Source organism: Ixodes scapularis, unplaced genomic scaffold (genome assembly GCF_016920785.2).
Source record: "Ixodes scapularis isolate PalLabHiFi unplaced genomic scaffold, ASM1692078v2 PGA_scaffold0__279_contigs__length_252992795, whole genome shotgun sequence".
Lineage (NCBI taxonomy): Eukaryota > Metazoa > Arthropoda > Arachnida > Ixodida > Ixodidae > Ixodes > Ixodes scapularis.
This window is the reverse complement of record NW_024609835.1, coordinates 172,492,191-172,554,470: the sequence shown is the minus strand read 5'-3', so window position 1 is coordinate 172,554,470 and position 62,280 is coordinate 172,492,191. Positions and strand designations below refer to the sequence as shown.

Sequence of the window (62,280 nt, the reverse complement as noted above, 5' to 3'; positions counted from 1 at the left end):
TTGATCAACAGTCGCGGCGAGTGCAAGCATCGCATATAAACATGATGACTGGGAATAACTTTCTTTATTAGTGGTGCAAAAATGTCTGAAATTCTTCGAGATCATCTGCCTGTTCTTTGACGTTCGCGGTCTTTCCCGGGTTTGGCAGTACTAAACCCAGTGAGCTGAATCTGACGAAGTTCATTAAGCGGTATTAATAAAACAGACTGCCTCTTCACACTGTGCGTTCTTTATACCATTTGATGCGAAGCATATGACAAGGTTTGGCGAAATTCTCGGGAGTCAATAGGTCACAGGTTTCGCGCGTCAAACTCCACGCGTGAACAGTCTGATTAAACTTGAGGAAGAAAACGAGAAGGGACGAACAAACTCAAACTTCCAACTGTTGCCATTTGGAAGTTTGTGTTTGTCCGTCCCTTCTCGTTTTCTTCCTGGAGTTTAATTATCCATACCAACCCGCTCGTTCTGTCCGAACAGGCTGATTTCACAAAATCTTGGTTTCGCTAAACTGTGGCGCGTTGAAAAGATGCATCGTGTATAAATAAGCCTTTAGAAATGTGTACGCCATCCAACACACGCCCAACAACGTGCGTTACGCTGTGAAACAAAAAAGTTGGGTGTATTGTATTGTATTGTATGGTATTGTATTGCACTTTTATTGTACAGTGCCGCCCGGTGTGCAGGTATTCAAGGAGAGGCAGTGCGCCCATACACGTTCTGTGCCCCTGACACCGACCGGGCGGCGCTATTCGCGACTCCAGCGACCTGTAGGGGGCGCCACCACCAAACAAAGATGGCGGCTGGGTCCAGGTCGCGTCGGCTCGGCGGGCCGGGCCGCCTGAACAGGCGGTGCATTCAATTTAACAGATTTTCTTTTGTTTAATGACCAATTTTATAAGTATTTGAACTGAGACGGTTAAGTGTAGCCGGTGCACATCAGCTTGCAGAGCATAGGTTTTCTTTTTTTTAAGATTTCTTTTAAAACCAGAACTATTGGCTCCGGAGAGACGGTAATAGGCTCTCATCAGTTTTGATCATTTAAGGAAAGCGGCGATTACTTCAGGACTGTTCCACCGAGAGTAATTTTTAGATAACTCGCATGCCTCGACCATGCGACTTATCTGTCCTCGAAATCGAGCTTTTGTGCGTATCCGCGTTTAAGAAACAGCTCCAGTCGTCTGCTCGGTTAACAATACAGGCTGCAGGAAAATTACGAAAATTAAGCAAGCGCTTCTTGAGCCTAGGAGCATGTTAACCCGCCGGCGCCCCACTAAGCAGCTAATACTCGTATTTCAATTCAGGTTTTAGTAACGATCGAGAAGTCATTTTGACATACTATGTCCCACTAAAGCGATATTAGTATATTCTTCGGGCTGAAATATGAGCTTAGTTGACTAGCTATTAGGTGAACTGCTCAATAAAAGTATATTTGACAGACAGAGAAATACCACTTAAACTTAGCCAAATGGTTTTAGCCGGTAGCACGGAGACAAATGCGGACAAATTAAAGAGGGTCTTCATCGGAGATTCACGCAGAACCTCTGTGCATTGAATTTGACTTCGAAACCTGAACAGAGAAATTTAGTATTTTTTGTGGCCGGTCATCCTGAGCAATGTAGACGTATATTGCTGCTAGCTTCGACGAGGGTATAATAGAAATATTGGAGGCGCGATAGATCATAATGCCGTGACAGCTTCTAACTTTGCGGGACGCGTCCCCCACCTTTTGAAAGCAGATAATTTCCCTCATTAATCATATGCAACGAACAGGCTTTCCTGAATCAAGTAATTGGGCAATCAGCCCAACTCCTTCAGTGTGGTCGAGAGGCTCTTTCGGCAAAAAGCAGCCAAGATGAGTAGCCAACGCACCGACCGGCGTGGGTGGCTCAAACTTGAAGCTAATCGAACACAACCAAACTCAAGAAAAGCAGCTATCGAACCTTCCCATTCACATGACTGCAACATTGGTGTTCCCTCCAGTGAAACACCTCCGTCTGTCGTCCTCAATCCACCTGTTCTACCGTCCTTATAAAGAAACCACTTATCAGTTACCAAGTAGTTGTCACTTTGAATGTGATTTCGAGACAGACAAGAAATCAAAACATTTTTCCGTGATTCCTCCCCATCCAAGAAATCGATAGCACGCGACCGTGTGTTGTGGAGTAAACGGGCTTTCAAACACGTGACCAAAGAAAACAATCTACTGAGGTTTCACCACGCTAATGAACACTCAAGCAAACTTAAAAAATTTTCGGACCTTCGTCAAATTACATTGTTCGCCACCGCGCCGACAACACGTGTCCGCGAAAGCCACCAGAGACGCAGAGGGGCGCGGAGTGACCTGGACCGACTGGTTCCCGCTTTTCCCGCTTGGTGGCGTCCGTTTTGCTGGAGTCGCGAATAAATTGAGACCAGGAAAAGAAAAGAGAGAGAAAAAAAAAAGGGGGGCGGGGGGGCGGCCAACGAAGATAAGTATCGGTCAGGGTGTAAGTTTATACAGCCTAGAACTTAGCCTCAAGGGGCGACTTGTCTCCCAGCTGTAGTTGAGAAATTTGGCCAGTGCAGTAGCACGGCTAGCCTGGGGTCTTTAACGTGCACCACGCAGCAGTGATACACGACCGCACGCCGGTACGATGCTCGCTCAGATCAAAACGAGCCGGGGTGGGAATTGAATCCAGGTGTAGTGTGCCATCAGTAATATAGATGGCGACAGAAGTTCATGGTGTGTGTTGCTGCGACGAGATGGCGCCACTTGTCCGACATTGCGCTGTGGTCGGGAAGACTGAGTTGCGGGCAATTTAAACGCAGTAAGCGGTTGAGATTGAGAGAGAGAGAAACAACTTTATTGAGAAGCTGGTGATCCTAGGCGTCGGCCAAGAGCCCTTGGGCTCTAGCAGCGTCTTCGGCCAGCTGGATGACCCAGTTTTGATCAGCTGGGTCGGAGCTGAGCAACACGGTCTCCGATTGCTCTGCCTGAGTGATTCTGCGACCTGGTGCCGCCGCCTGTGGACAAGCCCATAGCATATGTGCTAGGTCTGCTCTACCTTTACATCTGTGGCATTTGTCCGAATATTGCCCTGGGTAGCAGTAGCTATACGTAACCGGGTTTGGGTACGAATTCGTTTGGAGAAGTCGCCATACCACGGATTGCCTCTTATTTATTTATTTATTTATTTATTGTACATACCCTCAAGCGCCGAAGCATTGTAGAGGGGAGGGGCAAAGCAAAATAAAACAAACTGACAAAACAATAAAAAACAAACAACAAGAAATTGAAATATCAAAAACACACAGCCATTGGCAAAAGCGGCAAGCAATATATTTTACGGAAAAAAAAAAACAAAATAAAATGACTCATGTTGGCTCACCAAACAGAAATGTAGACAAAGATTGGCGAAAAAGAGAATAATCAGGTATAGTTGCGATATCTGCTGGAAGGTGGTTCCAGTCGTTTGATGTATGCGGGATAAATTAATAAAAAAAAGTGTTTGTTTGGCAACGTGCTAATCCAACTTTATTCCGATGGTCCAGACGGGAAGAGTAATAGCTAGGCAATGTAAAGAAATGGTCTCGCAGCGACTGATGATGATACACTTTATGAAACAGGCAAAGTCGAAAAAACTTTCTGCGCAATGACAAAGAGGGTAACAATAAACTGGATTTCATTGATGATATGCTAGCTGTTCGATTATAATTAGACAGAATGAAACGAACGGCGTTATTTTGAACTAGTTCGAGAGCTTTATGCAGAAACGTGTGGTTAGGATCCCAAATAGAGGCTGCGTATTCCAATTTTGACCCTACAAGAGTGTTATAAAGAAGAAGTTTTAAGTTAACTGGGGCCGTTCTGAAGTTTCGTCGTAAGTATCCTAACATGCGGTTAGCGTTGGCGATTATTATATCAATATGAGGCTTCCAGGTTAATGTCGACGATATAGTAACACCCAGATAACGGTATGAGTTTACAGATTCAAGTTGAATGTCGGTTAGTGTATATTTTGAAGGGCGTGCGCCTTGCCGGGAAACGCGCATTAGTTTGCATTTGTTAGGGTTTAATTCCATACGCCATTTTTTGCACCAAAGAGTAATATTATTTAAATCAGATTGCAAAATGCGTACGTCATCATCATCATGAACTTCCCGATAAATTACACAGTCATCTGCATATAAATGCATGGAGGAAGAAACACAACTTGGTAAATCATTAATGAATATTAGAAAAAGAAGCGGGCCTAAAACTGAACCTTGGGGTACGCCCGATACAACATCAGTCAGGGATGAATTAACGCCATTTAGAGTTACATATTGTGAGCGGTTGGTTAGAAAGCATTCCAGCCAGGTTAACAAGCTAGGATCTAGGCTTAATGAAGAAAGTTTAAGCATTAGTAACTTATGATTAACCTTGTCGAATGCTTTAGAAAAATCGAGAAAAATACAGTCAGCCTGATGGTTTTTGTCCAGTATAGCATGCAAACAATGGGTGAAATGAAGCAGCTGCGTTTCACAAGAAAATGAGCGACGGAAACCATGTTGAACAGGAGCGAAAAATGAATTGGATTCTAAGTAATTGAAAATATGAGAGTACAAAATGTGCTCCATTATTTTGCAAGGAATACTTGTTAGTGAAATGGGTCGATAATTTAATGGAGAATGCTTGTTACCGGATTTATGCAGTGGAACCACCTTCGCAGTTTTCCATTCTATTGGGAGCGTTCCACACTCAAGAGATTGCTGGAAAATTTTGGCCAAAAAAAAGGATGAGTACATTTTAGTTTGTCTTAGAAATTTTGAGTTAATATTATCGCTTCCACATGACGATGATACTTTCAAAGAATCAATTAACTTTACAATTCCAGTAGGTTCCATGGAAATTGGAAACATAGGGCTAAACTCACAACGTGGAACGTCATACGATACATTTCCATCAGCTACAGAAAAACTATTTGAAAAAACATTATTAAACACTGATGGATATTCTGCTGGAGGGATTAACGCCCCAGACTCATCGCTAAGAGAAATTAAGCCGTCGTCATTTATATTAACAGTCTTCCAGAACTTTTTGGGGTCATTCAACAATAGACCCGGTAAAGTGTTCTTAAAAAAATTCTCTTTGACGTCAGATACAGCTCGGGAATATTCGACCTCAGCTGCAAAGTATGCTTCCCACCTATCAATCGTGTTACGTTGTTTAGCTGAACGAAAAAGTCGCTGTTTTTTATTGGAAAGACGTTTTAGGGTGTTAGTATACCAAGGTGCTTTAGCATCAGATTGAATACGCCTGACGGGTACATGCGCATCAATCAGTTCGTTTACTTTTAAACAAAATAATCTCCAATTTTCCTGCACGCTTCGCTGATCAAATGCTGGCAGATATGTGTCCAGATAGCTGCACAGTTTTTCATTAATAAGATCAAAATTGGCTTTATTGTAATCAGAAATAAGCTTTACTTTTTTACTATTGATTGGGGGAGCAACTTTGAGATCAAAATTTAACAACGAGTGATCACTTAAGCCTGGAAGATACGTAAGGGAAGATAGAAGGTCAGGGTGTGTGGACAGAATTAAATCAAGTGTGTTCGCTGTATCATTGACATACATGAGTGATCGGTGAGCGGGGAGAAAGCGGGCCCGCCCCATTCGGTAATGATTTGTAATGTCCCTGTAGGACACGAGCCGATCCCTACCCGACCATCAGAGCGAATGCGCAAATGTGGTGTTAGGGTCGATGTCTGCTCGGTCGGTGAAACCTCAAGCGGCATCGTGCGCGCATTCGTTCCCGGCCAGGCCGGAGTGGGCAGGTGCCCATATCAGGTAGATCTTGCCGGTCCGCGCGTCGTTGCGGAAGCCAGATTTAAGGATTGCAGACGCCTCTGGTGAGATTCGTCCTCTCGCGTAATTTAGAACGGCAGACTTGGAGTCGCTCACTACGTATTTTATTTTCGTGGAGGCCGTCATTGCCAGGGCAATGGCCGCCTCTTCGCCCACCTCCGTTCCGCTCGTGCGAAGCGAGCCGGAAGCGATGGAATTTCCCTGTCGGTTGACTACCACGAAGGCCATGGCGTCGCGACTCGCGTAATCGGCCGCGTCCACGTACACCACGTCCTCAAACTTTTCGTATTGTTTGTGAAGGGCTTTCGCCCTGGCCTGTCTTCGCCCTAGGTTGTGTGCGGGGTGCCACGTTTTTCGGTATAGGTGGAATGTGTATGCTCTCCCTTATTGCTGGAGGTAATGCGACTTTGGTTGGGGCAGTCCCCGGATGGGCGATGCCGAGCGAGTCGAGGATGTACCTGCCAGTCGGGCTGTAGGTTAGTCGTTCCCGTTGAGCTAAGCGTTGGGCTTCGATGAGTTCGCTGAGGGTGTTGTGGAGCCCGAGTGCCTCGAAGCGTTCGGTCGACGCGGTGAGTGGGATCCCGAGGGCTTGTTTGTAAGCTCGCCTAATGAGGGCGTCGATTTTGCGTTCTTCGTCTTTTTCAGGGTATAAGAACGGAGTGACGTATGTTACCCTGCTTAGGACGAAAGCTTCCCTGCTGGAAATGGCAGGCCTGTTCCAATTGAAATGCACACCCAAAACCTATGAGCATGAATGTGCAATTGGCGCCGATGAGAAAATCCGATGTTTTGCACATTGGTGCAACTGAAAATGCTGCAGAGAAGCCGCAGCACGGGGGAAGGCCAAAGAATCGGTTGAGGGAAAGTCAACTTTAGGGGACAAGCGCCATGATGCCAATTGTGTCAATGTGCACGACACTCAGTTTGCTCATTACCGCTCATTCCAGCCAGTGGCGCTATGTGGCAGAGCCATTGTACGGGAGATAGCAAAGACCCATGCACTGCAGAGAAGTGAACTCGGTGCAGTATGGCAGTGACAATGCTCAATCGCCAAATTAGCACACCCTTGCAAAAATTTTCTATGGGACCGATAGAGATTTTTATGCGGTCAATAGGATTTCATCGTACCAATGGGCATTTCTACTGGGCCGATAACAAGTTATATCGTACCAATACAGACTTCTCTTGTACCATTAGGAACTTCTGTGGGACAAGCAGGAACTTCTATGGGACAAGTAGAAACTTCTATGGGAACAACACAAATGTTTTCTGGTCCGGAATACAAGTGCCTATTGGTCCTTCAATAGGATCAATAACAAGTTGTACTGGTTAAACTGAAAGCTTCATTGGTGAAATGGAATGCATTTCGGATCGAGAACTTTTAATGGTCGACTGGGAATACAGAACATAAAATCTATTAAGTGGGCATCTATCAGGTTAAACAGTATGCTTAGTGGAGAAATTAGAGTTGTTATATACTAAAGTTTTATGTTTTGAGCACAGGAAAATAATTTTTGCCGCAAATATACCCGAAGGCAGGCACGCAGCCAGGATTTTGATTCGCCCATGACAAAATACTGTATGAGGGGGAGGGGGGAAAGGAGGCCCCACCAAATGAAAGGTTTGGGAGGAGGGGGGGGGGTCCCATGGTTCCCCCCCCCCTCCCCCCCCCCCCCCCCCCCCGTGCAGATACGTGCGTGCCCGATGGGTTCCTCTCTGTCAAATAAACATTTTTTTTTTAGCTATATAACTTGGGTTGGGCCATGTAGACACTAATTAAATAAAACATTCAGTTAATAAAGTGAATATGAACTCTTTTTTTGTCACGTGTTTTAGAATTTCCTGATTATGTACTGTCCTCCTTCGTATTATAAAACATGCGGCTGCCAGTAAAACATAAAGAAAAGACTATGGGGAACGGGAACATTGTGTGTGCATAGAGTATGCACAAGATTCATGAATAATTATATATAGGCAAGCCACGAAATTCAGGTATCATCGGAACTCTGCAGTTTTAGCGGTGTAGTCTGTCCTTTTGTTTTCCAGGATGTTTCAGTAACAGTAATAGCGTAAACGATTGCACCAACTGGATTATGTATTCACATTAGACTTTGCTCCGTTTTATTCAGTTTTACCTGGTTTCGGAGTGGAACGTTCTCGTTTTTGTATAAATTTCGCTCCAGAACCGAGCCAATCAGAGTAAAACCGGGTCAAAAACAGAATAACACTGACTCAAAAATCTTATTATCATCTTTCACGATTGGTCCAAAGCTCTCCGACTTCCGACGTCGGGACTTTAAAACTTTGGCGGAGTTGGCGAAAAAATGCGATACTTCAGGCTTCCATTTTGCCATGTGAACGTATCCTGTTTGAGCCCTAGCAGAGGCTACGCGCTCGTTCTGGGGCGGCAGATCACGTGCACATTCTATCGTGGGCATGCTTTTTATTAACAGAAAAGAAAAGCCGGTAGTGTCGAATAACATCCAATAATTATTAACACCATGGAAGTCATTAAAAAAAAACACATAAAATGCGCACACACTCACACACACACGAAATAAGGATGACCTTCCCGAAATTATGAGTGCACCTTGTTTCACGCGCAGTAAGTGTCAGGCAGCGCTTTCCACTTCGTAGTTGAGCAAGGAAGTTCCTTTTTGAAAGGCATTTTACGCGCTTGTTGGCAGTTTGGGCCTTTAGTTTGGCTTCTGGCTTCCCAATGTTGTCGTTTTCCTTGATGCCGGGAAGAGTGTACACTCCAGCAATGAAGTTTTCGAGATTCAAAAGCCCTTCATTTTGCGTCCAATTAAAATGAAGGCCAGCCGAAACAGGGTACGTCAGACTCGTTACATTCGTCTTTGGCAGTAGCCTTTTCGGAAACTTGGACAGGAAATTGGTCTTCAAATCTCCCGTCACTTTCACAATTTTATCACTTGTGTCTTCACTAACTGGCCCAGTACTGTGACCGCTTCTGGTTTCATTGGTACTACTTAGTTCACGGGGAGTTTTTGTCTCACCGTGTTCCGAGACAACCGAGCTTGCAGAAACTGCTGTCGGCGACGTCGGTTCTGGTCCCTGGCCTGTTGTAGCATTTTTCAGGACACAACTTCGTCTCAGGACTGTTGTCCTTGGCAAGCTGGGTATACTTAGTGGCTCCAAGTATATTTTTTTGTTTGGGTTCATGGTCGCACAGCGCGACACCCTACGTGTCTCAAATCCAAATTTGAAAATTCGCACCGACGTCGTCCCGCAGCAAATGCAATTTTCTAATTAAAATGACAAATAAAAATTACTCCGTTATAAGTTTAATATATATTCAGTATTTACATTTGACAATTAAGTAATACCATCATTTTTAGAAACGTTTATTATTTTCTTAAGTGCATCAGTCACACTTGCGGGCTTGCGGGTTACACCACGTGACAATATAGAGTGAGCTGGAGTCAATAGAGTGAACAGTGGGGTCACCCGCATGCATAGCCCGCATGACATATAAAACCAAAATAAGTTTTCAAAGTGCGATTTATGCAAATTTTTTGCTAAATTAAGGTCAATAAGTAAATTTTTTAAGTATTCGTTTACTTCAGCAAACAAAAACAAGAGTTAAAATACGAAGTATTAAAGTCACGTGATACATCCCTGCGTCAGGAAGTGGCCCGACGTGATAAACCGAACGGTCCGGCCGGAGGACAAGGAAGCGTGGAAGAAGGAAGAACTGCCGAAGCTGCCGAAGCAACGTTCGCGGGAAGTCTAACCGCCTGAAGCACGTTGCAGAGTCGAGACCAGTTGAGCGGCCGGAATTTTACGAACGATTATGCAAGCGTACGTCTTGAGGACGACCATGAGCCACATATCATCTCAAATTTCTGCCCGTCAAGCCTTGTGACGAAACGGAATCGGACTTCTTCCAAGGCGCGGATCCTAAAGTTGTTTGGTAAGTCCTAGTCTCCACACGCGTTGTGCCCAGTCTAGTGACCATCTCCTTTAAGTTAAAAATTGCAGCTTTAAGCACAATATGTGGGAGTAACTCTCGGCGCCGGTTGTTTCAGGATCGCAGAGTGACGCGGAAACCCAGTGACAGTAAGCGGGTGCTAGTACCTCCGACGAGATGAGTGACTGCCCGGGAGGGCTGGAGGAAGCTTGTATGAGACAGGTAATTGTAATTTCATTTTCGCGCTTGCGACGCAATTCATAAGACGTATTTTAAATTTGAGATTTTCTTTATACTTCGTTTCAGCTTCGGTCCGAGCGCGGCCGATGTTATGAGCCGAAGGGCCAATCAAACAGCGAAAGAGACACAACGCCATGGCGTGCTCTCTGCAGTTGATAGGTCCAGCCGGTATTCTCCGTCTCTTCGTGCGTGCCCCTCCGCCGGCTAGTCTTATCAAGCGCAAAAAGCACACCATGACGCTGCGATTTTTGCGGTGTTTGATTGGCCCTTCGGCTCATAACATCGGCCGCGCTCGGACCGAAGCTGAAACGAAGTATAGTTATGCCGCCACAAGTACAAGGAATTTCATCGATAGGGGTGCCGTGTGTTTGTTTTCATGTGCCCAGAAACTAGGTAAAGGTTATGTGTTTTAACATTTTTTCTGTGCTGATAGGCTTAAGGTTAGAATGAATGATATCTGTCAAGGCGTGGCGCAGTGTGTGTCTATTTGGAGAAGAGGTGTGTGTGTGTGTGTGTGTGTGTGTGTGTGTGTGTGTGTGTGTGTGCGTGTGTGTGTGTGTGTGTGTGTGTGTGTGTGTGTGTGTGTGTGTGTTCGTTTGTTAGTTCGTTGGGGGAGAGAGAGGAGATGAAGAAGAGGAGGAGTGTGAGGGATCACGTCGAATCATTCAAATCGTTAACTCTGACAGTAATGAGGTAAGAAGGATACCTGCTAGTTACACCGGTTCGGTTTTGTGCCAAACTCAAATTGCGTTTTGCCGCGTAAATATTGGTACAATTTTTTTTTTCATCAACAAAATTAATTTTGAGGCATGCCGTTGACAAATAGGACCCCTGTTTTCAATCCCAGTCCAGGTTATTCGCGACTCCAGCGAACTATAGATGGCGCGCTGCTCAGGCAAAATTCGGACGAGAGAGGGTCGTTTTCGTTGTTCAGCATGCGGACCATCACAAATTCCTGCACTGCAGCGTAAAATCGGTGTTACATTTGAATGCAAAGCGATTTTTCGACCCTAGAAACGTTTGTCTACTCAGTGCCTGGGAAGGACCCGGTGGAATCATTAAAATAATTACTGGAAACAATGTTTGTTTCTATGCTGCCTACGAGAACCAAGCAGCGATAGCGGACGACAGAGTCGGGACAACCTCCCCTCCTGAGCTTCTCGGCGCTGCCGCTACGCGGCGTCGATTTCGCTGGAGTCACGAATAATGCGCTGATAAATTTCCTGTACATAGTGCTGCTTCAAAGAGGAACTGAAGTTTATGTCTTCTATGTGTGCATTGGCAATGGCATGTGGCTCAACAAGACTTCCCACACGAAAGTTCTCAAATAGAAAAGGGAATCAATGTTCATCCGGTAATTATCTCCGCCACAGATGGCCTCCTTGGCGAATTGTAACCGGCAGACCTTCAAACCGCACAAAGGCTAAGCAACGCCACAACTGGATGCAGCAAGACTAAAAGCTTTATAATATACTGTAAGGACTATGGCTTTATAATAAGCCTTTTATAGCAAAACATACTGATCTGAAAAGCGTTGTTTGTGGTTATTTTAAAGTGGTGTACGGAAACTTCGTCGTATTGTATTAATTCTGGTTCACTGCACAGTTAAAAGGTTTGTCTTCGTTTGCTGCCAGAGAAATATAGCTTGCGATGAACTAAATCAAAGTTATGACTGCTGGTGTCATGTACATATTCAGAACTTTTTTTTATTAAAATAATTGTAATCAAGTGTTTTTATGGGTTTTAGCACTGTGATTAAGATGCGTCAATGTGTTTTCTAAGAAAGACTACTAATTTGCAGTTTGTATCTTCTCCTAAAATAGTTTGTAGATCTGAGCATGTATTCATACCTGAATATGTGCCAGGCATTCCCCAGTATGTGTATAATTGTTTACTAGGCCTGTAAGCTTCCCCACTACATCATTGCCGCAATGTTAGCGCTTCCCAGCTATTATTCGAGAGAGATAAGTGTTTCTCATGATCAATTAGGTTGAGATTGTTTAGCGTTAATGTTTTTGAGTCCCCCATTTTTAATTCCTGACAGAGCGCTTCAATGTCCGTTTATTTTTGGTTTGCCGCTATTTATCACCACAAGCAAAAACATCACGCCACTGGGATTAACCTGAAGCTCACCTCATGATTAACGACGCTGCCGTCCACTGTCTTAAGGTGGGCCTACGTTCATGGGTACTTGTCTAGTGGTTCTGGAGTTGATGTTGCTGAGATAACCGAGACGCCGATTTCTACGATGGCCTCTGTCAGCATCATGGTCAATTACAGCTGGCCCGAGCCCGAACCAGGCCAATCAACGTGCTGGCCCGAGCCCGGCCCGGGCCCACAGTCAAAAGTCTGAGCCCATCCCAGGCCTGGGCTTTCGGGTAAGCCCAAGCCCGTGCCCAGTGGTATAATCTTTAATCCAATCGCCATATTGAGATAAAGACGTCAAAATTCCTCAGTTTAAATGTCGGAAGTGCCTCAATAAGAGCAGGTATAAATATTAGTAGCAAATTTAATGATAAAAAAACTGCGCCGACTTTACTCAACAAGATTAACAATTTAATCAAGCGTTTCGTCTCCCATGCGGGGAAAATCATCAGTGAAACCTTCAACCAGGAATGAGTGAAAAAACTTCAACAATCTTATTTAAGCAAATCCGCATAAACATCGTGGGAGGGGGCCGCGGTTAGAGTTGCAAGCTGATGAGTCACTTCAGATGAACCATGATTCCACCAACCTTCGTGGACCCCACCTTTGTGGACCCCACCTTTGTTCACACGCCAGAGTGGACGCATTCTTAAAGTCGAAACAGTGACCCGTATTCCAACAATGGTCTACGAGTTCCGTCTTCGCTGTGTTTGTTTAGGCGAGTGCAGCGCTTCCAGCCTGTCTCCCCAATGTAGGATGTGTCACAGTCTAGACAGTTCACTTTATACACAACACCGCACTGGGACTCTGGGGGGGTGTAATCTTTAGGTTTAGAAATGAAGTCACGTAGTTCATGGTGGGGTTTGAAAGCTGTGCGGATATTCAAAGGGGCGAGGGCCCTGCGAATGGACTCAAAAGCACCTCTCAAATAGGGTATTGTTGCTTGCCCTGTCCTAAGTTGTCCATTATCCTGACTTCTTTGTCCCATCTGTTTGTGCGTGTTATCAATAAAACGTTTCGGATAATTCCGCTTCATCAGCAGGTCAACAATAGCAGCATCCTCAGAAGCGCGCAAGCCGCCTCGGTGGCTCCGAGGCGAGAGCGCTGGCCTACGGATCCCCATGTGGCAGAGGCTTATTGCGGAGCAGGCGCCGTGTAACCGAGCTTTCGGTTGCACGTCAAAAGATCCCCAGGTAGTCTAAATTAATCCTCAGTCCTCCGCTGGGGCGTGCCAGATGCCCGTCGTTGGTTTAGCATGTAAATCCCCCAAATTTGACTTTTTTCTCAGAAGCGCGCAATTGAGGATTAGAAGAAATGCATTCGGACTGGTGTAGTAGGTTTTTTACGACAGCCCTTTTATGTTCGACAGAATGATGCGAGTTAAAGCTTAAGAGGTTGCCTGTATCACAGCTTTGCGGTACACTGTTGTATATAAGCGACCGGTACTATTTCGGAACACATTAACATACAGAAAAGGCTTTGCACCGTTCTGTTCAACTTCATGTGTGAATTGGATTGATGATTCAATGCTGTTTAAAGCTAAATGAAAGTCACAAAAGGGACATGGCAAAGGCCACGCATGTGACAAGAGCGAAGACGGAACTCGTAGACCATTGTTGGAATACGGGACACAGTTTCGACTTTGAGAATGCGTCCACTCTGGCGCGTGAACAAAGGTGGGGTCCAAGCAGGTTCGTAGAATCATGGTTCATCCGAAATGACTCATCAGCTTGTAACTCCAGCTGCGGCCCCCTCCTCAATGTGTATGCGGACTTGCTTAAATAGGACTGTTGAAGTTTCTTTCGCTCATTCCTGCTTCAAGGTTTCACCGACGATGTTTCCCAGATGGGAGACGAAACGTTTGATTAAATTGTTAATCTTGTTGAGTAAAGTCGGTGCAGTCTTTTTTATCATTATGATTCCCGGCTTTTGGAATATTTTTGCAGCACATTTAATGAAGAAATGGATGCCGATGAACACCTGCCAAGGTTGACTAAAAATAAACAGAAACATCCAATCAATAGTTATGATTGCACTAAGCGGTTGCTATGTGGATGTTTTTTTATGTTCGACAGCTCAGCAAAGTCTGCGGATCTGGTTATGCTTCCTGTACGAGACAGATCACGAAGCGGTTGCTGACTGACCAGTTGGGGCGAAAATTTTTGTGGGAAAGACGTAAGAGAAAGTTGACATTCAGGAACCTTCACCTTGCTGAGTGCATCATAAGTAAGTAATCTCTGGAACAGTAGTGCAGATCGCTTCACATGGAACCAGATTTATGGAATTGTTGGTGTCATACTTCTGTTGCTTTCTTTTATCAGATGCAGTGCAGAGCTGCCATAAATGTGAAGACTTCAAGGTAGAAACCATGGTCACGGATTAACTTCGCCACGCACATGCCTGACATCAGTCATCTCAAATGGTAAGCTGGTCTTATTAAGCTGATGTTAGCACAAAAATCAAACTTTTCTAGAACAGTAAGTATGGTGTGCAATTTCTTCAAAGCATAATTTCTATATGAGAGTATTTGAATGCTTTAAATATTAAAGCCAGTGACACCTTTTTTGGTTTAATTTGAGAGCAAATACTGCAGGTGTGAACAGTATTGAAGAATTTTAAATAAAAAAAATTTTGTTTGGAGTGTTTCTCTAAGAGGAAAAATTTCATTATGTAATAGTACCTTATTATGGATTAAAAAGAATGCATAGACAACGAATTTTAAGAACACTGATATTTGGTGTAAATCTAACAAACAAAAGTTGGCAATACAGTACACGCATCCAGCATGAATGTGCTTTAAAAACAAGGCATAAAATACTTGTGATTTATTTACATCAGTTCCAATTCTTGCATATTTGAGTCACTTCACTTTGAACTTCACTGTTTTATTAGTTTTGTTTCAAAGAATGGTAAACCACTGCTCACATATCTTTAACGTAACCTTTTTTCGTTGCTTTTCAGGAACATTCTCCACCACAGGAGAGAGAGATGTGAAGTGCCTTAAGTGGGCCTTCATTGCGCTGAGCTTTTTATTATGTTTATCAGACATTTTTTTTAAGCAAAGTATCCTGCATTGTTCAGTAAGTATACTTTATTTTGAAAACCTCATGCTGTCTATGCAGCATTGTTCAAAAATTATACTTTATTTTAAAAGCATCAAGCACTGCTCGTCTGTCTAACAGTAACAATAAAGAGTTAATGGTGATTTGTTTGGCACTGCAACTTTTTCTACAGAACGGATGCGCATGCCTGACAGGCTGGGCAGGAATTTAGTGCGCTACTCACGTTCAAAGTTACGCTGCAAGACTGCAGCGGCATCTTTTGCCAATGTGTCGGTGCTACAGCTCTCATGGAATTCTGGTGTCCTCGTCACTAGAGCATATGACTACTGAAGCCTTAGACTTCAGTAGTCAATTCCTCAGGGCCATTCGTCATAGCTTATAACAATGTTTGTGTCCAGTATTTCAGTTCTCTCGCATGTGGCGAGGTCCACCTCACTAAAACGAGTCAGCATCAGTAGTGTCGCCTTCCTTGTCAGTGTCGTCTGCATTGATCCTGTGGTAAAGCTTCTGAGCTTGATGGTGAAAAAAAAACTTCAATATAAAGAATGTCTGCTGCGGGCCTGATTGGTACATTATACATCTGTAATGCGCCATTTAGGTATACATTGAGAGCATGCACGGGCCATACAGCAAATCTGCCCTCTGAGCTCTTGTTTTGTAAAGAATTGGACTCTTATCCGTTTAAATTTTTCTGTAGGACAGTTTACACGCTATATGCTAGCATAAAATGAAGGCTGCTTAGGCACTTCCTTGCCCTCCTGGCATAGGGCTGGTCCCTATACCAGGAAAGGTAATATCTCTGAGGTATGTACATGGTAAATCCACAGGATCAGGCTGAACATCCTACAATGGTCCTGAATGTCCAGCTGCATCAACCAGATTGTGTTAGTGGTACGTTTTCTGGGGAACCATTTTGCACTGCACAGTAGATACTTTCAATGTTGGATGAATCGTAGCAGATATCCACTGGATATGTTAAATGTCCGAACAACACATCTCTCGGATGTTTAATAGACGGTTGCTGGTTGACTGGGTACCATCAAACCAATGTGCACCGGGGCACCTGTTGTCAATTACCGCTCATTGGTTTTCGCCCCCTAAACGCCATCAACCCAATGTGCACAGGGGTGCCTGTCGTCAATTGCCGCTTATTGGTTTTCGCCCCATAAATACCATCAATCCAATGTGCTTAGGGGGGCCTGTTGCCAATAGCCGCTCATTAGTTTTTGCCCCATAAATACCATCAACCCAATGTGCACAGGAGCACCTGTTGCCAATTGCTGCTCATTGGTTTTTGCCCCATAAATACCCTCAATGCAATGTGCACTGGGGTACCTGTTGCCAATTGCTGCTCATTGGTTTTTGTTTCATAAATGCAATCAGCCCAATGTGAATTCCCTAAAGGATTACCAATTCAGCCCAATGTGAATTCCCTAAAGGATTACCAATTGGTGCACATAGGTTTTTGTTTCATAAATGCATATTGCTCAATGTGTCTGGACCTACAGTTGCACATTGGTTCAATGTGAATTTTGGCCTCATTTCACATCGCCCATTTCCAGCAGGGTTGCACTAATCTTACGAGATTGTGTTCCTTCATGCCGTGATGGCGGTTGGCAATGCGCGAGATGAGTCGGGTGGTTTGATGTACGCTCTTTTCGAGAGCGAGGACGGTTTCAGTGTTGTGTCCGTTTGCCAGTATGCGGAGGCCAAGAACCCGGATGCTTCTTACTATGGGGATGCGTTGTGTCCCACCCGCGAAGAGTGTGACGTTTGGAGGGGTCGGATCTGTGCGCCGCCCCCGGCTGGTCGGCCGGTAGAGTAGAAGCTCCGATTTTTGCGGAGCGCAGCTGATACCGCGAGGGCCTATGTACTGTTCGACTGCTTCGATGGCCTGCTGTAGTGTGTCCTGAATATGACCGTCACTGCCTCCGGGGACCCAGAGCGTGACGTCGTCTGCGTAAAGGGTATGCTGAAGGCCTCCAATTTCATTTAAAATTTTGGGAAGACCAATCATGCCCACGTTGAAGAGAAAAGGGGAGAGGACCGAGCCTTGCGGCGTCCCCCTGCTCCCCAGCTCCATCTCGTCCGACTGGAGTCCCCCTATTGAGAGGGTAGCTGTGCGGTCTGAGAGAAAATTGCTGATGTAGTTGTACACCCGTCTTCCAAGACCAAGTTTGCCCAGGTTCGCGAGGATAGCCGAGTGTTTGACGTTGTCAAAGGCCTTCGTGAGGTCGAGCCCCAAGATGGCTCTAGTATCCAGTGGGGAGCAGTGCGCGCCGTCTATGACGTCGTATCTGAGCCGAAGCATAACGTCTTGCGTAGAAAGTTTTGGTCGAAAGCCAATCATGGTGTGCGGAAAGAGACCGTTGTCTTCCATGTAGCTGTTGATCCTGTTGAGTATGACGTGTTCCATTAGCTTACCCACACAAGACGTGAGGGAAATGGGTCTAAGATTTTCGAGCTGGAGTTTCCTGCCTGGCTTCGGTATCATAACTACCTTTGCCGTTTTCCACTGGTCGGGTAGTTGTCCCCGTTACCAGCAGACGTTCATGTACCGGGTGAGGGCTTCAACTGAGTCGTTGTCCAGATTTCTGAGCATTTTGTTAGTGATGCCGTCTGGGCCTGGGGCGGAGCGAGTTCGTAGGGCCAAGATGGCCCCTCGAACTTCGCTTACCGTGATGGGTCGGTCAAGTAGGTCGTTGTCCTGTCCCGTGTAGGGAGGGAGGACCTCACGCGGGGAGTCCTCGATGTATCTATCTTTAATGGTCTTGATTAGCTCTGTGTCGGAGCCATTAAATTTGTGTAAAAGTATATTTAGGTTGTGTCTTTGTGTGGTTTTGCTGTTGTCGGGGTCGATGAGACGGCGGAGAATATTCCAGGTTTTTGCGAGCCCTATTTCGTGTTCCATGCGATCGCACGTGCTGTGCCAATTTTGACACGTTAGTTGTTGTGCGTAGTCTTCGATGTCACGATTGAGGATAGCCAGACGCCGCCTGAGGTTGCGATTTAGCTTTTGTGTCTGAAGTCTCTGATGCAGACTGTGCTTGGCTTCCCACATGTGGAGGAGCTTTGCATCGGCCTGAGAGAGCTCTGCGTCTTCAGGGATTTCTTTAATAGCCTGCTTGGCAACCCTGCGGAGTTGTTCCGCCCATTCCTGAATGTCAGCTATCTCCTCGATGGAGGGATTACTCGCTATGTCAGAGGAGGCACGTTCAGCGGCCCGGATTTCGCGGAAGGTGTCCCAATCAATAAGGTGGAGTCGTTTACCGGATGTGCGTCTAGCGATTCCAGTTTAGACCGCGATAGAGACGAGATAGTGGTCGCTGCCTAGGTTTTCTTGAGTGTTGAGCCAACTGGCTTCTTTGTGCGTGTTTTTCGTGAAGGTGAGGTCGGGAGTGGTGTCGCCGCTAACGCTGTTTCCAATGCGGGTGGGGTGTGTTGGGTCAGTGATCAATGTGAGGCCCTCCCTCTGCGCATCGAGCCAGAGGTTGCGCCCCTTGATCGTGTCCCGTTTATATCCCCACTCGGGGTGATGTGCATTAAAGTCTCCGACAATGACCAAGGTGTTTCCCCGGGCTAGTTCAAGGGTTTTACGTAAAAGTTTGCTGAATTTGTGGGTGTTTAAGGGAGAGCGGTATACGTTTAGAATGAATGTGCTGTGCGTCCTGTGTTTCCTGTCCGGGATTAATTCAACGAGGACGTGAGCCGCGTACGGCGCGCTTACCCCGGTATCGCGACGAATGACCGGGAGGTTGCGTCTGACGAGGGTGGCTACCGTGGGTTTTTGCTTGGAGTTTACACCAGAGGCGTCTTCTTCTAAGTCTGAGAAAGATTTGCAATTGGAGAGTTTTGCAAAGGCGCCGGTTTCTCGGAGACAAACGACGTCAGGCAGTTCGTCCGAATTCTTGGTTTTAATAAATTGTTCGAGATGAGCGCGTTTCCTTTGAAATCCTCGACAGTTCCATTGCCAGACGACGAGCGTGCTGGACTTTCGGGTTCTATTGTGTTGGGAATTAGACATTATCGTGAAGATTTTGGGGGCTTTCCGCCGCAGGTGGGCGAAAATAGGGCTTAGTTGATTTTATAGGGCCTGTTCCCCTATCCCTGCCCACCCGTAGGGTGGCGTTTTCAGAGGCTGTAACCCTAGCGTTGAGGCTGGCGATTTGTGTGCCCATACGTTCGGCGAATTGGGCCAGCATAGCTTCGAATTTCGCGCTGAGCGTTTCGTTTAAGGTCTTACTAAGGTTTTCTCCAAATTCTCGGAGCATGTCGTCATCGGCGTTTTTTTTTTTGGAGCCCGAGAGTGCGGGCTGGCTCGGAGTACCGGGGCTTACTTCTTTGGCCCTGCGTTTGGACGGTGGAGAGTCAAGTGGTGAGTCATCCATCGCGTCGGCAGAGCCGTTTTCGGATGGGGTTTGAGGCGACTGCTTAGGTGGCATGGCTAGCTGGTTAGGTTGGCCTGATTTCTTAGCGGCCTGGCCTAGGTTGCAGGGAGAAGGGGGTGGCGTAGAGTCGGCACTGGTTCCCTTTAGTTGTGCTAGTTCGGCTTTGAGTTTTTTATTTTCCGAGATGACGAGCTCTAGCATCAGCCTAATTTTGGTAATCTCAGACTGTTGATCTGATTGTTCTGAGCTAGGCCCGCCCTTCGGAGGGGCACCGCGCTTATGGGAGGTTTTGCCGTGGGAGACCGTGTTTGCCCAGCTCATCTTGCTTGTTTGATTGCCTCCGGTTAGCTGCCTTCCATTTCGAGACGGGGATCTCGACTTGCGTCTCTGGTTCTGGCGGCCTTGGATGCTGGGGCTCCGGCGCCGCGACGACGAGCGCGAGCGATGTTGACTGCTGGCGGAGCTGTCCCTGGTCCCTGGTCCGCGACTCACGTCCCGTCTGCTTTGTCGCTCATACTGCAGGAGGCGTGGGAAGGAGCCCGATCTACCGCGCTGACCGGGCGTGTCTCCGCTGGGTTCGTCTTTCTTGAGTATGGACGGCGTCGAGGCTGGGTTGCCTGAGCCTTTTTGTGGTCGTCGACGGTTGTTCTGTATCTGTTGCTTTTCCCAGTTCCGCTTCTTAAGAAGGTAGGGAGTCTGGAAACGGAGTCGGCACTTTTTGTCGCCGGTCTGATGATCCCGGCCACAAAGTGCGCACTTGGGTTCACATTGATGGTTTTCGGACGGGACTTCGGTGCCGCAGATCTTGCAGATCTTTTTATCGGGTGCTGGGCAGACGTCCGTGCGATGGCCGAGCCTGCCGCACCCGTCGCACACTTCGTGCCGCTTCTTGTGAATGAAGCAGCGGTATTCGGCGCCGCGGTAGTAAACATAGTACGGTACCTTGGTGCCTTCAAAGACGATGATTGCCGAATTTGTCCGGCCCATTCTTCGTGCTTGCAGAATCGTGGTATTCTTCTTCTAGATAAGGCTTCTTGTGATATCCTCAGCACTGTCGTATTCGGGGATGTCGTGTATAATTCCCTTGACGGTGTCCTCAGGAGGCGCCGCATAAGCGGTGACGTTGTAGGATTTTTCTCCGTAGCGGAGCTCCTTGACAGCGGTGTATTTGCTCGCATGCTCCATGCTGGGGGTGCTGGCCACGATGATGTTTTTTGCGGGGTTGATTCTCAGGAGATCTTCCGCCGCTTCGTCGTAGCCGAGACCGGTAGCACGGAGCACTCCGTCGCGCAACTCGGCGTGGCTGATCTTTGTGATGTCGAGCCCCTCTCGCGGGCGCAGCACGATCTTTATGTCTTCCTTGGGCAAGGGCGGCTGACGCGGCAGGCGCGGTTTCCGAATTGTTTGCTTCTCGGCACGCGGCTGCCGGTAAGTAGGCCGGGAGCCAGCGCCTTCCTGATCATGGGTGTGTCCCGGGGTTAGACCTAGCTGTGCGAGGGCTCGGGCGCCACGTCGACGATGGCTTGTTAGCCACCCGGCCTCCTCGGTGATTTCTTCAGGCGAGATGGACTCGCCGTCTACTTCGATGCTCACCATTGCGTTGCTCCGGGTCTCGGGGCTGAAGGTGCCGGATGGCGAGAGGGATGCCAAGCGGGGGAGAAGGCGGCTGGGCCCGCCGCCGCCGCCCCGCCGCGGTGCACCGAAGTTTGGGTTTGGGTTAGCGGGCGGCCACGCCCCGGATGGAGTAACCGGCTGGTAGAAGCCAGGCGGTGATCCAGTCTTCCAAAAAACGATGTCCGTCGGCAGCGAAGACCTTTTGACACCCGGTGTGATGGTTGTTTCCAGGATAATCGTGAAATTTACGCCACAGAACGTGGGAAAAGACAGAGCCCATACAGAGCGCATCCGTTCAGCGGACGCGACAGTGGCGCCTCCTCCGGTTGAAATTGAAAAAAACTTTTGTGAGCGGACATCTGGTGTCGGGGACTGTCGAACCTGCGACACCTAAAGGGGCTCAAAGAAACAAGGATTGAATGCCGTAAAGAAGTAGGCTTAGGGAAGCCTTGGTAAGCTAAGGGTTGTAGTGGTCGCTAATTGTGAGTTTAAAATGTCCAGCTAGTCGCACCCTCTGGAGAGGGGCTTGCGTGCTTTTTCGAGGAAGTAAAGGAGAGTTCTTCACGAGCAGCCGTCGGTGTCGGATGTCTTTTACTGAGCTCAGCCTCACAGGGTTTGAGAGGTAGGCTCTGAATCCTAGATGGTGCCGGAAGTGGGATATGGGAAGCTCTGATAGCACAACCGCTTCCACTCCCTGGAGGGGCATCGCTTTACGCCAGCCTGACGACCTCGACTTTTCGAACGCGGAACTCTGGCCCTCCTGGTTACCGCAGTATGAAGACTACGCCTTTGCGTCTGGTCCAGAGTGTCGAACCGAAATTTTTATCGGTTCAGTCCGGGTTCGGGTTCCCGGCTTTCGGTTTAGTTGTGGTTCAGCTCCGGGAAGAAAAAAATAACCGTTCAAACCGGTTTGAACCGGCTCGAAGCGCTTGAACCGCTAAATTGGAAATTTATTTTCGCGGTTTTTCGGCAAAGGCACACCGCCGTGAAACGAGTATCTGTACAGTTGTTTATCGTTCGTACAATCTAGTTTTATTTTGAGGTACAAAAAAATAAAAAACTGCGTTGTTTATTTTGACGCAACAATAAAATAAAATCTAGATTAACTTAAAAAAACAAAAACGTCGTGCTTATCTGACTGAGCATCTATTTGTTTACCTCAGTCGTATATATCTTACCTTAATCGAAAGGCTGTCACGAAGTACGGTAGGCCACCTAAGATACCCTTGATTAGTACAACTTTGCATCGCAGTATTAAGAGCTGAATCGTATTTGTGCTCTTGAACTAGAAAACTCATTGCAGTGCGTAAAATCATGGAATGGGTGTTTCGTCGCCGTATATATCATGAAATATACTTGACAAAATACGTTTTTGCAATATACAGGGAGCGGCCGTAAGTACCAACATATTTTACACGCCTTGCAAATTTCGAATTCCAAACGTTCATATCTGAAGTTAGGCGCGCGGACGTACGTTCGCAAGAAGTTTTATGTCCAATTTATTTCTTTAGAGCTCACTTTTCAGGTCGTGAAATGTTAAAAGTAAAGCGAATTCGGAGACCGTGCATTTCCTGCGTCCTACACTAGCCTGTTTGTCGTCTTCACACTGGTTTCTGAGCTCACACCCGGGTAGCTTGCTAAACGCAAAAACGCCGAAACTCAATAGCAGTGGCAATCGATGAGCAAGATAATCGCGATAATTAATACTTTTAACAAAGTATATGAACAATGCCCAACTGGGACCAAGCTCAAAAACCAGTGTGAAGACGATGAACATTCGGTACAGTGCACAGGAAATTTACGATCGCCGTTTTGCTATATTTCATATATTTTATTAGCTATGACATCAGCTCTAAAACAAAAGAAATCCAAAACTTATGTATACTTATGCACATACTTATGTATGTGCATGGGCGTCCACAGTGGGGTGCACCTACACTATATTTTCTGAATACCATGGACTTACTGTTCCCAACATGCTCTTTAATATCTGGAAATTCAAAATAGCTATTGAAAAAATGGCAAATTAAAAAAAAAAAAAAAATAAACGTGTTAAAGTAGTTTTGATTACTCCACGAGATCGGGGAAACGTGCTTTCGACGCGTTGTGTCTCTCCTGCGCATCCGTAAAAAGTTCCAAGTGTTCTCAACGGCAAGTCTCACGACCCCACCGGGTTTTAGAGAACTTATTTCGCAAATAATGACGGACGAGTAGAAAAATGTGTCTTCAGCACACTGCCGCCAGCCTGCGCAACTCTCCAAAAACGCAATTTTCTGACATGCAAGATGGCCGTCCGGTGACTTCACTCGCGGGAGGGGGAAGGGCGATCCAGCAATTGTCATAGAGATCAGTGGTTTTTAGCCTCAAATCCAGGGCGCGGCCGTGAAAGCCGGTTGGGAGTAACGTGAAAACGTGCTGAACATAGCAAACATCGCCAACATTCTGGGGAAGGGGGGGGGGATAAGTGTGCACCCCCCTAAAGCAAGTTCCGCGGATGCCCATGTGTATGTGTGAGGAACACATTTACTTAACGCTTGTACAAATCGCTTCGGGCCTATCGAGGATAAAAATCCCAAAAAGATTTGTAGAGCATCGTTCAGGATAATTTGCGGGTGCATTTACTTATGATGTATATCTTCAGGGTGATCGAACTTTCATTTATGTTGTGAAATCTTCACTTAGTAATTATAGTTTTATTATCATCAATAAATGTAACTGTATTAAGTTCACATAACTGAAAATAGTGGATTGAAAGGCTAGTTAGTTGTTGACAAACATAATCAAAGAGTGGCGTATGGAAGACGGGATAAACCTTTTAGTCGCAAGTTAGCGCTCGTCCCGTGTTCCACTTCTTCTTTGTCCTGTCTTTTATGCGGTACTCTTTTATCATGTCACATTCCTTCCAAGATGGAGACAAGGAAGGGCGTGTGTGGAAGCTGCTCCGAAAAAATTGCTGGGAAGCGTCAATTCCTCGCGTGTTCGGGTGGATGCAAGGCAAAATTCCACTGCGATTGTATTAGAGTAGGCCTTGAGGAGTATAACATTTTCATGGCCTCAGGAAAAAGCTCGTACAAATGCAACGCCTGCACCCGGCGGAACCGCAGTGACGATAAGCCTAATCGTGAAGAAACGTCAGACGTGTCGGGGTCTGAAACGGACAGCGAATCAGCCAGTGAAACCACCCTGAAGTTAAACACCTCATGCTCGCCGAAGTACCAGGAATCTTTACTGCAAAAGATAAACGTCAAGTTAGACGTGCTTATCGCCGAAATGAAATGCCTAAAAGCGGATAATAACCATCTACGTTCCGAAGTCACCGAGTTACGGAAGCAACTTTCCAATCTAGGGCCTGACCTGAATCACCCGAGCTTAAGCTACAGCGCTGTCGCATCATCGGGACGGAATCAGGTCGCACACAAAACAACGAATTTGAGACTGAATGGGGAAGGCCCAACTCCAGACGTCGCCAGCATGGATCCTGTGTCGACGAAGCAAAGTTCTGACAGCAGAGGAAACGACGAAGACCGTGCCACGTGTAGTGTGAAATATCTTCAACAGACTTCTATGCCATTGGTGACCGACAACGAAGGCTACACTACAGTGGGACCAAGACGACGAAAGAAGCCTTCAGTTGGAACATCGAAATCATCCAAGGTGACCATTGTGCCTCGTCCCCCTTTTCAAAAGGCGTTGTTTGTAACTAGATTTGGCCCCGAGACAACAGTTGAGGATGTTAATTCGCTTCTTGAACCTGTCCTACGGGGGAAAACTGTTAGCTGCACAAAGCTGAAAACAAAATTTCCCTCTTACTCTTCTTTTCATGTTTCGGTCGAACAAGACCTTTTTGAAACCATTAATAACCCAGACATTTGGCCCGAGGGGTGTATCTTTCACCAGTTTTTTGGAAAGCTTGATATGACGCGAACGTCACTACCAAATAGTACTGATGACTAAACAACAGATTAAATGCTATTATCAGAACACTCGCGGTTTGAGGACGAAAGCAGATGACTGTATGTCAACCATTGTTTCCACTAATTTCGACATGTTCTGTTTAACTGAAACTTGGCTATTGAAAGAAATTTCCAGCACCAGTTACTTTCCAACATCATACAGTGTTTATCGAAGGGACAGGGATTACGGTGCAACCGGGAAGAAATTTGGCGGGGGGGGTGTTGACAGCCGTGCGGGATAACATTAAATCATGCAGAAGGGTAGATTTGGAAACCTATGCAGAGTGCGTATGGGTTGAATTATTAACGCGCGATGGTTTTAATTACCTCGTCGGAAACTATTATTTTCCTCCGCTCTCGGATTCGAGTGTGTTCGTAAACCATTTACAAAAGCTTGAACAGCAAATTGATTTTTCGAAATTTAAAGTACATATGTACGGCGATTTTAATCTACCAGGAGTGAACTGGTCGACCGGCATAAGCAGTAGTGGAAATAATCAAACGGTGGTAAAAGTGTCACGTCTAGTAGATTTCATTAATTTTAATGGTCTAACTCAGCATAATCAGTTCACGAACACGGCCGGGAATGTTCTTGATCTTTTTCTTTCAAACTGCCCTATAGACAGTGTCATGCCAGTTAGCGATACTCTTGTGAAACCTGACGTTTTTCACCCGCCCTTCATCGCATGTTTTTCTTTGCCGGTGAGGTCTCGTGACAGACAAAATTTTACCAGATATGACTATCATAAGGGTGATTATTTAGGTTTATATACGTTCCTTCGTGATAATAACTGGTCAACGGTTCTTCATGATAACTGTGTAGACTCTGCGACTGAATCCTTGACGAAGATAGTGAAAAATGCAATCGATGCGTTCATTCCAAAGCGATTGTCTAAGCCCTCTAAATACCAGTTCTGGTTCTCAAGGGAGCTGAAACACTACATGCGTAAAAAAGAACACTATCATAAATTGTTTAAAAGAACCGGCATTGAGTTATGGTACATAAAGTTCAGTATTTACAGAGCACTTGTAAAGAAACTGTTTAAACACGACAAATTCATTTATAAAAAATCGGTAGAAAATAGTCTCTACCGTGAGCCTGATAAATTCTGGCGATTTGTCAGGAAGCACACGAAAGAGTCTGCAAGAAATATTTATTTACGTACTGATACGGACTACGTTACAAACCCTGAAAAAGTAGATAATTTATTCCAAACTTACTTTCGTGAATGCTATTCCAAGGAAGAATTCAAAAGCAAGTCTTCAATCTGCGCTACTGGTTGCAACGACAATTTCACATTTAGTGAGGTCGACATAAATGATATTTTAGAGGCAATTCAAAAATTAAAACCGAAGAAGTCAGCGGGAGATGATACAATACCTAACTTTATTATTAAAGGATGCGCTGATTTGTTTGCCCCTTTACTTATGCACATATTTAACCTATCGCTGAGAAATGGTGTTTTCCCATGTCTTTGGAAAAGGTCAGTGATAGTGCCAATACACAAAGCCGGTGACGCGTCTAGGGTAGATAACTACCGCCCCGTTTCTTTGTTGTGTTCTTTTTCAAAGGTTTTTGAGATAGTTTTACATGCCCGTCTTTCTTTTTACTTTTGTCGAAAACTAAGCACCGTTCAGCATGGATTTATAAAAGGGCGTTCAGTAGAAACGAACCTTTGTTCTCTCCTTGATTATACTGTCCCATTTGTTCTTACACGTGGGCAAGTTGATATTGTGTATTTTGACTTATCAAAAGCCTTCGATAAGGTTAATCATGACTTACTCTTGTATAAGCTCTCTTTATACGGCGTTTCGTCGTCTCTTTTAAACTTATTCCGTAGTTATCGGTCGGATAGAAAGAGTAGAATAAGAATCTTGAATAGTTTCTCAGATGTATTTACTCCAACTTCGGGAGTCCCTCAGGGATCGAATTTGGGGCCGCTACTTTTTCTTATATTCATCAGTGATATAGAATTGTGCATACAAAATGCGAAACTGCTCTTATTTGCGGACGATATTAAGCTTTATCTTAGTATCCATTCGGAAGATGATTGTGCTCTTTTGCAAGAAGATGTATCCCGTATCTCAAACTGGTGCTCATGTAACTTTTTGCTGGTCAATCCAGATAAAACTAAAGTGCTATCTATGTGCAGAAAACGCGAAAGAATTTTACATCAATATTTTATCGGCAATTCCACTATTGAACGTGTGGAACAAGTTCGTGACCTTGGTGTTTATTTCGATAGTAATCTTACCTTTTCATATCATGTTACACAAATTGTTGCTTCTGCCTTTAGAACAATGGGGATGATATCACGTTTGACGCATGATTTTTCAAATATAATGTGCGTAGTTCGATCGTTTTGTTCCCTTGTACGAGTTAAACTTGAGTTTTGTAGTTCAGTGTGGAATTCGCTAACAATGACCGACGCTGCACGGATAGAAAGAGTTCAGAAGCGATTTATACGCCTTGTTTACGATATATATTTTGATAGAAAATGTTATTTTGATTATGAATACCTTCTTAAAGAACTTTCACTCCAGAACCTTTCAAAAAGAAGGATTGCTCGCGACATTATATTTTTATACAAAGTGGTTCACGGCCAAATTGATAGCAATCTTGTGTCGTCTTTGAACTTTCATGTACCGGCCCGAGTTGTTAGAAACTCAAGCGTGTTTTATAGATCTATCCAAACGAGACCGTCTCCTTTGGCTAGAATGCAAATTTGTTTAAATGAATTTCCGACTCATGTAGACATATTTTTAAATTTTGCTGCGTTCAAACGACTACTTGATATGCATATTTTTGGTTTATGATTGTGAAATGTTTTAATTTCGAGAGCATATGTCGGGGGAGGGGGGGGGGGGGGGGCTTGAGATTGTGTATTGTTTTAGGTGTTCTTTTTTTTTTCTTTTTAAACTTTTTATGTGCCACCACACTGTAACCAATAGGTTGTTCTGGGGCATTATACAAATAAAGGATTATTATTATTATTATTATTATAACTGCTTGAGACCGATACGGTAGGACGATACTTGAATACACCAGCTGTTGAAGGCTGTGGAAACATGTTTTTTTTTGGTTTTTTGTTTTTTATTTCGGCGTTTGGCAGCGTGAAACATCGGGTCGCGGGATATGCCATATGACTGCTCATATGACAGATCTGAAGTCAAATACACGAACAATAATACATGGTAATCTTAAAAAAAAAAAAAAAAAAAAATTCTGATGCACGATGTTTTACTGCAAAAAGAAATTTGTAGAGACGTAATGATATTCCTAATTACACATAAATAGCCCGAAGGACAGACGAAGGTTCTTATATCACAAACTTAAATTACATTTGGCGATGAGTTTGCATGAACTCGAAACTTGGGAAAATACCGCCTCGGAAGGCTAATGTTACATTCGGTTTGACGTGCACTTGTTTTTGGCACTCACTTTGCATTTTTTTGCTTTCAGTCATGCGCTCTAACATTTTGTTTGTCTGCTATATATCATCGCGAGACTGCTATCTATACTGCACAAATTTAAAATTTGGACATCTACTTCTGCTAGTGTTGCGATCATCGCATTTCACGAGGAAACTGAACTGTTTAACATGGTTTCTACATGACATCGTCGCACAGTATACTGGTACTAATAGATCTTTTCGGAATATGTGGCGCCCCCACCGTATGCTTGACGCATTCTGACGTTCCGATGTACGGCACCTGAGATTAATCAGGAGGTGAGGACGAAGTTGACGTTGGTTGAACGTTCTGTGGTTTTAGAACACAGAGAAGGTAGAAAAAAAGCAAAACAAAAAATGCGATGAGCTTTTTTTTTGTTTTGTTTTATTTTTGGGCGTTCTGAGCTCCTAATGTTAAGAGAGAATGAGCCGCGTCGCTACTAAAATATACGAAGCGTTCGAGCCGCCACGAGCATATATCGGAATAGCGCCACAATTCCCACTGCCGCGAGGTCTCCTGGGATTTTCCGGAAAGCTCTATTGTGATTTGTTCTTGGTCACAAAATAAAAGCAGGTAATGTAAAATACACGCTGCAGAAGGTTCACTTTGAGTCCAAGCCATGTGTTTGAGAGAAACAAGTTATTCTTGATTCGTTCAGCGTCGTGAAGAACGGTGCGAGCATCTGGTACCACGAACAAGCGCTTTCTTGTTAGAGTATCTTTTGCAGAGGTAGTTGTTTCCGGGACCGCTCTTTCTTGTCTGCCGAAGATGAGGAGCAGAGGAACCTTTACAACACAGTACCCTTTTAAAAGTACCCCCCCCCCCCCTCCTCTTAGCTCTTTTTTTTTTCTTACTTTTCGTTGCTCCTTCAAAGAATACTTTTTCTTCCCGGGGGACCCCCTACTCCGTTTGTGGGTGTTAATTTGAAAACTATATTTGTGTCACTTCATTAGAATAATTCTCCATTGCTTTTATTTTGCACCCATAAATAAACAAATTACGTAGGTGGTCGAAGCTTGGGGGGAAATGTCCCGCAGAGGCCAATAGAATCTTTCTTTTCAGATATCCCTCCCGTACACAGCTGTAATTCTACGTAACGTAGGATTAATTAATAAGACATTTCGTTAATCCTTCACGGGAACAACTATCTGAAGCAGTTCAGGAGCAACGAAAATATGTTTGGGTGCTTCAACGATGTGTACGTGTAAAATAGTTCGTGGAACCATTCTTGTACTTTCAGTAAATACCCGAAAGACCTAACTCCTGACTTTGATAACTTGAAAAATATTAATGCCCATTAGACGCAGAAAAAAAAAAGAAGCAGCCCCCACCCCCCCCCCCCCCCCCCAGAACTCAAAGTTAGAATAAGCGGCCACGTGAACTAGCGGTAGTTATATACACGTCTTCAGTGTTCATTATAGTCATACACTGAGGTTGGCAAAGCATAGAGTATGAGCTGAGCTTAAGACATTGTTAGAGTTGGACTATTCTCATCTCTGACTGAACACGAACCATTACGCGAATGTTAGGCGATGCTCATTGTCATGAACCCGAGCACTCGACTCCGACTCGTGGCAGCGAGTATGTTAGGGTGCAACATGACTTGTGGTGTGAAGTCGTGATGTTATGTGACGTCACGGTGTCAACAACGTTAATAATTCTAGTGACGCTCTAAATTTTAATGGATTTGACGCAGTGAGTCACATGACGACACTGGGCCAAGTGACGTGACATTACTTGACAGTATGTCTTGACACTAGGGTCCCTGGAGCGCGTTTCCGAATGGTGTGTTTAGTGTCCCATCTCTCCCAAACATCAACAGTAGTCCCAAAGTGTCGCCAAATGATGTCACAAAAGCTGGAGTATTCTGCTGTCGGATGACGCGATCCTGGCGGTTGGTCGTAGAAAGGCTGGCGAAGAGCACGAGCGAACGCGATTGTCGCTGTCGTCGCGGCGTCCCAACTTCTGGCTGCCGAAGCTACGGTGAACTGGCGCACTGGAGAGCGACCTGCAGCAGAACAGGCGTCTGCCACATCAACCACCGCTGCTGGGACACCGCTAGGATCGCGACCGGCGACAGCACGACTCCTATGATGTCATCAAGCGGAAATTGAGGGACCATTTTTTGGGCGCGGTAAACATACCGGTCAGAGACGCCTTCCAGTCATTATATATGACACCACGCACGTCAAGTGACCACGTGACACGTGATTAATCATAATGCCAAAACAAAAGCGCTACGAGAACCCACAATTTCTCACACATTGCAATTCTGTATATGACGATTTGATCAATACTATAAACAACTAAATTTTCGCGGGGACCTAATTTTCGCGAATGTCGCGAATCGCCTACAATTCGCGCAAAATACGTCCCGCGAACAATTCGGGCATTATGTGAACGCTACGGAAGCTACACTCGATTCGCGAAAATTAGAACCCGCGAATAATTTCAAATTTTCAGCTTTCGCCTGATTCGCGAAAATTTGAGCCCGCGAAAATGAAGTCACTTACAGTGTATAGAAATGCAGCTGCCAATTTTTTTATTCTCAGATATTTATTTTGAGATACTAACAAAAAATACAAGGTTCCATGAACCGTTTTGAACCGGTTACCGTTATATTTTTTTTTTTGGTTTAGTTCCGGTTCAGTTCTAAGATGGCGGCGAAAATTTCGGTTCGGTTCAGTTCCGTCTTGGCTAAAAATAACGGTTCGGTTCCGGTTTTCGGTTCGGTTCCGGTTCGACACATTGGTCTGGTCTTTCCTCGGCACCTGAAGATGTTTCAGGTACGTCTGCTACTCTTCTGCATGGGATCAGAGGCCCGACGCTTGCTGCACTCCTTTTCGCTGTCCGCTGAGGCGCCATACAACGTCGTGGTACGGTGCTTCACCGAGCAATTCGTCCACCCCGTAAACGAAGTATACGAATCGTCGCGTTTCCATTGGCGGGTCTAACAACTGGAGGAAACCGTAGATGCGTTCTACGCGGAGCTGATTTGTCTAGCCAAGCACTGTAACTATGGCACACCGGAGGTCGACGAACGTATTTTCAGGGATCCTTTTGCCGTCGGTCTTCGGGACTTTCAGCTGCCTGACCGTCTTGGACGTAACCCGAAGCTCAAGCTCAAGGACGCGTGGCTGCAAACGCGCCAAGCCAAAAACGCCAACTAAAAAAAAAAAAAAAAAAAAAAAAAAAAAAAAAAGGCATTCAAGGCAGGCGCGGATAACTCTGATGGTATATTCGCGGGTCACTTTCGAGCACTCCAATCATCCGAGTCGTGGCTACCAGATCCCGGAGCGCCTCCACATCGGAGCGAGAGAATCGGCGCGCCCAGCCGAACGCTCTTCAACTTTTCAGAGCAGCAAGCCGAGCGGATAGAGGGTGGCGTGCGCCACTAGAGGACGGCGCGAGCCGCCCTCTAGCGGAACTTTTGCTCTTTGGATTTAAAGGGTTGAGCAGTATTCAGTGATCCATCCATCCGTAAATCCTTGAAAAATGGCAACCGTCAACGCGGACGCTGATAACGTCATCGCAAGCCAGCCGTGCCAAGCGGAAGTTCCTGTGAAACTATCAAAAATAGAAACATTACAGCTTGAAAACTCTCGTACTTTTGTACTTACCGCTCTGTCCGAGTAGGTTCGCACTATAAAAACATAGGCCTTGACCATGGGCACCGTACAAGGCAACGTTGGTACAAGGCAACGTTAGGTACAAGGTGTGTCAAACAACTCGGCAAACTTCGCTTCGCAAACACGGTCCTCGTCGTCGTAGTCCGAGCTGCTGGTGTTGTCGCTGTCTGCTAGCTTCGCCAGCAGCACTGGCGGTGCCACCACTAACACTAAACGTCTTCGTTTTAACGAAATTTCACCTCAATTCGGGGAGCACAACACAACGGTGACGGCGTCGAGACTGACGGCTGTTTTTCGCAGCCCTCTTTTTGCGGAGTAGCTGCGTTCTCGCCGTCCGCTTCCAACACATAAGCAAAATGGCGGAATGGCTGGAGTCACGTGACCGGTCGGCAGCCAGATCTCTCGCGCGCTCCCACTTCCAAGTCAGAGCGCCTCAAACAGCTTCGATTCGGAGGCCGGCGAGAGTCGGAGCTTCGAAAGCGCTCCGAAAGAACCAGGCGAATATACTTGCAGCGCCTGGCATCAACCAGCTGAACGCACACCGGCTTTTCAGAGCGCTCCAAGAGGCCGAAAAACGACCAGCCGAATATACCATGAAACTCCAGGAGGTCAAGGTGTGAACCTTGACGCAACAAAGCTCGCAGGTCGTCTCAAGCGGGGCGGAACTAAGCCTAACGCCACAAATGCTGCTCACGACCAGTCGTCTCGCGTCTCTACGGGCCGGCCTGGTTCTTGTATATTCTGCGGACGCTCATCTCATCCTCGTGAGGACTGCCCTGCACGCAAGTCGAAATGTAATTTTTGACGTAAGCAAGGGCACTTCACAGAGGTCTGTCTCTCCCGCATGAAAAATCAAGCCAAAGTAGGCACTTTGCAGTTTCTGTAGTCGACACCGGAGAGAGGGCTAAGTACGTGGATGTCACTGTAAACAACTATACAGCATCCTTCAAAGTGGACTCGGGAGCCGAGGTGACGGCTGTTCCAGATAGTTTACCTCGAATTCTCCAGCGTTGGCCAAAGGTGGAAAACGCCATTCGTGGACTTGAAAACCACCCGCTTAAAGTGCTGGGTTCTTTCACATCGACGCTGTGGTGGAACAGCAGGTCTTCCAAGCAGCAGGTGTATGTCATCCAGTCTCTCGGTACTCCTTTACTGGACTCCTCTGCCATGCAGGACCTTCAGGTAATCAAGTTCCTCGACACCTCAGCCAAGCCTGCAGTCAGTCAACCCAGGCTTCACTGAGCTCTTCACAGGTCTGGCTACGCTACCCGACGAGTACACGAACCGCCTGGAATCCAAAGCCACTCCTTTCTCGTTGAGTGTACCTCGTCGTATACCAATTCCCTTACGAGAGGTCGTGCGGACGGAACTGGAGGAGCTCTAGCGCCAGGGCGTCATTCGTCGGGTTGAAGGCCCCACCCCGTGGTGTGCAGGAATAGTCGTCGTTCCGAAGGCTTTTGCTGGTCACCATCTCTGCGTTAACCTTACGAAGCTCAACAAGGTCGTCATTCGAGAACGTCACATGCTCCCTACAGAGGACCAAGTTCTCGGACTTCTGGGTGAAACGACTGTGTACTCTTAGTTGGACGCTAATTCCGGATTTCACCATGTGAAGCTTGCCAAGGAAAGTCAAGAGTACATCACTTTCAATACTTCCTTTGGCCGCTTCTGCTTCTGTCGTCCGCCTTTCGGACTTACGTCGGCACCAGAGTACTTCCAGAAGCAAATGGCGCTCATACTGGAAGGACAAATCGGGTGCGTCACCAATATTGACGACATTCTTGTATTTGGACGGACGCACGAAGAACATGATGCGCGGCTCAACGAGGTGCTTTCCCGTCTATTGAAGGCAGGCATCAATCTCAACAAAGACAAGTGCGTGTTCGGAGTGTCCGAAGTCAGCTTCCTTGGAGTCGTCGGGTCAGCATAAGGCCTGAAGCCGGATTCTAACAAGATTCAGGCTCTTCAGGCGATGGAAAAGCTCGAGGATGTTGCAGGGGTGCGAAGGCTACTTGGCATGGTAAACCATGTTGCGCGTTTCTTGCCGCACATCTCCCAAGCCACCCCTCCTCTCCGAACACTTTTGTCGAAGAGCAACGTATGGGTGTGTGGTCCTGAGCAGGCGGCACCATTCCTACGGGTGGAGAACCTATTGAGTTCAGACTGCTGTCTCGTCAAGTACAACCCAATGTGCCCCACAACAGTTTCGGCAGATGCCAGCTCCTTCAACATCGGTGCCGTACTCCTTCAAGACCATCTTTCGGGAGAAAGGAGGGCGGTGGCCTTCGCATCTAGGGCCATAACCCCGACAGATATGCGCTATAGCCAACCAGAGAAGGAGGCTTTGGCAACGATGTGGGCCGTACGACGTTTTGACGAGTTCGAACGTGGTTTGCAGCTCAGTGTAGAGACTGACCATATGCCCCTGGTATCTTTTTTCGGCAAGATGGAGTTAGATATGCTACCTTCTCGTATCCAGCGCCTTCGTTTAAAGTTGATGCAGTACCGATTCCGCTTGCTGCATGTGCCGGGGAAACTACTGGCAACAGCTGACACACTCTCCAGAGCTCCTCAGAGAACGGGGTCTGAAGGCAAGGGCAAGGACTCCCTTGACACGTTTGCAATGGCAGCACTGGAAGACACGTCCGTTGATCTTCCACTCCTCCCCGAGGAAGTCGAAGCTGCGCAACAGACTGACGGAGAGTGCTGTGCACTCAAACGGTATTCCAAGGTTGGATGGCCGACGAAGCACAAGCTGCCCTTTACTTTGTCCAAGTATTGGTCTGTCCGAGGCGAGCTGTCACTGTACAAGGGAACTCTCCTCAAGGGCCCGAGGCTCCTCATACCGGCCGACTTACGACAGGCAATACTGAGGCTGATACATGAAGGTCACCAAGGAGTTCTCAAGTGCAAGGCCAGAGCTCGTGACTCTGTCTGGTGACCATGCATCAATGCGCAGATCACATCCCTGGTGAGCAGCTGAGAGCTATGTGCCAAGACAGGAGTGCAGCCGGCAGAACCTTTTATCTCGTCCAGCTTTTCTACTCGCCCATGGGACGTCCTCGGTGCGGACCTGTTTCATTGGAAGAAGCAGGACTTTATCGTTATTGTGGACTACAACTCGAGGTACCCGGAAGTCCTGACATTAAGCAGCACCTCGAGTGGATCTACTATCGCGGCAATGAAGTCAGGCCGCTGTTTGCATCAAGAGATTTTGCGAAGTTTGGACCGGATTACGGCTTCCAGCACCAAACAACTAGCCCAGATTCCCGCTATCTAACGGCGAAGCGGAGGTAGCTGTCAGCACCATCAAGGAACTTTTGACAGTGCCAACTATGGATCTGAGGATGCATCCTTGGCACTATTCAGCTACCGAGACACCACCGTGTTTCTGGTGACAGCCCCGCACAACTTTTGTTTGGTTGTCGGTTGAGGTCACGGCTTCCTAGGGCTCAAGATGAAAGTCCTCCGCGGCCACCATCGCCCGCTCGCGTGGCAAGGAGCGATGAGTTCTAGAAACGGAAACAAGCTCACACCTTCAACCGGCGGCATGCTGCCCGCGACCTGCCTCCTCTTCGTTCTGGAAAAAGAGTGTGGGTACAGTCAGAAGAGTGTCCGGCCACGGTGCTCAGCCCAGGAGAGCGTCCCCGCAGCTATCGGGTGGAAGCTGACCTCAGTGGAGCGGTCCTTCAGCGCAACCGCAGGGGACTGGTTGCTTTCGCATCCCCAAGGCCGCTGGTTGAACAACTCGTAGCTGACGGTGTGCCTCCAAGCCCAATAGAGGCTCAGCACAACACTAGTAGTGACCCAAGAGGGCCGCCTGCAAAGTTTGAAACTGCAAAGTCTGAAAACACTGCAGTTTATAGAACTATTTAAAACAGTAAGTGGGTGCGCTTCGCCACGAGAGCTACTTTTGCGAAAATCCGGCCTCTAAGAAGCGGAGATGTAGTGGTCGCTAACTGTGAGTTTAAAAGGTCGAGCTAGTGGCGCCCTTTTAGTGTGTAGGGGGGCGTGCGTCTTCTTTAAAGGAAGTACAGGAAAGTTCTTCCCGACCAGCCGTCGGTGTCAGATGTCTTTTACTGAGCTCAGCCTCACAGGGTTCGAGAGGTAGGCTTTGAATCCTACAAGGGGATAGCTAGCTGACCTTTCCTCACAGCTGACGCTGCTCACTTTGTGCTCTCCTGATCGCCTTTTCCCTCGATGGCAGCAATGGAGGTGCATGCCCTGAAAAGGGAGCTTAAATCGCAGGGCCTTTCTCCCATCGGAATTAAGAGTGAGCTTATGGAACAGTTGCAAGACATCTCGGAAGCTCCCAGCAATTTACTCACAGGTATACTGGCGATATTTCTGCAGTGGAGAACCAGGGCGCCAACGTGGTGGTGAATGAAGACGAGGTTTTTTTTGCGAGCAACGTGACGAACCTGGTGGCTTCCAAGGACGATACGAAAGAGTTAGTAAATTGCGCGGACGTGCTTTCCACCTTGCGACTTCCGTATTTATCCCGACTACTCCAGAACCAGGAAACTGTGACCAACCACACGCCGTCCGTCCAAACTGAGAGTAGTCCGGAACACCAGGTCACTAGGCTTATTTTAGAAACCACCCCTCCCCTAAATGCACCAGGGGGTGCACCAGGACATCGCTTTGAATGAAGTTTGTTTGGCCGCATCCAAAACTTCTGCTCAAAATCTACTTGTGGATGAAGTAATTCAGGATAACAGCAATTGCAACATGTCGTTTCCAGCCACCACACCAGGGGAGGTGCCACATGCGAACATGGTTGCGAAAGAAGACAGCGCTCGCTGTAACCGTCTTATATGTCCCTCAGTAAAGTGTGCGCAAAGGTCCCAAAACGATAGGATTCAAGAGCTGGAAAATCAAATCAGCAGACTCACAGAACGGCAGCACCAAGTTGACATAGATAGGAAAAAACATTGTAAATTGGAGGGCAGACTAGACAAGTTTGAAACGGAGGCGGCGGGAAAGGTTGGAAGGTGAGGAAGCCCTGCTGGGTCTGATGGCCCGCTGCGAATGTTTGGAGGCCAGTCATAACAGACACCTTGATGTGCACTTGACGAGCTTGCGCGTGCCGCCGCCGAAAACATTATAAGACGACAAGAAGGCTTTATCTTGATTGCCGCGCAAGGAGCCCATACCTCTCGAGAACCGATTGGAGGACAAGGGCGTGACTATTGCATAGCCATTACAGCATGCCAAACAACTGGACAGGGGAAAATATGTCAAGAAAATTGGTCTGCTTTAACAAATCTCCCTCACACACTGCCCACGTGAACGCAGTCAGATCGCCTCAAACAGGAAGGCCTAAGCTGAAACTCAAGCAGGTAAAGAGATCGAAGCTGGGCTCGATCACTCGCCTCAGTCGACCGCAGGCTTAACGTGTCGCATGGCACAGACTTTGAGTGGCATTACAGAGTAGGGTGACCAAAATGAATCAATTCGACCTCCAACGGGGGCGCACCGAGAAGCTATTTGTGCCGGAGACAGCAATGTGGCCCTTTTTGTGCGAGCTCTCTCTGAGGAAGTCAAAGATCACCAGAGCCTAGAGATAGCATTAAACAAAGAAGCCACGGTAGGACAGACCTGATTGGCACATACGAGGAGCGAGCAAGACTTGTTGAACGTATGTCGGTGTGAACAAAATTCTACAGGGTGATGAACCGGATGCTAAAGTAGATTGCTTACGGATGAGGTGGACGAAGCGAAAGGCCGCCTTAGCCATAAGCTCAGTTCCAGAGATCCGAAGCAAGGAAAAAGCGCTTCAGGTTCTGACCCTGAAGCTTAATGCCAAACTAAAGCACCAATGCAAGAACATCAAACCACGCTTTGTAGACTTTAGCCGAGACTTCGAAGACATGACTGCATTCGAAAAGGATGGTTTTCACTATTCTTCACAAGCTGTGCAGGTAGCGAAAAACCGGCTGGAGGTTGTGGCGAACCGTTTTTTAGGGTTCCCGGCAACAAAGAAGCCAACCAACAAGACCGCTGGAGAACAGCAGGCAACACAGGAGACAAGCACCAGTACATCGCGCGCAGATGTGAACCAAACCCAGGTTTGGTTTCTGGGGCACCCCTCGTTTCTTGGCACACCATGAGACCACATACGAAGCCCGAGGACCCCGGACACAAACAGAAACCGTACGTGATCGGCCCGGGGTCCGCTTCAGATTACCAGAGGGAATACCCACCATTGGCAGGACTCGATAAGTTGAGTTCTCCTGCCTGCGCAGTATGGCCTGCACACCCGCAAAGATAATGATCTACAATGACGCCAATCAGGGAAACTCATTACTGGGACAGCCTACCCCCTGTGTCGTAAAGCTCGCCAAACAATCTGTTCCCCGGAAACTCCTACCACCCCCCGGCTGCCCCCGCTTTCCCAGCTCGAAGTGTAACTGCTCAGACCAACAGTCTGAGCAGTTACAACAGAGCGGTATTCATCAGTGCCGGGTCTCCGGCCATGCTCCTCGAGCCGTGGGAATGTTCTTCAACCCCGTCCTACTCCCCGATCACTCGAGTTGTTACACTTCGTGCAACAAGTAGTCGAACAGCAGGTCGAATCTATGCAAAATCACAAGTGATAGAAAGGTCGCGAGCAGGAGAGCAAGAAACAGTTGATCGCGCTTATGTTTCAACAACCAGGAAGCGAAAACAAGAAAGTGTTGTAGTAATTTTTTTCTTATCTTTTAATACGAATGGTGGGCGGTGTCAATGAAAGTTGCTTGAATTGTACACGGCTCTCCATAGGAAGTCCGCTTCTACATTCGGTGTAGCGGAAACCAACTTGCGGGACACGGAAGAACCACCTATAAATTCAGCATTGTGCTGGACTGGCCGCATTCGAGTTGATGGAGAGAGGCGAGGTGGAGGCGTAGAACTGCTTGGGCCTGAAGGGCCTGAAGACCTTGCCGGATGCCTCACTCGGTCAGCTCTGATAATTCAGCGTTACATATACATCAATGAGTACATCCGCGGCGTGACTAGACAGATGCGTTGTCATGTGCTCCACTTCTCGGGCAGAAAATGCAGGCGGATCACGACTTGGCGGCACTGGCCATTGCAACGCCGATCACACCGGATGCACGGTGGAGAAACCTGGTGAGCAGGGAAGAGCTTTGGGCGACCCAGCAGTCCGATGGACTTTGACAGAATGTGGCGCAACGGCTGAGAAAGAGAAAAAGGACGTAGCCGGCACTGTGAGTTCCAGAGAGTTGGACTTATACTTGCTTAGCAGAAGCGGCATCCTGCTACAGTGCATCCCCCCGGCTGAAGGTGAGTCCTGCGGTTTGCCATTCTGACTCTAATTCCTCGCAAACTGCGCATATGCGTGATTCTGCCCTAGCGGGCCAAAGCAGTGGGAGTAAAGCTTATAAAAAGGTATTCCAGACTGCAACACAGCCATGCATGAGGCAGGATGTAATGAGGTACGCACGTAGCTGCACGATATGACCAGAAAGCGAAACCACGAAGTGGCCAACCACCATGTATAATGCAGTCGGTCGAAAGCAAGTACACTTGAGGTTGTGTTGTCTCTGACACTGTTGGCCTTTTTTCTGTAGTTCACGCGGCAACCAATATTTGCGAGTAGTGACTGACCACTTTACTAGGTGTGTAGAAATATTTCATTTCCGCAAGCTTGGCTTAGGAAAATCTGGGGCTGCCTCCTTCACACGTTTGGCCACTTTGGCTTTGTCGCATCGCTCATTACGGAGAACGCTTCATATTTGGTAAGCAGTTTTCATAGATGCGTGTAAGGCTCTAGGGATACGACACAAACTGACTATGCCATACCGTCCAAAGGCAAATAACACGAAAAGAGCCAACCGTAACCTGAATATGATGCTGGTAGCCTATACTAAGCGATATAAAGATTGGGATGCGAAACTTGCGGAAATAGTGTTACCCGCGTGACAATGAACCTGTCCAAGGGTATTACTCCGGCTCAACTCAGCTTTGGTAGAGAACTCGCGTTTCCCCTTGTAAATTGTATTCGTTGTACAAATCCAGCACACAGGCAGTGCACCACTAAGCAGTTCATGGAAGATCCCCCTGTGCGCTTCACAGAGAACCTGCGAGACGCCCGAGAGAGTCTCGACGTCTCGAAACTGCAGCGAGCCGATCATTACAACAAGGGAAGGCGAAATCTGCCGTTCAAGATAGGGGATCTGGTGCTGAGGATGCTTCCAGAGGATTCATGGCCTCTCTGGCAAAGAGACGGGAGGGACGCTACGGCGAAAGCAAGAGGCTTTCTTACCTGTCTTACAAGCTGGTACAATGCGATTTATGAAGTGTGCACATCCATTCATGTTGCTGATCTGAAGCCATTTTATAAACCCCAATGGAGACTTTCTACGCAGGTTACCGACGACAGTGACCTCGAACAACGCGCGGAGCCCCACCCCCACCGTCTGCACTGTAAAACCTGGGAAGTTGCTGAAAACAATAAAGTTACAGAAAACACAGAGAATAATGCGGAACTTAGTTCATAGTTTTGTTGGCTGGTAGGGGGTGTAGCGTCTCGGGTCGTTCTAGACTTGATTCGGAAGTTAAAATGGTCTGGAACCGTTGGTGAGAACACTAACATTTCATTTCGTTAGCTGATTATTACTTGTCCAACTTTAGAATAATGATGAAAGAGCGATGTCGGCGCCTGCCTAGGCCGCTAGTTCCATGTCGTCTCGCTGCTCACTCCGTCTCGTCTCTGTTCAGTCCTCTGTCCCGACTCCTTTTTAAACCCTCGTGCTGAGGGTTACCTCGCGATGGCGTGAACTGGTGCAATCGCGAGGCAATAAGACAGCCAGATGAGACAAAAGTATTGGCAGTGCTATGGTGTGATTGCCAAGATGTTATCTAATGTGGTGCAATGGATGTTGCGCGGACTTATGTAAGCGTGCGGCAACATCCGTCGACGACGCAGCACTTGAGCCGGGTATCTGACGCTCTCCGGCGCCGCTCGATCGAGCGGAGAAAAGTTCTCTCGGGAGCCGCTGGGTCGGTGCGTTTTGTAAGCTGGTAGGGGGTAAGATTATAGTTGGGTGATTTCAGATAAGATCGACCAAAGGGTGGCTGGTCGATATTTTTAAATCAACTGATGTTTTTATATGACATTGTCTAGTGTCTGGTATAAACGAATCCACACTTAGTTTTGACCAGAAAAAAAATTTGGAGACAAGAAAAATCGTAAGGCAGGGAGAGGTGGACAGTTGCAATAACGCGCACTGATGGGGGGGGCAAGTTTGAAAGTGAATAATTAAAACAATAAAATTAGGAGAATTTTAAAACTTTACAAACAAACTATGGGTACAACTTGCTTGTAATATAAAGTAATAATATTTATTAAAAATTTATTCAGTTTTCTAAAAATTGCCAAACATGCCTGCTCGAACGACAAATGGCAAACTTTGGAAATCTGTATCTCATGAAATAATTTAATCATTAGTACATAACTTGCAGACATTATTTTACTAATATATGGCTATTATTGAAAAAATAAATAAGGTATCTGAGTGACACAATAGTTACAATATATTTAGGCAAACATGGGAAAAAAATCAAACAAAGAAAAATTCCAATGCGAATAAAAAAAAAAAAAACCACCTTCGATTTTTTTACAATTTGGGTACCTGTTATACTCTATTTCGGCATTCATTTCTATTAAAAACATGTTGCATCATTGCACTGTGAAAGAAGAAACAACTCCCCAAAGTAGGGTCCTTTTTCAAAGCCTACACTTAGCAGTGTCCTATACAAGAAGTGACTCTGAGTTCCAGTTTCATGAAACTTGCACAAATCTTTTATATACATTTATTCAGATGAGGTCATTGATAAAAAGAGCGATCGGTCACACAGTAAAAGGGAGGAGAAACTATATACAGCATTTTACATAAGCGTACAAAGTGGTATCATATTAGAGACTAATGATTTGAGAAAAGATGATGCAGTGTGAAGTTGTACCTTCCGGTATATTTTACATCTAGAGTAAAATAAATAACTTTACTTCCACACACAAAAACAAAGATATAATAGTAAGATATTTAGGTTGGCTGTGTATTTACGATTACAAACAATTTCAGGTGACGGATGCCATAGTGCCTAACTGGAGCAGCTTCGATGCTCTCGGTGTATGAATGAATAGTGGCAAGCCGATATATTTTATCCTGCTCGAGGATAACATTTTGGGATTTTTTTTATAGTGATCAGATAAAAATTATTAGTAACCACCAACAAAAACAGTAGGTTAAATACCCCGTGAAGAAAAATGTGATAAATAAGATGTCCCTGCATTCAAAATGAGCAGTCCTTGGGAAATCAAATTCGGCACTTTACGCTAAGGTTTTCCTCGCTGTACCCATTTAATAAAGTTGCTTCCAAGCAGATCCGACTGTCCGTGCTACATATACGTCACAGGTCCCTTCTGTTGATGACTTGCTGAGCCGCCACGCGTGCCAAGACTGAATGCCAGGGAAGGCGCGCACCGTCAACCACTCTTCTTTTTTTTGTTCACGATACCGAACAACCTCATTTTCGTCCAGATATACAAGATGCACGCCTTTCAGTTTCTTTGATAGAACGCTCACCATTGTCCTGAATTGCGCTTACTGAACGTTCTCTCAGGTTGTTCAGCGTGGCCTGGTGCTTCACGAGTCCGCCAACTCCGTCACATGCATTTTTCCCATGTCCAGATGCAGAAAATAACCACTGGGCTTGTGGGCAATCGTCCTTTACAAATTGGTGAAGCTGGTAGCGATTCTTGAAATGACTGGCGGCGCCGTCACTTACGTACGTCACGTATACCGCAACGTTGTCTTCAACCCACTCCTTCACTTTTTCTAGAGCCAAGCAAGCGTGAGCGGCGTCGTGACACAGGTCCTCACTGATGATGGCAAAGCTGTTTGTAGATTTTCTTGTCGTCACTACACATGTAAATATCGAAACTTGTTTTTTTTTTCAGTGATATGCTTGCACTTCGTCAGGAAGCACGATGGTGCAGTTTTCAGCAAAGTCAAAATGAAAGACAATGCTCCCGCGTTGCATGCACTGTTTTTCATCGTAGATCGCTTTACCTTGCGTTTGCCGGATATGGTTGTGAAGTACCCAACTTCCAACCGTCACTTGGATGACTTTTAGGAAAGTCTTAGGTTCCAAAGTTTTTTTCACAAGGTCGCCGGACTCCCATGTTGCAAGCACAATCTCTTCATCCTCCGGGATATCAAGTTCCTGGAGTGTAAGAAACTGGCCTTTTGGGCAGTGATCACAGTCTCCTTGAAGGCACAGTTCTGTTGCTGGGTCGCACAGAAATGCCGAGTTCATTTCACCAGTGTTGAATGTTGAGCCTGTAACGTTCTCTAGAGCGGCAATACAAAGATAATAATTGGCGCAGTGCACACAAACGCACACTTCCTGGTGTGGAATACATTGGACCCATCTAGGGCGCAACGAATAAAATTTCGTTAGCCCATCGCCGGAATCGGGATGCTTGTCTTTGTATATACGGAAGGCCTCTCGTATTGAGCGTGTCATGAAGCGCTTTGGCACGAACGTTTTCTCTCCGTTGAGCATGACAGAGATGACGTCCTTCTGGTTGGGACTTTGGCGCGAACATTGTAGCTCGTCTTTCGTGAAGTACTCGAGGGCAGCAGACAGGTTCTCAGGGCTCACCTTGCACCTCGTGTAAGGATCCGGCTCATACCACACGCCATGCTTTTCCTTGAGTTTTCGGGATTTACTGATGAGGTACATTGAGGCCTGTGGAATCATCTTTTGAACCTCATTTTTCGTCAGTGTTGACGGCAGGAGTGTAAGCAGTTGACAACGTTCCCGGAGAGAGGTGGCGGTTTCAAAGGCCTGCCGAAAGTTGTCCACCCACTCAGTGCATGTGGAGCATGTTGGTTCGGACGACCCCGATGGCGCGTCCCTGTCGTACGCAATACGTAGCCTTGAGCGTATATTCTTGACAGCAACCTGCTCCAGTTCTGTCTGCTTTCTCTTGACATAGGCAGGCCTGTCCCGACTTCTTACGACGCTTGGTTGTCTCAGCGGCGACACATCTGTAGGTAGTATGCTGCGATTTAGATCTTCAATTGCTTCTTCAGCTGGCACAAATATGTCAGGGCACTGCTCTGAGCTTCGCATCGAGATCTCCTTAGTGATGTGCATGAAGCAATGGTAGCACAGGTAGTCCGCCGTACTCACTTTGGTGGAACAGTCAGGCGGAAGAATTTGCTTCAACGAGTTTAGGTCCAACTCGCCAACACTTCGAAAATTCCGCTGCTTTGGTATAGACTTTTTGTGTTTGCAAAAGTAATCTGCACAAAACACTCGTTCGGAGCTCCAGGACGTCTTCATAATGTATACATAAATAATAGAAATTAAACCCCAACTGATGGCATATAATTGCCAAGTGAAAGAACTACTGGGTGCACAAGTGACAAGTCCGAGGCTGAGGAGCTCACTCACTGCAAACGTACATTTGAAAATAGAGGTCACAACTGAGGCTGTCGGCAAAGCTTGATCCACGTCAAAGGAAGAAAGAGGGAAAGTCTCCAGACAAAAAATTGTGGTCAGCGGCCTTCGAAAAAGACTTTCCGGAATCGCACTGTCGTCCCTCCACGCGCTGATATGAAACCACCCGAGCTTCTACCACGTGGTTCATGACACAGCCTGAGCCATGTCGGCGACCGGTTCGCGAGGGGTTGGCGGTGGGGTTACGTCTATGGTCACTCGGATTAGCCCTTGCTGTACTGAGCTACCGCCTGCAGTGCCTTATCGCCGGCTGGTGTCAACAACGAGAACACACACACCCTGTCTACACCAAAACTACAAGCGTTCACCGCACACGCGTTGCCGCCGCTTTTAAGCTTTTGTGAAATTGCTTTCTTTTGCCTCGGAGAACCGCCTTATCTTAACTACGCGCCTGAAATCCTTCCAGGCGGGCGTACACAATATCAAGCGTTTCGAGAAATGTCCGTGGAGTAGAACTATGGGAAAATTCGGAGCCCGCGATGTCGATATCGTCGCCGTTGTGTTAGTACGCCGTCGCGTACTGCAGTCCCCCGTTGGGGGAGGGGGGGGGGGGCGGTCTTACTACGATAACATGGCGACAGCGTTTACACTCTATGTATTTACGCGAGGCTCAAGTATTTGGGGATAATGCTGCCGGTTGGTGTGCCCCTTTGTGCCTGATATTATCGCCCGTGACGCCAGCGAGTGAGATGGCGACAGGCATGACTGCTCAGTAAACAGGCGTCGGCGGCCATGTTTTGCTGGTTGAAGCGAACCCCCTTGTCCTTGACAGCGAGCGGGGAAATGCGAAAAAAAGATTGTATCGGCTGTTTTGCCAGAACTAGCGACGAGTGTCGTCTGCGGTTTCCGGCAACTATTTTGCCATAATCGTGAGCTTAGCGAGGAAATGATTTTTGCTAGCCACAGAACACTACCACGCAGAAAGGGAATGCTTGAACATGTTTTTGTTCTGGATATATATCAGGGATATATATGAGAGAGAGAGAGAGAGAGATGAAGGTAGAGCGGAAGAGGGAATAGCATATAGTGCCGCAGGAGAATAAAGTAAACAAAGTTCCTAGTGGCCGATGGCTGCATGATCTTTTCTCGGATCACTAGTCCGTAATATGATACCTCTTTGTACACAGTAGTTTCTCCTTAATTTAAGTGTGTGAACGATTTCTTTAGTTATCATTGGCCTCATCTGAATAAAAATATATAAAAGATGTGTGTTGGTTTCATGAAACTGGAACTCAGAGTCAGTTCTTGTATAAAACACTGCTAAGTGTAGGCTTTGAAAAAGGACCCGACTTTGGGGAGTTGTATCTTCTTTCTCAATAAAATGATGCAACATGTTTTTAATGGAAATGAATGCCGAAATAGAGTATAACAGGTTACCTAAATTAAAAAAAAATCGAGGGTGGTGTTTTTTTTTTTATTCGCATGGAAATTTTTCTTTGTTTGATTTTTTTTCCATGTTTGACTAAATATATCCTAACTATTGTATCACACAGATACCTTAGTTATTTTTTAAATATTAGCTATATATTAGTAGAATAATATCTGCAAATTATATCATAATGATTAAATTATTTCATGAGATACAGACCTCCAAAGTTTGCCATTTGTCGTTCGAGCAGGCATGTTTGTCAATTTTTAGAAAAATAAATAAATTTTAAATAAATATGATTACTTTATATTACAAGCAAGCTATACCCATAGTTTGCGCCTAAAACGTATTAGAGTTCTCCTAATGTTATCGCTTTAGTTATTCACTCTCAAACGGGCCCCCTCCATCAGTGCGCGTTAATGCAACGGTCCACCACCTCATGCCTTACGATTTTTCCTGTCCCCAAGTATTTTTTCTAGTCAAAACTAAGTTTGGATACGAGGGAGAAAAAACCAAACCGCTGTTTTGGACTCCCCCGCCCCTCCCCCCTTCTCCGTCAGAAGGTCATTACAGCCAAGTTATGCCACGACTTATCACGCTTCCCCCCGACGGCAGGATGAGCTTTGCCGAGCCAACCCGTGAACTTGGGGGGGGGGGGGGTTATTAAGCGTCTGTTTGCGGTCTGGTCCCTCTCTTAAAAAGAAAAAAAAAAAACCTCTAAGCGGGATGTAACAATGTTTTCCTCCCAGATGGCCCGCGACCACAGTCCTCGTAGAATCCGTAGGGCTGGGCCTTATCCGCCACGCCTGCCACAAGGAGCTTCCACTCAAAACGCGCCGGGTGGCCTGGAGCCCGGCGCAGGGCAGTCTGTGCAGTCCACCAGGACTCAGGCTCACCGGGAGATGCTAGGCACCGTAACCTGGGTCCTCTGGCCCGATAGAGCAGCCTCCCCGGTGGGATTCGTTTTCCTAGCACCCTGGGCCGCCCAGCGCCGCCCTAGGATTGAGGAAGCGCTGGACACGGTGGTGCTGCCTTTTTGGAGCAGGTCTCTGGCCGAGAGACATGGACACGACCCGTGAGTCCCCCCTTACGGAGGACGAGCGCGCCACTGCCTGCCCCGTGTGCGGCATGATTGAGATCCACGAGGGGCGGTAACGATTCAGCCTCATGCACAACGCCCAGAGCGCAGTCAGGGAGGCCAGGGCGGGCGGCACCTTTCAGGCCCATGACAGAAGAGGACGCCAACGCCGCCCTGGTTCTCCTGAGGCGCCTACGCCCCGAGGTGCTAGGAGGGGGGGGGGGGGGAGGGGACGGGACGGGACCCAATCGAGGACAGGGCCGAGGAGGACCACCCGCTGGAGCAGCTCGAATTGGGCCCAGTTTCTTCTTGAACGGAGGAGTAGTGTAGGAGCATATCCTACGTTGCGCCCTCAACGACGCCAACGCCATCAGAATTCGGCAGAAAACTGAAAAATGTATTTGGAAATACAAATGCTGAGATACATTAAAATAGTAGATAAAATACTGATGCTCAAATATGTGTGTAAAAGCAGCGGCGTAGACTTTCCATTTTCCCAGATGGGGCACGCTGAGACATTTTCCGAGGGGAGGGGGGGGGGGGGGGGGGGTTCGCGCAATTACTGTTACACCAGCAATTATCAGTAGTGTATTTTAGGAGGTACATTTTACAGCCTATGTATATCGCCATGTGTCCGTCGCTGTCTGCGTTATTTTGTGTACATGCCACTACTAGAAGCTCGTTACATGGCACGTAAACAGCGTCTCGGTAAGAATCATAACCCGGGGGGGGGGGGGGCTCTGCCCCCCCCCCGGATCTTACAGGGGGGGGCACAAGCCCCGATGTCCCGCGTAGTCTACACCTATGTGTAAAAGTGCAGCGCGATACCTATCGGAAATACATTTTAAAGAAAGGCAAAAAGTCCTTGGAAATACAAATACAGGAGCACATTTTAGGGAGGGCAGAAATACAACTACTGAAATTCTGATACTTCAATACATTTTTCGAATTTCTTTGAGACGGAAACTGAGACGAAGCTTGTTTGAAGTGGAAATATTTGATCCCGAAATTACTTTCCTGAAGGCTTGGCACTTCGCCTTGAATGTAGTGGTTCCGGAGGAAGAGGAGTATTCAATGGGCTCAAAAAAAGCTCTATCAAGGGTTGACCGCGGTTCCTTCCCTTACATGTTTTCTGTCTGACGAGTGATGGGAAAAGACTAAGACCTCTAAATAAATTCCATGTCACCCTAAATACCATAAAAACATCATCACGCTCCTGTCCGATAAGGACACCCTTGTTAACAGTAATCACATGACGTCATGATGGAATAAACTGATATTCGTCTATCTGTAAGTGTGGCCTCGAACATGAAACTTTAACCCGAGCTGCTCTATGAAAGGACATCACATACTTTCGTTGTAGGTGACCTCGTTGAAGATTGTGCAGGCAGTTGCATTTGAAATTTTAGAGAATAGTGAACTACCTCAAGCACCCTGGAACACAAGCAGTGGCATACCACCTTGTTTTTGAGTGGGGAGAAGGGTGCAAACCAGGCCCCCCCCCCCCCCCCTTGGGGGGGGGGGGGGGGCGGTGCTCTATCCCTTGGGCGCTACCAGACAGTGTTTGCCCTGCCAAGTGGCGGCTGTTTCAGGGGGGCAGAACACATGCCTTGCCCTCCCCCACTCTGAAAACTGGGGGGGGGGGGGGGGGGGGGGAGGGCAAGCGCCCTCTTGCCTCCCGGTTGGTACGCCCAAAAACACAAGTCCATGTTCTGTTATAGTTGAAAAACCAACAGGGTGGCATCGCTGTTAAGACGACGCTTCCTGCTTGCCCCCAGTGCATGGATGGAAGTCCTCACGTTTTGCCTAGCATCATCCAAACATAGACCTCGTGGATTGTGACCTGATATTGCCGGCACAGGTGCGAGCTCTCCAGCGCGTTTAAGACGAGTCGCAGGTGTACGAAGTCTGAGTCGCAACAGCGAGGCCACGTCTCGCCTCCTTCCTGGGTATCGGATCACCAGAGCAGAGGTTCACGTTCACGTCGACTGATGACGTACACTTGAGCCGTGTAATATGATGGGTGTAGACGCCATTCGGATATGTGTTGAACTTCACTGCGTCAGTCAGGTACGTAGCCGGGGGGGGGGGGGGTATAGTAGGATGACTCACGCCAGGCACGTAGCCAGGATTTTGTTTCGGGGGGGGGGGGGGGGGGGCTAAGGCCCGCCGCCCCCCCCCCCCCCCCGAAATCTTCCATTTTACTAAACCTCCTCTCTCCCCTCCCTCGTACAGCATTTTGTCATGGGTTTGCTGGGACCTCCTCCCCCCCCCCCCTCCCCCGAAACAAAAGCCTGGCTACGTGCCTGGCGTGAGTCATCCTACTATTTCAAGTCAACCACCGCCAGGCTCGTGCTGCAACAGACTGTGACTTAATTTCGCAGGCTGGGTGTACTGTGTACGCTAAGGCAAGAGAGGTGGTCAGCAGCGGGCATTGACTGCCAGCAAACAAAGACTCATGAAATCCCTACATAGAGACCTGCAACAGAAGATGCTCCGACTCCACTCCAGCGTGCAGGGGGTCGCTGGCGGCGAGTCCAATAAAAGCGTTCAGCCTTTACACTCTGGTAAAGAAGGAAGACCAGCGAACCTCCACTATGGTGAAAATGAAGTAATGGCCGGCCGCAAGTCGGCAAGCTAAAGGGGAAAGGCTCGAAATGCTGCCACCGGTTGTCTGGTTGCCGCCGTCGTTCGTAGATGGCGGTAGCTGTCCAGAGTTCTGTGTCATCATGTGTTTGCTGACGGACACAATCCTGGGGAAACTAGCCCTTAACAGCTCTTACGTCTGTAAACAGACGTAAGATCCGTCCTTCTGGTGTACTGCGCTTCCTCTGGGGGTCATGGACACAGATTGGCACCTAGACGGGGAGATTGGCCTAGTGGAGGTCACAACGTCCATGACATTTTCTATTCTAAAAAGAAAGTTGAGAAAAACCGGCAATTGCTCGTTCCTGTTAACAGTGCCACGCTGTGTACTTTTTTTTTATTACGTAGGGGGTTGCCTTTAGGCATAAATGTCTTATATGTATGCTACAAGGCCTGTGGTATGGATGAATTGAAGCAATGTCTTGTGATAGTTGTTGTCATGCAGCCACTTATGGTAGCTGGTGGGTGCACTGTGTTGGAGACCTGCAGCTATAGGTAGGCGAGTGCGCTCATTCTGTAGGCCAGGACAAGTCCATATAAGGTGACGCACATCCGCTTCCGTCGCGTCTAGGGGACACTTGGGGCATGTCGCCCGTCGTGTGCCGGGTGGAGAGCTCCATGTGCACGTTACAGCCGGTGTAAGGGCCACCCCCGGCCCGCGGTCTCCGAAGCACAACTTCCTCCAGCCTGGTGAGATGGCGGAGGAGGGAGCAGACACACGGGGGGATAAGAGCGCGTGCGTCCTGCCAGAGAGAGTGTTTACGGGCGTGGAGGAGGAAAAGGGGTTCAGACGGGAGGGGGAGGGAAGGAAGATCGGGATCAGATGGAAAATGTGGCTGTTGATCAGCTGCAAGGTTGTATTGGTTCGTGGCATGCCCTTGAATCCAGTACACCTTAATGCAGCTCGAGGTATCGCGGTGAAGGGTGTGTATCCTTTGACACGGTTCCAATGCTTTGGAAACCTTTTTGAGCTCTCGAATTGCCTCTAAGGAATCTGTAAAAATGTGAAGATGGCGGATTGTCGGCAGCTTGGTGGTCACTGCTCGTATGGCGTCGTGAATGGCCTGTAGTTCCATGACAAGTGGGTCGGCTTCCTGAGATGTATATCGCTGATGCCCCTGGAGGCATGTATGTGTGGAGCTGAGGAATGAGACTCGGCCACCGTCTGGGAAGATCGCTGCATCCGTGTAAACTTGACAGTGGTCGTCATGTTGGGTTTCGGGGCAGGGACGTTGGGAGGGTGTGCCCCCCTGATCGCGACGTCATGACTTGGTCGGTTTGTTGGTGGTAATGTGGATGGTTTTCCATGAAGGTATCGGCTCCAACTGCACGTTCAGCGGGGGGCCACGTTGAAAATGCGCATGTAGCGCAGCAATCGCTGGTACAAGCTGTTTTTTAATTTCCCTTGCCTGTTCTCGCTGAGAGATGAGTTCCGTGATTGTGTTTAGCCTCGCGTGTTCTTGTAGGGTTGGAATTGGAGTAATGCGAGGTAGCGCCGTGACGGCGCGCATTGCGTCACGATTAATGGTTTCCAATTGTGACCACTGTGCCGCCGTGAGTCGATGGAATTGCGCTTGGTAAATTATTCGCGGTTGCAAGATGGCCCGCACCAGCCGTTGAGCAATGTCTGTACGGGCACCACCCGCTTTCGGTGCTATGCGTCGAATGAGATGGAGAGTGGTGGCAGATGTTTGCTTAATCTTTCGGAGCCATTGAGTTCCACTTCCTGACTGGTGTATATCCAGGCCCAATATCCGGACATTCGTAGTCTCAGGTATTGTTATAGCACCCAGCCTGAGTTGAAAGGGGGCCTGGGTAAATTTCTTACGTCCCGCCTTGTTTGCTACCACAACGTAGCTAGATTTTTGCGAAGAAATTTCCAGCCCAGCTCGTTGTGAATAATACAGAAGAATGTCAAGGGCTTCTTGAAGTTGCTTGGCTTGCCTAGAGAGGTCCTTGTGAGTTGTCCATAATGCGACGTCGTCAGCATAGACGAGAAGTTTGACGTTCAGTACCCGATGTAGTTGCCTTGCCAGAGGTATGAGTGCAATGTTAAAAAGAAGCGGAGCCAAGACGGAGCCTTGGGGGACCCCCCTATTGGACGTAAAGCATCCTTCTTGTTGTCCATCCACCCTTATAGCAAATGTTCGATTCCTAAGGAAGGAGTAAACAAATCGTGTGACCCGCGGAGGAAGCCCCAGCTCCATAAGGTTGCTCGTTATGACTCTGTGATCAATATTGTCGTACGCTTTGGCAATGTCTAAAGCTACCACCGTGCGTACAACCTCACTGTGTGGTGACACCTGTATGATGTCGTCCGCTAGAATCGACAGGCCTTCCTCAGTCCCCAAGTACGGTCGGAAGCCGATTTGTGCGGGGTGATATTTTCCGTATCTTTCGAGCCACCAGGATACTTGTGTGGCCAGCATCCTCTCTACAAGCTTGCAAATCGTTGGTGTAAGCGAAATTGCTCGTAACGCTTGGAGATTGTTGGGTGTCTTTCCTGGCTTCGGGGTAGGGACAACAATGGAATGTTTCCAGTCAGGGGGGATATCTCTTGTCTCCCATACTTGGTTGATTGCCTCAAAAAGTGTGTCAAGAGCCGGACCTTCTTGGTTTTGGAACACCTCAGTAGGGACACCATCGTGACCGGGGGTCGTGCGTTTCTTAGCAGTTTCAATCGCCGCAATAAGTTCAGTCATGTTAAAAGGACTAGAAATGTCTGCCTGGGAGGTGGAGTCGGGCTCGTCAATATCGGGGCATTGAATGGGTGAAGTCTGGTCATATTTGGGGAAGAATGTTCGAGCCGCATAAGGTGCAAAATTTTTCGGTGTTGTTTGCAGTGCGAGACGAACACACGGAGCTGGGTCGGGCTGTTTTCCCCCTTGCTCCATGGAGTGATATGTGCGCCATAGAGCTTTGTTTCCAGTACCGGTCCCAAGACTATCACACCACTCATACCACCGTTGTCTGGAAAGCCGTTTTTCGTGCCGGCGCGCTTCAGTCGCAAGATGGTTGACACCAGATCGACCACCCGGCGTAGTTGGGTTCCTAGACGCAGCCACGTCTGCCTGCCGGCGCTTTGCCCATAGTTGTAGAAGGGTAAGGTCTGGTTGTGGTTGGTCGTCATCCACCGTCGTAGTGATGATCGAATCCCGAAGGAGCTGTTGCAGAGCTGGAAGGAGCTCCGTAGGATCAGTAGGGATCATCGTAGCCGATGCTTCCCGAAGATTATCCCAGTGTGTGACCATCACCCGACGCCGGATTTTTTTTAGGCAAGCACTGTGAAGGCCGATCTTTATTGGCATGTGGTCACTGCCCCATTTGTCTGGTTCCGCGCGCCATTGCGGCACTCCAGGGCCAATCCACCACGCGAGGTCGGGGGCATGGGTCCTAGCAGTGGTTGATGCAATGCAGGTTGATACCCCCGACTGGTTGAGTAGTGTGAATGCGGCGTCTATCATGGTATTCCTAACTTGATCCCCTCTTCGGGTGTTGTACTGGTATCCCCATTCCCTGTGGGGAGCATTGAAGTCTCCGCCCACGAGGATAGGGACCCCGTATACGTTGAGCGGAGATGCCGTATCCATCCCAGGTTGACTCTAGTGCGCCGTGGTCTAGCGTAGAATGATATAAGAATGACAGGTGTCTTGACAGGACATGTGAGCACACCGAAAACTTCTTGGTAACAGTTACACCATTTTCCAAGATCAATGGGTGTTTGTGGTATTCTAGCCGATACATATACTGCTCCTTTTTCCGGTGCTAACATAGTTGAGGTTACGCGCTGATCAGGGATAGATGGATGATGGTACCCAATAAACTGGGATAAATTACATAGTTTATTGTGCTCTTGGAGAAGAAAAGCCCATGCATGTAGCTTGCTGTACAGGAGTTTCGTTTTGATTTCTCCAATTTTAGAGGTAAGGCCCCTACAGTTCCACTGTATAATTCCGTCTTGTGAACGCACCATGGGGTTAGACATGGTGCAAACAGTCCTCAATGAGTCGTGTCATCTCAGTGAGGCGTTCTAGGATGGCTGTCCAGACTACTTGAGGGGCTTTTTGTGATTGATGTGGTGCAGTAGTCTGTGCACTTGTTTCGCCGGACGATGTAGGCAACGTTGCTCCTGTTTTTTTGGCGTCGTGCGGTTACCAACTCTTTGTGTTTCCGAAGGCGCTCGAGCTCTCTGGATAACGCCTCTATCTGGGCGTCGATGTCATCCTCCGGCTGATGTGGAGCTTCTGCTTCATGTTGGGGCCGCCCTCGCGGACGTTTGTTTCGTTTGAGTACACTCGAATATAGGGGTTGCTGTGACCCGGATGTATTTTCTTCCAGTGGTCCCTCCGACGCGTTATCAAGCAGCTGATAGCGATTGTAAGTGGGGACCGTTTGCCCTATCGTACGCATGGTCTGACGCAACCGGGCTGTGGCCCTGTTTCATCGGACAGTTTGGGGCCGTCATGTCATGGTCATCTGATTTCCAGAGGCCGCATCTGTATCGTGGTTCTCCCTCTGGTGTAGTCCGTTCTGGGTCGATATTACGCTGGGGGCAGAATGCTTGCATGTGACCTTGTTTATAGCATCGATAGCAGAATATTGCCCGTGGGAGGTAGGGTTTCGGGTGCAGGACGCGGCCATACACTCTCAACAAAAGGGTTGTCGTGGGGTACTAACTTTGGGGTCGTCAGAAGCCGTCACAGATATCGCTACCCCACCTTCGTTATACTAACAACCCCACGGGTAATCACACGGCACGCAATCAACAGGTTGTCACAGTGAGCACCCCCAAAAGCAACATGGCGGCTGGCAAGCGACGGTGGAGCAGTACGAGTAAGGCCTAGCGAGCTGGACTGCTTTTTGCTAAAATACGATTCTCAAGTGCGTGCGCCCGTTCGCGGCCTTCCGTGCGCACTGAAGCACTCCAAAACGCGCCTCGAACCACGGGCACCGCACGTATTACGAGTAGAGGCGACGATGTGAAAGGAAGAGGTGGGGGGGGGGGGGGGGGGGGGGCAGGCAGGCAGGCATTCGAGGGGGTGTCCGCGACTGCTTTCGCGCGGCCGGCTGCATTTACTTCGCGACCAGAAAACATTCAAGAAAGGAATCGTATAGCGACAAATGGAATGATATCTTTATTGAACAGAGCGTCTCCTTGCTGTGCTTGCCGCAAGTGATCCGGCGGTTTCGGTTGACAGCGGCGAGGCGAAGCATCACCGATTTAAGCGGCGTCGGTTCCGATCGTTCAATGCTCCTGCTCACCTGTTAGCATTCGTTATCCACTTCCAAGTCCCTGGTAATCCTCACCGCGTTTGTGCACGCACTTCGCGCTATTCACCGCACGGAACACCCATTCAACTGGCTATGAGACTGATCCCGCTAGGACGAGAGGCTGAGAACCGAACCCTTTGGGGCTGCTCCGTCAGCTCCGTAAAGCCATGGAACGCCTCCATGTTTTTCACTCAAATAAGTAGACACATAAACGCGCGACTCCTTGAATTGGGCGGCGCCACACGCCACCTAACGGACAGGGTTCAAACTAGAAAAAAAAACGAAACCTACAGTTTGTGTTCATCGCTTCGCCAGACATTCACGTATGTACATATTCTACTACACAATTCACACATACCCGACGTACAGACACCATAGCATTCTACACAGGAACGCGTTCAGGCACAGCACAAGGTACTATATGAGATATTGACACTCTACATTCCTATAGACGCTTTACAGCAGCTGTGCCTGGGCGCCGCCATAACTGACCTTCAGTTTTTGTTCCCTCTTATTCCGCTCGCTTCACTTCATCATTACCACAGCAGGACAGGTTATTGCCATTTTAGATGCTACTATGTTCTTGTGCCCAGCATAGGCCCTTGTGAAGACCCGTCAACGCCCGCTTCAGTGGCTCGGCATCTCGGTAAGACAAGAGAAGGGCGGCTATGGCGGCTGAATCTGGCGCGTGTGTAAAGCGTCTATACACACGTCTAGTCGACACCGCCACCTTATATACTGCTGTATTTTCTGTGACCGATTGGGATGGTGACCACTGTCATATTTTGCATAAATACGAAAAGACTGTGCAAGGTTTACGCGTATATATTATTTTCCTCTACTGCCCTTGGGAAAGCGCTCGTATCTCTAATGTTAGTTATTGCAAAAGTGAACTGCAGGTTATGAATAAATTTGAATAGTCGCTACACGTCACATTTTGATCAGTTTCGTTTTCTCGCTAGCCTACACTTTAAGTATACAAAAGCCTGTTTAATTAATTGTATTAATTATCGAAAACAATTTCTGCAATCACAACTTTCTGAACACGCTGATGCATTTTCTTTTTTCTTTTTACATATCCGAATGACTTCAGCGGCGGTTGAGTAAATGTTGAGTACACTGAGCGCGCGCAGGTGATTCTGGCGAAGCCCGTCCGCCGGTCCTCCCCGAAACGTTGTTTCACTTTTCTTCTTTTCGCTACAATTGTTTTTGCTTAAGCGCGTGTCTTTCAAATATGCGTTCTATGCGCTCGCGCTGGCGCCAAGAGGACAGTGCAGAATTGCCGCTTTCGGGCCCGTGCCTTCACCTGCAACGAACGCGAAATAGGTATGCTAAATTATGTAAAGCCTGGTTCAGACAGTGGCGTTTGACTGCGTCTGACTGCGTTGCGGCAGCGAGAAACCAGGGCATCCCTGCTGCTTTCATCGCGTGCCAAGATGATTCCTTGAATTGGATTCCACGCTTCATACGAAGCACAGTCGTGCCGGTGAGTCGCTTTCGGTTCTCGACGCAAAGCTGTCAAACTCATTCAAACGCAAGTGTCTGAACCGGCCTTACCGCTCATTCACACTGGAAGCGGATCCGCGTTTGCAAAGCGGTTGCGAACGCGGTTGTATAAATATCCAGTACGATTGCACGCGCACTCCATGACATCAAGTGCGCGTGCAATTGGACTGGAGCTTTATACAACCGCGCTCACAACCGCTTTGCGAATGCGGATCCGCTTCCAGTGTGAATGAGCTGTTGAGCATCAAAGAACGCCGAAAACATCATTCTCTGCGCTGCACCTGCTGTCGTCTCCAGCAGTACTTTTTCTAAAAAAAAAAAAAAAAAATAGCACGTATATGTTTCCCAATGCCTTATTTTTGGAAATTTACTTGGAATCTTTTATATAGATAAAAGGAACGCGTGCTGGAAGGCCTGAAATCCTAGTCCCTTTCGAAGTACTCCGCCTTGGATGACACACACTTGTTTGAGCATTTTTTTTTTATCGAGTATGCTCGATGGAATGTGCCAAATGAGCCAGTGAAGGTGAATCATGTATCCCGAGACAGAGAAATAGTGAAACACACGAACATGATCGCAGATATCTGTGTAGGTTCGTGCTGTCCGGCCTGAGTCGTGGTGTGCAATGCTTCATACTTCACTGCACTTGCAAGCAAAAAAATTGGGTACGACAGGAGCGCAAGTTCGGCGGAACGGGCGGAACCGAGGAGGCCATTTGCAACTGAACTGCACGCAGAACTGACCGATCACACCTTTATTGAGAGCACGCTCTTTACTGAACCGCACAATAAAAGACGACAAGAGTATCTCGTCCGACGAACATTCAAGTCAACTCACGCCTGTGCGTAGCTTTCTGTGCTTTTCTAGAGATTTGGTTAAATTCCTCGAGCACGACGCCAGCTGCCAGCTGTTGTTTACTGTTGTACATGGTAAAACCCGCGACGGAACCAAAAAGGACAACCGCGATACTTTTTATCTGCCTCGGGTTTTAGTAGGTGCGTACCAACGTTGCCTGTACTTGTTTGTTTTCTGCCAGTTTAGGCGAAATAAGCCACACGCTTGTTTCGAGCGGTTTAAATTTGAATAAATAATAACCAACGCACAAAGAAAACAAGTTTTAAGTACTTTTTGAGATTTTTGAAGTGACTTTTACTATTAAACGACTGCATGCACTTGAATGTTCAATTCAAGAGTTTATAAAACGTGACTACCCCATGCTTGTCACCTTCCAACAGGGTGCTAACTCTCAATGGCTCGAGCCCAGTGGGTAGTTAGGTAAGCCTGTGGGGTAGTTATACCCTTGTTACACGGGCATGCTTAACTGCAGTTACGCTAAACCACAATTAGGGCACAATACTTGCCGACAACATTCTGCGGCGATGCAGTCAGAGCTATGGGCGAACGTGCGCTTGAGCATCTTGAGCACTCATCAAAGCAGTGCACGCGCTCTCTTCACTTTTGAAATAGCTGTCCGAGGGTATAGTGCGGCATCTGTGCTGCCACGTAACCGCAGTTAAAGCTGAGTTAACCGCGGTTAAGTGTGCCCGTGTAACAGGGGTATTACAGCCGTCAAAACGCACGATGACAAGGGGGGGTGCTCACTTTTTCTTAGAGTGTAGTAGAAGAAGCGCCCAGGAAGACGCTCGGGGCCTTGTACCGTCACTAGGCAAGTGCGACTCTTTCCCATAAATCGTGTAGTGAGCACGGTACGTGAATGGGATGTCAATTCATGACATATGGTTTCAGGGGTGTCTTCCGGGTCAATGTCGTATATAACGCATTTCTGGATGTTAGGCCCCAATGCAAAGTACGACTGTACTGGCAGTTGTTGGTCTTCTGATAGTGGTATCACTGTCAATGTGCACATTTTTTGTGCGTCTGTTAGGGAGGCCAGGTGTACGGTGATTGAGTTAGTCGACTTGTACACGGCGTAGCCTTTGTAACCAGTAGTGCCCAGGCAGGGGTCGATAACTTGTTGAATTCGTTTTGTTGGCACCGAAGTGATGTCATGTCGCGTTAGGGGACGTATGTGAACACGGTAGGACTGCGAGGGGGAAGGAGTGGGATAGGGACTGGAGGGATTTCCTGTGGTGGCCCTTACCTTTTCTGTTGGTTCCTCCAGTTTCTCCAAGTCTTTCTGGGACATGGGGTCTTGATGGGTCCTTTTCACTGTGTTCCCAGAGCCGCTGGGGGCCTGGAGTTCCATGGAGTCACCACCGTTTGTAGTTGTGTATGTTGGGTGGCCAGTACTCAGAGCGCTGGGTAGAATGTCACCTTTAATGTTGGCTTGTGTCGTCAAGGGCCCCCGCAGGGGACACCTGTGAAAGCAGGTGTTTGGAGAGCGGCGTCTCCACGGACCCCGAGCCCCGCAGGGGGCGCCTGCGCCTTAGCTGCTAGGTGCTTGGTGAGTAGCGACACCACGGACCCCAGCCACATTGGCTACATTACAGACCCCGAGTAAAAAGTGGGTAAGACCCACCCACGCCTGGCTGTGCATGGCGAGCCTGTGTCCAGGGAAAAGGGCATCCTGGTGGTTGAGCCGAGCCCGGGGTAGGTTTGGACCCTTCGGGGCCCCCCGGGCGAGGCAACACACCACTTTGGCCCCTGCTTCCTGTAGACGGGTGTCCTGGTAAGGCCCGGCCAGGATGATCCAGTCAGTCGCCTTTTCTCCTGCTATCCCCTCTCTTCTTTTACTTATAAATCTCTCTTTTCTTTACCCCACCTTCCTTACGCCCTTTTCATCTCCTTTGGCGGCAAGGGCCAACCTTGTGTGGTAATGAATTATCTAAATTCTAACCACGCTTGGTTATAGCACCCGGGGAAGTGCTAATGGCTCAACGGTACCAGCAAAGCCCTATTTGTTATGGGCTGTTGACCATTCCCTTTGTTGGACTCGGTGGTGGGTGGCACACCATGGGTGCTGAATTTTTTTCCCATTCATATGGGTTCCAAAGCAAAATTTTTTCTAGATCGGCCCTTGAAAAAGGGGCCGGACCGAAGAAACATCAAAAAAAGCAAGCCCTACAATGCCAGTTATTACCTTTCCAAAGTTTCTGGTAATGCACTCGGAGAACGACAACCAACCACTCTCAAAGCTTTCACCTTTTTTAGTTGCGAAGACCCTAAAGAACGTGATAGGAAAGGACTTCAAAGCGAAAAAACTTCCCTCTGGCGACCTCCTTGTAGAAGTCACTACTGCGAAGCAGAGCACGGCACTTCTGGCTCTCAACGAAGTAAGAGAATACAAAGTATCTGTGACCCCACACCGTTCACTCAACAGCACGCAGGGCGTCATCTCCGAAGATGACCTTCTCGAAATTCCCACAGACGAGATCATTGAGGGACTTTCAGGTCAGGGTGTCGTTTCTGTGCGACGTATTACCCTCCGGCGTGATGGTGAAGAGCGACCCACAAAACATTTAGTATTAACCTTTGACTCGACTACGCTTCCTCAAACAGTCAAGGCCGGGTATTTAAACTGTAGGGTTCGGCCCTACATCCCAAATCCAAGGCGTTGCTTCCGTTGCCAACGCTTTGGACACGGAACAGCTTCTTGCAGGGGAAAGGCTACCTGTGCCAAGTGTGCAAGTACAGACCACCCCACCGATAACTGTGGTAACAACACTACTATTTGTGTCAACTGTCAGGGACCTCACCCGGCATACTCTCGCAGCTGTCCTATGTGGAAAAGAGAGAAGGAAATTCTTTCCCTGAAAATCAAAGACAATATTTCCTACACAGAAGCAAGAAAACGACACTCATTTTTATCTCGAGGTTCGTTCGCCGAGGCCGCGCGCAGGGGACCTGCGCGGTCAACGGTGTCAGCAGGAACACAGACCTCGACGGACGACCTGTGTGTCCTCCCCAAGTCCCCCTCAACCCCACCTGGAGTGGTACAAGCCACTCCCCTCACTAACCAAAGGGAGGATCCTGGTCCGCCAGGGTCCACCCAAGCGCAGAGGTGTGGACCCCCTGCGCCCGCTAAAACCCAGCTGCCACGAGGTCGGGGAATTCCCCCTCGCACCTCCGAAGGCGCCCGGAAACTCGGTGAGCCGTCGGGGTCGCAGGTCCGTAAGGATCAGCCTACGGCAACCCCCGGTGAACCAATGGACGAGAGTGGGTCGAAGTCCGACGAGGACAGACTCCACTCAAGTTCAGAGTCGCTGCTTTCGGCCTCCGGTGGTACCACTGGCAGGTCGAAAGATACGGCTAAAAAGAAAAATTCTCCCCGCGTCAAAATAGATTTTAAGGTCTAGTGAAACATATACTTTTAAGACATATATATATATTTTTTTCCTGTTTGTGAGATGGCAGAAACAGTTCTCCAGTGGAACTGCAGAGGCTTACTCCGGAACTATGACGACGTTTACTCTCTACTAGATCTTCATCACCCACTAGCGTTTTGCCTTCAGGAGACTCATTTGAACAATAATCATACTAACATCCTAACGCGCTTCCAGGTTTTTCGTAGGGACCGTCTCCATTCATCCCACACCTCTGGCGGTGTAGCTATAATTGTTGCAAGGTCTACCCCTTGTGTCGAGGTACCACTTAATACCAGATTAGAGGCTGTGGCAGTTCGCATCTTATCTGATCGACTGATAACTGTTTGTTCTGTGTATATTCCTCCAAGCTACACCTTATCTCGCAGAGAGCTAGAATCTCTTTATGACGAACTCCCCCAACCTGCTCTAATCCTAGGAGATTTCAATGCTCATAACCCTATGTGGGGCAGTGGACGACGTGACTCACGTGGCTCGATGACTGAGTGTTTTCTTTCTTCTACTGCTTTATGCCTGTTAAACAAACTAGAGCCTACATATTTCAGTGCTCCAACTCGTTCGTTCACATCCATTGATCTGTCACTAAGTGACCCAACATTATTCCCCCTTTTTTCATGGGCTGTTGATCCCAACCCATATGGAAGCGACCATTTTCCCATAATTTTAAACCGCATCAATCCACCCGCTACACTATCCACACGAACACCCCGTTGGAAGTTCGAAGAGGCAAACTGGGGTACTTTTAGTGAGGCCACTCAGCTCGCTTGCACATCATTTGACAATCTGTCTGTCAATCAAATCACCAGTCTGCTTAGTAGTCATATTCTTCATGCTGCAATGATAGCTATCCCCATGACTTCGTCTCACCTACCCCGTCGTCCTAAACCATGGTGGAATGCAGACTGTGAAAAATCGAAAAGAAAGCAAAACAGAGCCTGGGGGATTTTCAGACGTTACCCAACGCAAACTAACCTAATCAAATTTAAACAAATGAAGGCTCGTGCGAGATACATACGCCGCCAGTCTAAACGTAAAAGTTTCCAAGGATATGCATCTTCAATTAACAGCACTGCGACTAGCAAAGAAGTGTGGGACAAAATTCATAAAGTCAATGGGAACTACCGTGCTTTTTCAGTACCGCTTCTTTCTGCAAATGGACTTTGCCCCGAGAGCCTTGAACAGCAGGCAGATCTCCTTGGGGAACACTTTCAACGTGTTTCTAGTTCCGAGCACTCTTCAGCTGCTTTTCTGAAACACAAGACTCAGGCAGAGCGGCAGTCTGTTCGAACATCCGGTGGTGCTCGAGAAGCTTACAACTCGCACCTTACGCTGAGTGAGCTAGA

The 62,280-nt window shown here is 47.6% G+C and overlaps 1 long non-coding RNA gene and 2 pseudogenes across 1 annotated transcript; 1 reads left to right on the top strand and 2 right to left on the bottom strand.

The window, feature by feature from the left end:
- Window positions 1–2,824: 2,824 nt before the first annotated feature.
- LOC120849582 lies at window positions 2,825–6,057 on the bottom strand (annotated as a pseudogene).
- Window positions 6,058–9,504: 3,447 nt separating this feature from the next.
- On the top strand, window positions 9,505–15,350 carry LOC120849586. The gene is made up of 6 exons (XR_006077711.1): window positions 9,505–9,763; window positions 9,879–9,982; window positions 11,374–12,378; window positions 14,221–14,371; window positions 14,467–14,567; window positions 15,107–15,350. It is a non-coding gene; the product is annotated as an uncharacterized LOC120849586 (long non-coding RNA).
- Window positions 15,351–19,223: 3,873 nt separating this feature from the next.
- Window positions 19,224–21,191, bottom strand: LOC121048581 (annotated as a pseudogene).
- Between the last annotated feature and the right edge of the window lie 41,089 nt (window positions 21,192–62,280).